The 72,089-nt window shown below is 35.6% G+C and overlaps 8 non-coding genes across 8 annotated transcripts; 7 read left to right on the top strand and 1 right to left on the bottom strand.

Annotated features, from left to right (window-relative positions):
- The first annotated feature begins 13,523 nt into the window (after positions 1 to 13,523).
- On the top strand, positions 13,524 to 13,595 carry Trnaq-uug (transfer RNA glutamine (anticodon UUG)). Its single transcript has one exon. It is a non-coding gene; the product is annotated as a tRNA-Gln (tRNA).
- Positions 13,596 to 21,233: 7,638 nt separating this feature from the next.
- On the top strand, positions 21,234 to 21,305 carry Trnaq-uug (transfer RNA glutamine (anticodon UUG)). Its single transcript has one exon. It is a non-coding gene; the product is annotated as a tRNA-Gln (tRNA).
- Positions 21,306 to 22,952: 1,647 nt separating this feature from the next.
- On the top strand, positions 22,953 to 23,024 carry Trnaq-uug (transfer RNA glutamine (anticodon UUG)). The gene has a single exon. It is a non-coding gene; the product is annotated as a tRNA-Gln (tRNA).
- Positions 23,025 to 27,644: 4,620 nt separating this feature from the next.
- Positions 27,645 to 27,716, top strand: Trnaq-cug (transfer RNA glutamine (anticodon CUG)). The gene has a single exon. It is a non-coding gene; the product is annotated as a tRNA-Gln (tRNA).
- Positions 27,717 to 50,192: 22,476 nt separating this feature from the next.
- On the bottom strand, positions 50,193 to 50,274 carry Trnas-aga (transfer RNA serine (anticodon AGA)). The gene has a single exon. It is a non-coding gene; the product is annotated as a tRNA-Ser (tRNA).
- Positions 50,275 to 53,490: 3,216 nt separating this feature from the next.
- Trnaq-cug (transfer RNA glutamine (anticodon CUG)) lies at positions 53,491 to 53,562 on the top strand. The gene has a single exon. It is a non-coding gene; the product is annotated as a tRNA-Gln (tRNA).
- A 3,500-nt stretch (positions 53,563 to 57,062) lies between these two features.
- On the top strand, positions 57,063 to 57,134 carry Trnaq-uug (transfer RNA glutamine (anticodon UUG)). Its single transcript has one exon. It is a non-coding gene; the product is annotated as a tRNA-Gln (tRNA).
- A 13,382-nt stretch (positions 57,135 to 70,516) lies between these two features.
- Positions 70,517 to 70,598, top strand: Trnas-aga (transfer RNA serine (anticodon AGA)). Its single transcript has one exon. It is a non-coding gene; the product is annotated as a tRNA-Ser (tRNA).
- Positions 70,599 to 72,089: the final 1,491 nt, after the last annotated feature.

The following is a 72,089-nucleotide window of genomic DNA, read 5'->3' as shown; positions in this document are numbered from 1 at the left end:
ACCTTAGTAAATAAAATACTTTGGTTATTTAATGCAGGTTTCTACCTTAGTAAATAAAATACTTTGGTTATTAATGTAGGTTTATACCTTAGTAAATAAAATACTTTGGTTATTAATGTAGGTTTATACCTTAGTAAATAAAATACTTTGGTTATTAATGTAGGTTTATACCTTAGTAAATAAAATACTTTGGTTATTTAATGCAGGTTTCTACCTTAGTAAATAAAATACTTTGGTTATTAATGTAGGTTTATACCTTAGTAAATAAAATACTTTGGTTATTAATGTAGGTTTATACCTTAGTAAATAAAATACTTTGGTTATTTAATGCAGGTTTCTACCTTAGTAAATAAAATACTTTGGTTATTAATGTAGGTTTATACCTTAGTAAATAAAATACTTTGGTTATTAATGTAGGTTTATACCTTAGTAAATAAAATACTTTGGTTATTAATGTAGGTTTATACCTTAGTAAATAAAATACTTTGGTTATTAATGTAGGTTTATACCTTAGTAAATAAAATACTTTGGTTATTAATGTAGGTTTATACCTTAGTAAATAAAATACTTTGGTTATTAATGTAGGTTTATACCTTAGTAAATAAAATACTTTGGTTATTTAATGCAGGTTTCTACCTTAGTAAATAAAATACTTTGGTTATTAATGTAGGTTTATACCTTAGTAAATAAAATACTTTGGTTATTAATGTAGGTTTATACCTTAGTAAATAAAATACTTTGGTTATTAATGTAGGTTTATACCTTAGTAAATAAAATACTTTGGTTATTTAATGCAGGTTTCTACCTTAGTAAATAAAATACTTTGGTTATTAATGTAGGTTTATACCTTAGTAAATAAAATACTTTGGTTATTAATGTAGGTTTATACCTTAGTAAATAAAATACTTTGGTTATTAATGTAGGTTTATACCTTAGTAAATAAAATACTTTGGTTATTAATGTAGGTTTATACCTTAGTAAATAAAATACTTTGGTTATTAATGTAGGTTTATACCTTAGTAAATAAAATACTTTGGTTATTAATGTAGGTTTATACCTTAGTAAATAAAATACTTTGGTTATTTAATGCAGGTTTCTACCTTAGTAAATAAAATACTTTGGTTATTAATGTAGGTTTATACCTTAGTAAATAAAATACTTTGGTTATTAATGTAGGTTTATACCTTAGTAAATAAAATACTTTGGTTATTTAATGCAGGTTTCTACCTTAGTAAATAAAATACTTTGGTTATTAATGTAGGTTTATACCTTAGTAAATAAAATACTTTGGTTATTAATGTAGGTTTATACCTTAGTAAATAAAATACTTTGGTTATTAATGTAGGTTTATACCTTAGTAAATAAAATACTTTGGTTATTAATGTAGGTTTATACCTTAGTAAATAAAATACTTTGGTTATTAATGTAGGTTTATACCTTAGTAAATAAAATACTTTGGTTATTAATGTAGGTTTATACCTTAGTAAATAAAATACTTTGGTTATTTAATGCAGGTTTCTACCTTAGTAAATAAAATACTTTGGTTATTAATGTAGGTTTATACCTTAGTAAATAAAATACTTTGGTTATTAATGTAGGTTTATACCTTAGTAAATAAAATACTTTGGTTATTAATGTAGGTTTATACCTTAGTAAATAAAATACTTTGGTTATTTAATGCAGGTTTCTACCTTAGTAAATAAAATACTTTGGTTATTAATGTAGGTTTATACCTTAGTAAATAAAATACTTTGGTTATTAATGTAGGTTTATACCTTAGTAAATAAAATACTTTGGTTATTAATGTAGGTTTATACCTTAGTAAATAAAATACTTTGGTTATTAATGTAGGTTTATACCTTAGTAAATAAAATACTTTGGTTATTAATGTAGGTTTATACCTTAGTAAATAAAATACTTTGGTTATTAATGTAGGTTTATACCTTAGTAAATAAAATACTTTGGTTATTAATGTAGTTTTATACCTTAGTAAATAAAATACTTTGGTTATTTAATGCAGGTTTCTACCTTAGTAAATAAAATACTTTGGTTATTAATGTAGGTTTATACCTTAGTAAATAAAATACTTTGGTTATTAATGTAGGTTTATACCTTAGTAAATAAAATACTTTGGTTATTTAATGCAGGTTTCTACCTTAGTAAATAAAATACTTTGGTTATTAATGTAGGTTTATACCTTAGTAAATAAAATACTTTGGTTATTAATGTAGGTTTATACCTTAGTAAATAAAATACTTTGGTTATTTAATGCAGGTTTCTACCTTAGTAAATAAAATACTTTGGTTATTAATGTAGGTTTATACCTTAGTAAATAAAATACTTTGGTTATTAATGTAGGTTTATACCTTAGTAAATAAAATACTTTGGTTATTAATGTAGGTTTATACCTTAGTAAATAAAATACTTTGGTTATTAATGTAGGTTTATACCTTAGTAAATAAAATACTTTGGTTATTAATGTAGGTTTATACCTTAGTAAATAAAATACTTTGGTTATTAATGTAGGTTTATACCTTAGTAAATAAAATACTTTGGTTATTAATGTAGGTTTATACCTTAGTAAATAAAATACTTTGGTTATTTAATGCAGGTTTCTACCTTAGTAAATAAAATACTTTGGTTATTAATGTAGGTTTATACCTTAGTAAATAAAATACTTTGGTTATTAATGTAGGTTTATACCTTAGTAAATAAAATACTTTGGTTATTAATGTAGGTTTATACCTTAGTAAATAAAATACTTTGGTTATTAATGTAGGTTTATACCTTAGTAAATAAAATACTTTGGTTATTAATGTAGGTTTATACCTTAGTAAATAAAATACTTTGGTTATTAATGTAGGTTTCTACCTTAGTAAATAAAATACTTTGGTTATTAATGTAGGTTTATACCTTAGTAAATAAAATACTTTGGTTATTAATGTAGGTTTATACCTTAGTAAATAAAATACTTTGGTTATTAATGTAGGTTTATACCTTAGTAAATAAAATACTTTGGTTATTAATGTAGGTTTATACCTTAGTAAATAAAATACTTTGGTTATTAATGTAGGTTTATACCTTAGTAAATAAAATACTTTGGTTATTTAATGCAGGTTTCTACCTTAGTAAATAAAATACTTTGGTTATTAATGTAGGTTTATACCTTAGTAAATAAAATACTTTGGTTATTAATGTAGGTTTATACCTTAGTAAATAAAATACTTTGGTTATTTAATGCAGGTTTCTACCTTAGTAAATAAAATACTTTGGTTATTAATGTAGGTTTATACCTTAGTAAATAAAATACTTTGGTTATTAATGTAGGTTTATACCTTAGTAAATAAAATACTTTGGTTATTTAATGCAGGTTTCTACCTTAGTAAATAAAATACTTTGGTTATTAATGTAGGTTTATACCTTAGTAAATAAAATACTTTGGTTATTAATGTAGGTTTATACCTTAGTAAATAAAATACTTTGGTTATTAATGTAGGTTTATACCTTAGTAAATAAAATACTTTGGTTATTAATGTAGGTTTATACCTTAGTAAATAAAATACTTTGGTTATTTAATGCAGGTTTCTACCTTAGTAAATAAAATACTTTGGTTATTAATGTAGGTTTATACCTTAGTAAATAAAATACTTTGGTTATTAATGTAGGTTTATACCTTAGTAAATAAAATACTTTGGTTATTAATGTAGGTTTATACCTTAGTAAATAAAATACTTTGGTTATTTAATGCAGGTTTCTACCTTAGTAAATAAAATACTTTGGTTATTAATGTAGGTTTATACCTTAGTAAATAAAATACTTTGGTTATTAATGTAGGTTTATACCTTAGTAAATAAAATACTTTGGTTATTAATGTAGGTTTATACCTTAGTAAATAAAATACTTTGGTTATTTAATGCAGGTTTATACCTTAGTAAATAAAATACTTTGGTTATTTAATGCAGGTTTATACCTTAGTAAATAAAATACTTTGGTTATTAATGTAGGTTTATACCTTAGTAAATAAAATACTTTGGTTATTTAATGCAGGTTTATACCTTAGTAAATAAAATACTTTGGTTATTTAATGCAGGTTTATACCTTAGTAAATAAAATACTTTGGTTATTTAATGCAGGTTTATACCTTAGTAAATAAAATACTTTGGTTATTAATGTAGGTTTATACCTTAGTAAATAAAATACTTTGGTTATTTAATGCAGGTTTATACCTTAGTAAATAAAATACTTTGGTTATTAATGTAGGCCACAAATCTTGTGCTCAATATGAGATATTGAGGGAACTCTTGTACCAACATATAATTGAGAACATTAATAACCAAAGTATTTTATTTACTAAGGTATAAACCTACATTAATAACCAAGGTATTTTATTTACTAAGGTATAAACCTACATTAATAACCAAAGTATTTTATTTACTAAGGTATAAACCTACATTAATAACCAAAGTATTTTATTTACTAAGGTATAAAGCTGCATTAAATAACCAAAGTATTTTATTTACTAAATCTTGTGCTCAATATGAGATATTGAGGGAACTCTTGTACCAACATATAATTGAGAATTCTTGGCCGTTGGGTCAAGATCAAAGTGTAGTATTGATTCTTAAACGCTGGAGATTTATTAGTTAGTTTAAGATCCATAGAGTGAATGAGGTATTTTGGTAAATGTTGCCAGTCAAGAGTAAAACTCCAAAGTCTACATTTATTACTTTTAATCACTTTAGTCACAAAGACCCTGAACCCTTCCCCTCCCCAATCTCTTGTAGGGCCTTGTGCCTAATTTTGTTGTTTGAAAATCTTTTGTTTTTTACTTAATTGTATTTAAAAAATTTTAAAAGCAATAAAATATATAAACAAGATCAAAGTGTAGGATCTGTTCTTCAGATGCTACACTTCAATTTCTTGTTCTCTGTTAGTGGAGGAGAAATCCTTCATGACTCAGACAATTTTTATTTTTTGTTCTTTTTCTCCACATTAAAAAAACGACCCTGGTGTCTAACTCTGTCCCGTGGGGAGGCATTGTAAATAGGAACAATAATTGAGAATTAAGACGAGATGTTTTCTTTTGTTTGCTGCTCATGTTGTTCGTCTGTGAAAACAACGAGGACCATCAGATCATCCTGAAGGGTGGAGTAGGGAGGTCATCATCGGTGAGTGTGGAGATAGCTTATAAGCCCAATCTTTGCGGTAGGGTCCAGGAAATGGTAGCAGATGTCAAGGCACATCGCATTTACCCCCAACAATGCATATCGCCATTTGGATGTAAGAGGCTACTATTTGAGAATTCCAAAATCTAGATGTTCGATGAAAGAAACTAGAGTAGAAAGCTTTCTGGCATTTGGGGACCCCAACAGTGAAGGGGTGAGATTTTGTTGCTAAGTGGGTTGCTGGCGCTATGTACATCGAGGGGACACAAATGCAACGATTTCATCAGAGCTCATTCTATTAAATTACTTGTAAAACAGACACAGAGATGCAACATTGCAGTGATGGGACAGGGGTTGGAACTTAGTTGACAAAGTGGGACCTATTAGATTGAATACTCTTTTTTGAACCTATTGAAGAGAGCAAGACTAGTGGTAGATGCACCAGATGTGACAACAATACTCCCTGCATGGTCGAATGGTGTAGAGGTACAGGATACTCTCAGGTGTGAGTACTCTTCAAACATGATGGAAGCCGCATTCTTTGCAGCAACCTTTGCAATGTCTTCAGCATATTTGTTCCAGTTCATATTGCCTGTGAATGTTAAGCTGAAGAGCTTGAAGGAAGAATTCTCAGGTAAGGTGTTAATTGTAACGGATCTCAGTAGTTGGAGAAGCGTCCTGTAACTGCTAGAATGATAGCAGCTTAATCTCATCAGCATAAAATGGTTCCATTTACGACCCCATTCCACTATAGTCTGGAGGTCATTTTCTAACGATTCTGCCATTGTCTTGGATTTGTGTACATCCGTTCTTCTCTCATGCATGTTATAGTGCGTTGTATCATCAGCAAATATACCTTTGACACAAAGCATCTTCCTATCTTCTGCTTCTCTGCAACAACTTTCCTGTCATTTTCGTATTGGCAGGTACGGTCATGTATAGCGACCCGCCACTCAGTTCTATCTGAAGCTGTTTCCTCATATGATTGAGAAAACTTGAATGCCTACAGAGGAGCGGTTGAATGCCTAATAGAGAGAACTTGGATACCTACTAGACACTATCCACAAGTGTCTCCCTCCCTCTACAGAAGTTTGTCAGGACAACCTGGCCTGAGAATACTTTTTTTCTACAAGTAAATCCTGACAAAATCACATTTCGCATTTACGGCTCAAATAATTTTGCTCACATGTTTTTTTTTATTTAAAAAGAAACGTTTTTTATTTTAGGTTTTCAGTTGAATTCAATGTTGAAGGCCTTCAGTGATATCTCCAAAGTTTTTTTCAAATCGGGGATCCACTTTAAGGTTCATGTCTGAAGTCCTCCTCCTTGGTAATTCACTCAGGTCACGGGTCGTGGAAGTTGCTTGAAACATAGTTCAGTCCTGGCTGTTAGTAGTCTGGTGAATTCTTCGTCCAATGGTGCTTGTACAGCACTGTTGCCTCATAAGGTTTGGCAGGCCTTCCGACACTAATAGCTTATATAGATTATAGCTGTACACATTTTAAGTAACAAAGCCTTCTCGGCATTTCTCTATTACGAGAAATATCATTTCCCATATTGCTTTTTTATGGGAATAACTTGTATGGTTTTTCATCTTATATATATATATATATATATATATATATATATATATATAGAGAGAGAGAGAGAGAGAGAAAATAAATGACAAAAATTCATGATGTTGACCATCTTATAATTTATTCCTTTAATTCTTATACAATTCTTGACAGTATCTGTTTTGTAGCGCAAAATCAATCACTTAATTATTATATCAATCAGTGAATCTATTATGCCCTTAACTCATCAAAAAATTCAATATGGTGTGATGGAAAAATAAAAAGGTATTTGCAGCTTCTCTTCCAATTTTCGGATTTTAATCATGCCAAATCGCACTTCAATTCCTTTTGACGAATTGATTGTTGCTATTTTTTCTATCAAGAATTGTATAAGTCAACTGAATTAAAAGAATAAATTATAAGATGGTCAACATCATGAATTTTGGAATATAACTTTTTGTCATTTATTCTCTATATTTCTCTGTAATTACATTGAGTTTCTTAAATAAGGATTGATGTATATTATAAGAAAATATATTTCTACAGAAATATATATATATATGAATTTTGACGATGCTAGTTGGATATTTCCTCTCTTTGAGGATCTTCCTCTAGTTGAAACAATATGTAAACTCATTCTGGACTCACAGTAATAAATTTCTTATATACTGCTCTGGCTACACATTGAGCACTCTAGTCCGGTTTTTTCACCACTGGTAAATAAATATATATATATATATATATATATATATATATATATATATATATATATGGCACAATCGTGTTGACACACCGGTTCTCACCAGATCACTGAAGTTAAGCAACATTGAACCTGGCCAGTGCCAGATAAGTAATCATTTGGGAAGGCTAGGCGCTGTATGTGCCGTGCCGAGTTGTAGAAATTTCCAGGTTGGTATCTGGGGGTGCATTAATTCACTGGGAGAGAGTCTTCATTAAGACATGCATCTAGAAGGAAAGTTTGATGTAAAAACCTGCGGTCTACTGTATACTCTGTCCTACGTCAGGCATCTGCACCGACAAAGATTAGCAGTAATACCAAAAAGTGTGGTTGATTATACACAAAGCCTTCACCACTATAAACGAATAGCTGATACATGCTCTAACTCAGTTAGAGCATGTATCAGCTACAGACAACATCCAAATGAACTGCTCTGAGGATAATTACCGTTTTCATAGGATGAACCATTTTAAGATTCACTACTTAAAAAATGCTAGGTTTATTTATGGTGTCTTTTATTTAAAAAAAAAAACCCACCCAATATTTTGCTGATAAAAAAAACTATATGCTAATATTATTGTCTATGACTCAATGTCTGTCACAATAAAAAACATTGTTTCCGAAATGATCGTACAATTTATTGGCTCTGTTGTGTTCCTTCTTATGAAACTGATATTTAATTCTTAATTTTAATTTTCAATTATAAATTATCAATCACCTTACCAGAGATATATATATATATATATATATATATATATATATATATATATATATATATATATATATTCTAGAAGTGTAAGCCATGTTTAGTTTCAGAACAGTTTCAGATGGTTCGTTGTTCTAAACAAGTCTTGAGAGGTGACTGGTTTGCGGTAGACAGAACAGTTTCCGATGGTTCGTTGTTACACACAAGTCCTGAGAGGTGACTTGTTTGCAGTAGACAGTTCAACAGAGCAAAATATTCTTACCGTGTCAAGAAAGAAAAAACATGTGAAATTGGTACAAAAAAGGTTTAATATTTATGGAGCAATTCTGGTGTCTGATTGGTTGGTAGCAGAACGTGAATTAATTCGATTCGTCAGTTCTTAGCAGCATCGTTTATAAATAGAATCGTCCGACTGTGTGGGATCATACCCCATTCTACTTCTTGTAGTTTATTGCTTGCTGCCTGAGGCGCCCCGACCGGGGAATGCCGACGGGATTACTCAGGCAATTTTTAAAATTGCGGGAGTGCCCCTCCTTTAAGGGGACACTGCGGGGTTCCCACTTTCCAGGCCTTGTGCCAAATAATGCTGATGTGGGCAGCATTTAAATAAATACCCCATTCTACTTCTTGTATGATGGGATGTGTCTCCTAGCGGCTTCGGCTGCAGGGAGACAGGGTAGTACCAGTCAAGGATCCGTCACTTGACACTCAGCCCAACAGGTGAGGGGCCGGGAACCGGCCCAGCACCTGTTGGACTGATGTACACCGCCTGGGTAATACCAAGGAGGTCCACCCTCCCAGGCCATGCCACCGGGCTTTCTGGTGGGGCAAGTTTATTGCTTGCTGCCTGAGGCGCCCCGACCAGGGAATGCCGACGGGGTTACTCAGGCAATTTTTAAAATTGCAGGAGTGCCCCTTCTTTAGGGAAGCCTGCGGGGTTCCCACTTTCCGGCCTTATGCCACATAATGCTGATGTGGGCAGCATTTAAATATTTACCCCATTATACTTCCAACATATTGCAACGTATATATATATATATATATATATATATATATATATATATATATACAGAGACAAGGTACAGCAGCATGCCCAAAGATATACTGACTGAACTTAAAACAAATTTTCTAATGGAGTTCAATAAGGAATATCCGCCTTACTTACTACAAAAATGCTAGTTTTATTTTGGTGTCTTAACCCCCCCCCTCCATTTCCTTCAAACTTGAGAGACTATGGATACCCACTGTTAAGATGTCTGCCTGTGGACTTTTGTGACAAGAGTTGCGTAATCTGCAACCACACCTCTCCTGAGTTGGTCTTGTTAAATACAAGTGGCAAGTGGAGGTCCAGGACGACTGGAAACAATGCTGAGATAAGCGTAAGTACATACATACATACATACATATATATATATATATATATATATATATATATATATATATATACATACATACATATATATATATATATATATATATATATATATATATATATATATATATATATAATATAAAGCTGAATGTGTGTGTGTGTGTGTGTGTGTGGTCACGAATAGGCTCCTATATGGTTGACTATTTTAAAAAACTGATCACATATAATGATAAAAGACCGATCAAGACACAGGAATGGGTATGTTTGATCTGGAAGAACGGTGGTTCATTAAATTGTGAGGTCTGCGTTCGTGCCTGGTCCACAAAGTATGGAAATAAAAACTTAAAAAATTAAAAAAAAACGTTTACAAGTGTTTTTGATATAGATGTACATAAGACTACTTTGATAAGTATGTTTTAACTTAAATAGGGATGGTATAATAAAATTGTGGGGTCTCCGTTCGTGCCTGGCCCCATAGAATGGAAATAGGCACAAACTTTAATAAAGACTTTTCATATATATTTTTTTTTTACACAATGGTCACCACTTATCAAGGCCCGGAAGCCACTCAGGGATAAGGGTTATTGCAAGTACAGTACGTTAGTGTGGAGATTTGATGAAGTGTTTAAGGGGGCGAATCATTAGGAATTTGTTAATGTTGGACTTGAAGACATCCAAGTTGTAGTCAGGTGGGTAGCAGGCAGGCGGAACAGAGTTCCACAGGCGTGCAGTTCTAAGAAAGAAGCTTTGTTCATGGAATCCATGTTTTGATTTAGCCACAGATAAAGAGTGGATTCAGCTAGACGGGTGTTTTTCGTGAAAGATTGGCGAGGGGGGGACCAGAGAATGGAGTTCAGACGATCACCTGCCATGGAAATAACGATAAAACAAAGATAGGCTCGCAACGTCTCTTCTGTGGGAGAGAGGTTTCAGGGTAGAGAAAAGGGCTTTTATATAGATAGAGAATTGCATCAGTAGTGAGATATCTTCTGAAGTGGTAGAAGGATCCCACCATCTTTCCAGCGACTTTGGCAACAGACTTGATGTACGTGTTCCATTTCAGATCAGGAGTAAAGGTCAAACATAGAAGCTTGTCAAAACATGGGGCCTCTTCCAGACGAGAGCCATCCATCCCAATTGATGCCAGATTGGGATCAGAGCGTTGATGATGTAAGGATAGGAGTTTGGTTTTATCTATTTGCGTAAGTATACTTTGATAATTATGTTTCAGTTTGAAGAAATATGGTATAATAAAATTATGAGGTGTTCGTTCGCGCATGACCTCCATAGAATGGAAATATGTCACATTTCATGTACGTCGTGTTAGCTCAGTTGGTTAGAGCGTTGGGTCATTATCTAAACATTTTGGGTTTGAATCGTGGTGTGAGATGTCTTTTTTTTTTCCGATTTTTTAAATTTAAATATTGAAGCAGGGTTATTTAAGCCATTTTTCATGTAACGTTCGTTTTTCTGTTTTTTTTTACTTCGCTTATTCTTAGGTCTTCATTAACACCCCCACTCCCGACCATACACACCCAAAAACACCCGGGTACCCACCGATTTTTTAAATTTTAATATCGAAACAGGCTTATTTAAGCCATTTTTCACATGTTTTTTTTTTTTTTGGGGGGGGGGTAGTTTTAACGTTCATTTTTCTGTTTTCTTTTTGTTTTTGTTTTTTCGATTTTTACATTTAACATCGTTCGTTTGCCTTACGTTAGTTTTTTTTTCGATGTTTTGATTACCCACCACCACCCACCCACCGCCCGGGTACCCCCCACTTAAGTTTTAACGTTCGTTTTTATGTTTTCTTTTTTTACTTTGCTTATTCTTAGGTTTTCATTAACAACCACACACACCTCCAAACACTCGGGCAACGCCGGGTACCCCCCCCCCCCGCTAGTCTATATATATAAAAGCGAAAATGTGTGTATGTGTGTATGTTTGTATGTATGTATGTGTGTTTGTATGTCTCGCAAAAACTTTCGACACGAGTCACGGATTTTCACCAGATAGGTATCATTTTAAAGTTCCAACCTTCGTCCGACAAATATCGAAAAATTGACCAAAAACATTAATTCCTTCACCCTAAAATCATCAGTTTTGTACAGGGAGGGGTGCCGAAAAAATCGTTCCTTCATTTTCTCTGCTCCTGCTACTACGACAATGACGTCGTGTTTGACCTAGAAAACGTTCGCGTTAGTTTCAACCACCTGCAAGTGTTTTTAAAGGTTTAATAATTTAAGGTTATTAAATGCATGTCTCTTTGGCGTTGGGGTAACGTGTCGGCCATTTTTTTTCCGCCTTAGCCTCGATGTTTCGGGTTTGAGCCTGTCTTTCTATCTAAACTTTTTTTCCTCTTTTACACCTTTTTTTTTTTTTTTTTTACGTTTGTTCGCTGTTTTGCTTTGTATTGGTTTTTCCAATTTTTCTTAACATCGTGTTTTTTTATAATATTAAAACAGGGTCACCTTCTCCTACATATACACCCCCAAACACCCGGGCAACGCCGGGTACCCCTGCTAGTATATATATAGAAAAGCGAAAATGCGTGTATGTATATATGTTCGCTTTTTGTGTCTGTCCAAGAAAGGCTTTTTTCAGAGAAGCGGTTGGTCGGTTCGCAACTTCTTAAAACTTTTTATATCACATGTAAATCGTAATATATCCGAGTTAACAACGGAGCTCGCCTGTCTATTTAATTTGCTCGACTTCGGGAAGATAAATATTCAACAGTTTTCGCTTGCCGCATGTGGATTAGGCTTTTTCCTATAATAAAAACGATACTTATTCTGGCGGTATTTTTCGGGTGGTGATCGCCAGAAATGTCCGAAAGCAATCAGCCTTAATCAATGTGGATATATTTTCCTTATATCAAACAATTGCTATTCAATTTGGACAAGGGGAGCTGCCCCCCACCCCAACATCTTGGGAAAATAAAAATAAAAAAGCGTTCCCGCAGTAAATGAAATACTATCCCACAGTCAAAGTTGACCTCATTAAGTCATTAAAACGTGCACCTGCCAAATCTAAGTATTTAAATAAATTCAAACGTGTTTCCGTCAGTATATCGCGGTGGAACAATGGTTAACGTCAAACTCTTTTTTTCACACTTTAATTTCCAACTTCGCCTCAAGGGTTCGATCCTCATACTCACCTACCAAAACATTTTTTTATTTTATCCCCCCCCCCGGAGTTTTGGTTCATCTCCAAACACCCGGGCAACGCCGGGTAACCCTGCTAGTACTTTCATAAATCAGAATCCATTTTCTGTAGGCTGTTTTTGAACCCAGTCAATGACGGGTACTTTTGCTAGTATATATATATATATATATATATATATATATATATATATATATATATATATATATATATATAGAGAGAGAGAGAGAGGAGGGGGGGGAGAAATTACTGCACGTGTAACTTAAAAAAAACAACTTCTTATACATTTTTATTACTAGTGATAGGTGTATTAGAATTTTGAGGGAATTTTTTTTTTTTTTTTTTTTTAAATGAAACCTTGATCCTGGCCTCTTTAATTGAAAAAAAAAAATTAGGGCTTGAATTACATTTTTCGAATAGTTATAAGCTTGGAAAGACAGGGGGGGGGTCGAATTATTCAATATTCTTTTCACGCATTCAAGGTCAGTTTCTGACACACCTTCACTGGTTGGTAGGCGATTAAACGTCTGATATCGGTATTAATATACTTTGGACTGATACGATTATATCTTGCTTAGCGACACACCTGCGTTAAAAGTATTCTTTCAGATCAAGAGGTCAATACAAACTTTGTTTCATTAAATCTTGGCATTTACATTACTTAGTAGTTGGAAAGTAAAAACAGGTTTATATGGGGTAGGGTGTAATTTGATACGTGGTGGTAGGAGAAGTGTGGTTATCAGAATTTTTTTCTATAAAAAGTCGACATGCGAGGTGCGTAAAACTAGTAGAAATAATAAATAGAATAGTGTTAGGTTAGCAAGGTTCTATGGTGTAATGGTTAGCACTCTGGACTTTGAATCCAGCGATCCGAGTTCAAATCTCGGTAGAACCTAGAACAATTGTAACCTTTTATTTGTAAATTTAAGATTTAAATTATTATAATCCTTCTTGTCGAGGACTAATATTTATGTAATTCGATAATTTACGTGTTAAAATTGGGCAAATGTTATAGTCCGTTGACTTTGACTGATGGGTAAATATTCTTAAATTTGGGCTCAACTTTGCATTAAATTCTAATCTCTATTAATTCTTATTTGTTCATCGAAGAAATACCCTAATGCTTAGTTTGCTGCACCTTATCGCAGCAAAGGTTCATACAAAATTTCAGGCAGATCGGTCGAGCAGTTTCCGAGAAAAAGTTCAACTGATACAGACCGACCAACAGAAATATAGATACAATATAGATATAGATACAATATAGATATAGATACAATATAGATATAGATAATACACTGACATTTTTTATTGGTAGTACGTTATCACCTTTCACACATGTTCCAAAAATTAAATTTTGATTTTTTTTTATTATTGCATTTTCACCCAAAACAAGGCACAGTGCAACTTTGAAGCAGGGGGCTACTATCGGGGACATAAGTTGCAGGGATATTATGAAGGGAGATGAGTAGCAAGATGTTTGTTCACATTACACTTGAACTTCTGCATGTCAGTACAGTTGGGAAAGCAAGAAACCGGAAAGGAGTTCCAAAGTCTAGCAGTTCTGGGTAAGAAACTATTGAAGTAGAAGGCTTTCTTGCACCTAGGGATGTCTACTGTGACGGGGTGGGATTTAGCTGCTTGTCGGGTTTGTCGGGGGTATTTATGTCGAGGGGGTACAAGTGCTTGTAGTTCGTCAGAACATTCACCATTAAAATACTTGTAGAACAAAATGATTAATCTTATGTTGCTTAGATAACAATTCCAACGCCACCCATTTTAAAATGAATTGTTCCAAAATCATGTTGCCAAAAAAACTAAAATCATACAATTTAAAATATTTTTTAACTGACATTCGTTTCACAGATTCGATTAACGATTTTTTTTATACAGTAAGAAGACAGAATAGTTATAATTTTAAAAAGATTTAAAGTGCTACAATTTAAATAAATCAAATTTATAAAACTCACCATGTTTGTCTATTTTTATTTTTTCAAAGAGTGCATCTCCCCTGAGATGCAGAGCGGCACGAAGTGGGTTAAATGATTGCATTTTTTGTGGATCGTTCTTTCATGGGGTTTTAGCCTGTAAAATAGCTGCAAGGAGTCAAAATTTAAAAAAAAATAAATACAACTTGGTAGGTGTAAGTCGACTAAACATTTTCCTTGTACACATGCTCATGTTTTGGTTTCGATTCTAGCTGATGGCACCCAGTTATATATATATAAATGGACTCTCCTGTCGGTTTCGACGTATGAGTTTCTGCCACAACAACTAAGTTGTTCGGAAATCCACACATATGATTAGTTTATAGTGGTAAAGGCTTTGTGTAGAACCAACCACACTTTTTGCTATATTTTTTTTTTTCTTTTTTTATACAATTTTCACCCCAAACAAGGCACAGTGCCACTTTGAAGCAGGGGGCTACTGTCAGGGACTTAATTAGCGGAGGTAATTATGAAGGGAGATGAGTAGAAAGATGTTTGTTAACATTACACTTGAACTTCTGCATATCAGTGCAGTTGGGAAAGCAGAATCCCAGAAGGGAGTTCCAAAGACCCGCAGTTCTGGGGAAGAAACTATTGGAGTAAAAGGCTTTCTTGCACCTAGGGATCTCTACTGTAAAGGGATGAGACTTACTAGCTTGTTGGGTTTGTCGGGGTTAGTTACGTCGGGGAGGTACAAGTGTTTGCAGTTCGTCAGAGCATTCACCATTAAAGTATTTGTAGAACAGGCAGAGGGATGCAGCATCTCGTCGATGGGACAGAAGCTGAAGCCTAGATGACAGTTCAGGACCTATCAGGTTGGCGACTCTCTTTTGAACCCTGTCCAGGAGCGAGAGACAAGCAGCAGATGCACCAGCCCAGATGTGACAACAGTACTCCATACATGGGCGAATGGTGGCCTTATAGAGGTAGAGGATACTGTCAGGCATAAGTAGTTTTCTAGCACGGTAGAGGGAGCCAACCTTCCTTGCAGCAGCCTTGGCAATGCTCTCAATGTATTTATTCCAGTTCATATTCCCTGTAAACATTAGGCCGAGGAGTTTAAAAGAAGTACTTTCAGGTAATGTGTTCTTGGCCATTGCTATTGGTGGTAGAGAAGGTTTCTTGTAGTTATTGAAGGAAACAAGTTTAGTCTTAGCAGCATTGAATGTGACCAACCATTTTTGTCCCCATTCCACTACAGATTGGAGGTCATCATCTAGTGTTTCTGCCATTTCCTTGGATATGTGTTCATTTGTTTTCCCCTCATATCTGTTATAGAGAGTGGTGTCATCGGCAAATATACCCATCTCCGAAACAATTTTATCAGGGAGGTCATTTATGAATATCAGGAATAATAGAGGTCCAAGGATAGACCCCTGAGGTACTCCCGCATTTATGTCATATTGTTTAGATGTACGAACGGTGAGGACAACTTTGATTTTTCTATTACTTAAGAAGGATTTAATTACATTATGAATTCTTCCAGTGATTCCATATGATCTAATTTTCCTTAAAAGACCATCATGCCATACCCTGTCAAAACCTTAGATATATCAAGGGCCAACGCTCTACCCTCCCCTGTTTTGTCTAATGAATGGTATATACGTTCAGAAACTACAGTTAAGATATCTGCTGTTGAACGGGCTTGCCTGAATCCATATTGTTTGTCAGTCAGGAGTTTAGCAGCTGTTAGGTGTTGGACTAGAGCTTGATTAACTAAGGACTCAAATATTTTGGCGAAAAGCGGGAGGAGGCTAATGGGGCGATAATTTAGTGGGTCAGTTCTTTCACCAGAATTCTTGAAGACTGGTACCACAGAGGCGGTTTTCCAGCAGTCGGGAAAGCAAGATTTGTTAAGGCATTTATTGTAAAGTTTGGACAGAACTGGAGCAACCTCGGCAGAGCATTTTTTTAATAGCACAGCCGGGATGAGATCTGGTCCACATGCTTTTGAGGTGTCTAGGTTTTTTATAATAGCATGTACCTGAGAAGGGGTGATTTTCAAATCGTCTAGTGTGGCGTCTGTTCACAGAGGAAAATCAGGGAGGGAGTGGTGTACCGAGTTCAGTGTGGAGTTTGAGGCAAACTGACTGGCAAGCAGATTAGCCTTGTCAGTTGCCGTGCAAGCAACCTCATGATTGTTTGATAGTGGGGGAATAGTTGACTGTCCATTATTTACTACGCTGTTGTAGATTTTCCAAAAATCCTGGGTTCCTAATTTCTGTGCTTCGATGCGTTTTCTGGTGGTTTCAGAGTAATCTGTCTTAGCTGTTTCTACCACTCTCTTAGAATTATTTCTGGCTTCTATAAACTTCTGTTTATTTGAGCTGGACTTATGTCGGTTGAATCTTGTGGAACACATGCTGCCTTTGACAAATGGCAGCTGCACAAGCAGAAGTAAACCATTGGGGAGAGTGGGGCTTGCTATAGAATTTCCGTGCGGGAACATGTGCTTCAATAGCAGTTTTGAACCATTCAGTTGTCTCATTTTCACACTGTTCCGCTGGAAGAGTAAAGATATTTTGCCATGGGGCATCTCTGATGAGCTCCCTGATGGTTTCCCAATCAGCCTTTTTGTAATACCTCGTTGTTTTGAGTAGTGGGTCTTCAGTTTTAGGGCGAGAATTTAGGCTGATTTCTACCATTATCACAGCGTGATAAGCATTCCCGAGTGGGCTGTGGGCATTTGTTGTACCGTCATCGGGAACCGTTGTCAGAAATAGATCTAGAAGTGAGACATGTTGATCTTGCTGGTCTGGGAAACGTGTCGGAAATATAACCATCTGAGATAGGCAATGGGATATAGAGAAGCTATGTGTTGTGCTACCACCTATGTCTGTGTGATTAGAGAATCCTTCCTAGCCAGTTACTGTGGTGGACATTGAAGTCACCAAATACATGTATTTGTGCGCTAGTATCGAGGGAGAGTGCTATATCTATGCTGTCTGAGACTTTGTTTATTAGGGTACAGTCTTGGTTTGAGGGAGAGCGGTAGAGAAAATACTGCTAATTGTCTCTCTTTCTATATATATATATATATATATATATATATATATATATATATATATATATATATATATATATATATATACTTTTGAAATCATTACTACATACTGGGTACAATATAATAATCAACAAAAAATTGGCTTTATTCTAATAAATACGGAACCTGCATGAATTAAAAAATCATATTTAAGCGTATTTTACGACGGGACAACGTCGGATTATCTGCTTGTAAATAAATAACCAAGGGAAATTTTCGTTTTATTTACTTAAAAAAATAGCTGACAATAACAATTATATTCATGGGAAAATGACAGATGCAAAATCTTGTTTCAAACTATTCAAAAACTGTTATGGTATGGTTGCGTACCTCTACCTGTAAGACGCAAATAATGTGATTTTGAAACACACTAAAGAAATGACAATTTTCTTTTCTTTTTTTTTCTTTTTTTTTTTTAAATCCAACGGAACGGGCTAGTTAAGACGCGTGACTAATTGTTTTTGATGACAACTATATGTGTGAGAAACTAGACAAATTGAATCGTGTCTCCTCATTGGTTGATTAGTTCAATGCATTGTTTTAAAACAGCCACTCTTATTGGTTGAATTCAAATATTAACCCAAGTAAGTTACGGCCTTTTTTTCGACTGAAAATTAATTCCAGAAGAAACAGTAAAGATGCCAAACTCATTTTTATTTTTTTTAAATAGTTTGTTTGGGAGTATTTTCGAAACCAATTTAGGTGACTGAAATAGGACTTGACCAATATTTTAATCATTTATGATAAAAAATGAAAACGCCTTTGATATTAAAAAAAATCAGTTATTTAAAGAGGACAAAAATACACACAGACAGAAAATGATATCAAATAGTTTAACCCTTGCATTTTTATCATAAATTATTTAAATATTTGTCAAATCCTATTTCGGTCACCCAAATTGGTCGCAACGTTACTCACAAACAACTTATTTTTCTTAAACTATATTTTAGTAAGTAAAAAAAAAAAAAAATAAATAAATAAAAACCATTCAATAAAAGGCAGACCCTATAATTTGTTATACCACACCTTTTCAAACTGAAGCACGCTTCTCAAACTATTCTTATGTGGATCTATATTAAAAACCTTGTTAAACTTTGTGACATATTTCCATTTTCTGGAGGTCGAGCGCGACCGACGACCCCATGATTTTATCATGCCATACTTTTTCAAACCGAAACATAATTATCAAAGTACGCGGATATCAAAAGTATTCGTTTGTGACATATTTCCATTTTATGCAAAGCCAGGCGCGAACGCAGACCCCACAATTTTATTATACCACCCCTGTTCAAGCTTAAACATATTTATCGAAGTATTTTTATGCGCATCTATATCAGTAACGATCGTAAAAATTTTATTTTTCTTTATTTCCATACTTTGGAGACCAGGCGCGAACGCAGACCCCGTAATTTCAATAAACCAACTGTTCAAAATGTATCATTAACGTTTTTGATCCTCGATACGTCTTCTATCATTGTATGTAGTCAGTTTTGTATATTAGTCAACTATATAGGAGCCTATTCGTGTACAGACACACACACAGACGTAGCTTTATTATATAGATATATATAGAAAGAGAGAGGCGGAGAGAAAAAAAGAGAGATTAGACAGATAGATAGATTGATAGTGCAAATTAAAATTAAAAGGAAATCCCGCACATATGGGGTGATTTTAACATATCCATTTCAGATCCTTGACACCTCTTCTATCATCGTATGTGGTCGGTTTGTACAACAATAAACCACATAGGAGCCTATTCGTGTACACACACACACACACACACACACACACACACACACACACACACACACACACACATACACACACACTATATTCAAAATATTATAATGGCACATAATTATAATGGCAAATAATTATTATGTCAAAACTTGCAATGACAAATTGTTATAATGATAAATAATTATGATGTCAAATAATTATAATGACAAATAATTATAATGATAAATTTTTATAATGTCAAAAGATTATGATGACACACACACACACACACACACACACAGATGGTCAGCTTTATTATATAGATTATTTAAATATTGGTCAAGTCCTATTCCTATCGCCTAAATTGCTTTCTATATTGCTCACAAACAACTGACCCTTTTTAAACTATATTTTAGTAAAAATAAATAAATAAATAAACAAATAAATAAAAACCATTCTATGAAAACCAGATAGACTCCACAATTTTATTATACCACACGGTAACCACACCTGTTTAAACTGAAACATACTTATCACAATATTATTATGTGGATCTATATGAAAAAAAAACTTGCTAAACTTTGTTACATATTTTCATCCTCCAGATGGAGGTCAGGCGCGAAGGCAGACGCATAATTTTATTATACCATATTTCTTCAAACTGAAACCAACGTATCAAAATGTACTTACGTGGATAGATATCGAAAGTCTTTGTTAAAGTTTGTGGTAGATTTAAATTCTGTTTAGGCCAGGCGTGAACTTTGACTCCACAGTTTTATTATACCATCCATGTTCAAGCTAAAACATACTTATCATAGTATTCTTATGCGCACCTATACCAAAAACTCCTGTAAAAGATTTTTTTACTCTTTTTATTTCTATACTTTGGGGGCTAGGCGCGTATGCAGACCCCACAAATTTAATAAACCACGACTGTTCAAAATGAAACAAAGAATAGGAAATTGGGAAAAGAATTTTTGTAACTTGTCTTCTTCCTAAGATTAAGGGTGGTGGTGTTTGATCAACACTGCTGGGGAGCCATGATGTAATACACTGTTTTGTTTTTAAATCCCCGAAACAGTGTTTCATGGTAAACAACTGATGATCCCTTAAAAAATATAAAAATTGGTATTATAGTAAATTTGAGAGTTGATGCAGTGATTGCAGGTGATTAAATGACTTACTGACTAGATGTTTTTTTTTGATGAATGATAAAAAATAATTTTTTGTGTGGTTTCAAATGTTAAAAACTTCAAAGACTATATATATATATATATATATATATATATATATATATATATATATATATATATATATATATATATACTAGCCTGGGTGCCTTGCCCGGGTGTTTGTGTTGAGCAAAAAAAAAAAAAAAGTGTGAAAGTAATCGATACGATGACTTGCAAAAATGGCTCGCAAAAAAATCGACCCCTTCCCTTCTCGTAGAAAAGTGCCTACTTGACGGTGAAGGAATTACTGTTTTTGGCTAATTTTTCGATATTTGTCGTCTGAGACGTCGAGCTTCAAAATGATACCGAGATCGTGAAAATCCGTAGCATCTGCCGAACGTTTTAGGCATACCTACCTACATACATACATACATTTAATCATACATACATACATACATTTAAACAGACAGGTGAGATTTATATTATAGATAACGAATTGTCACCGCAAATGAACAGACACACGCACACAGAAACTAACACACGTCCGTACAAAGAAAGAAATATAAGTAGAGGCGTACTCATTAGATATTGATGAATAACTCAGTGTGATGTGTGGTTCTATGGTGTAATGGTTAGCACTCTGGACTTTGAATCCAGCGATCCGAGTTCAAATCTCGGTAGAACCTGGTATTTCATTTTTTTTTTTTTTTTTTGTCTAATATGCGATTATCATCATTCCTAACAGTCTCTGTAATACTTATATTCAACTTATGTTTATGTTTAACAAAACTGTTCTTTGCCCTTCGATATATCTTTCTCTTAGTTTAGTGAATAATATCGACTTAGTGAAAAAATGTTTTATCTCTGCCTCCAACATCCAGTAATACAACCCGCTTTCTGATTAAGCATCACTCGGATGTAAACCTGGCACACGAAATAAATAACACACACGCAATTCTATTAATATATAGATGTTTCTGCCCCACAAAATAGGTGCTGTCAAGTATTGAACATTTTAACATGCTTAAAGAAATAGCCGGTATAAACAACACCTTAGATTTTGGAGTACATACTTTTTGTCTCTCTCTCTCTCTCTCTCTCTCACACACACACACACACACACACACACACACACACACACACACACACACACACACACACACACACACACACATTGACCAAATTTGTGTAACATGATGAATTTAAAAGGTTAAAAAATAAAAAGGCTTGCGAACTTTTCTGAAGGTCGTTCAACAGAGTTAAATATGTAGTTTGAGATGAATTCATTTGCATACATATATGTACATATCATACATATATGTATAATGTCTATATAAAGAAAACCTCGCCCAACAGAGCTAAATCTGTAGTTTGAGAATTTATTTGCATACATCAGAAACCTCAACGATTCAAAAAGACGTTATAAAAGACAGAATTGGAGAGGACAACGGATCGAGTGGTTGACAGTGAAGAGAACAAGGCGAATGTAAAAAGTCGTGCGCACACTATCAATTATTTTGTTTTCTAATTGGATTACATGCTATTTTGGCACGAACAAAAGTAAAGATGATGCGACCCAAATGAAAGGCGGACTTTGTGAAAATTCATCATACCACGGAGAATTTTAAATACGCATTCGAAATTCGGACTTTGTGAAAATTCGTTGAGCTATGAAAACTGTCATCGTGAAACGGAGAGATTAAAATCAGACTAGGGTCGAACTTTATGAAAATTGTCGTCGTTGTGAAGTGGAGAGATTAAAATGCGATTTTTGAGACTTGCGTCGTTAAGTTATGGAAAGGAATAAGTTACAATTCGTGCCAGACTTTTTATTATTTTTTTAGAATTGGCGTCGTTGTGTAGGGGGGGGGTAATTGTGTCTATTCGTGTAATGAGTTCCTAAGATTTTCAACTGGAAGGGCGAATGCGACTTGGAAGATTTCTGAGTTCGACAAAAAGATTCCCGGGTTCGACAAGTTACATTAGAAGGTTAGATCGGTCAAAAGGTTGAGAAAATAACACTCAAATTGAGAACACTAATCCAAATAACACAAGTATTTTTATACGAAAATCCAAGCAATCATGGAATAAAAAAAAATAACAAACAATAGTTAATTAATAAAATGTATGTATAAAAATCAATATGCAAATTAGTTCATTTTGTGATCAATATCGCATTGTTAAGTAACATTTAGTTAAAACTTATTGACACGGACAGATTATAACGAAACAGGTTTGGGTGTGCGAATAAGAAAGAAAACAAAATGTTTGTCAGATGAAACATTAGAATGCGAGAAGTGGATAAATAAATCAGCGGCCACTAAATTATGTCAGGTTCTATGGTGTAATGGTTAGCACTCTGGACTTTGAATCCAGCGATCCGAGTTCAAATCTCGGTAGAACCTAAAAAGTAAGCCTTTTTTATAATTATTTTGTAATTTATGAATTAAATCACGATTTTTGTTACCAACGATATGTGACCTCGAGCACAAACCTCTATTTCTTCTCTACTTAGTTATTAAAGTCAATTTGTTTGTGTGACTCCGAAGCGGCTCACATCACATGTACGTTATGCGTCTGGGAGTGTTCTTAGATATGTCTTGTATTGGAATGCCATTGATAAGTAATAGAAATCGATAATCGAAAAATTCGATGCAAAAACAATTCGATTGTTGGCAAAGTTAAGTACATTTTAGAAGTTTTATTACCGCACAAGTAGAAGGTCTCGGAACATGAAATCAATAGTAGGCCTTTTTTTTTAGGGGCGCGTTCGAAATAGATGTTTTTGTTTAGAGCACAATTAAAACATGATACTTGACTTTTGCATTTTAAACTTTAATTCAAGCCAATATATAAAAAAAAAAAAACATTTTAAAAAACCAACAGTAGGTTCTCTACAGCGCGATGTAGACTACAATGTATTGTGGATTAAGTTATTGTGGGGAGACATGTGAAACTTTCTCCCGGTGCACTGCGATGGGTCCCTGACTAGAGCATGCAATTAATCGATTTGATTCAAGAATGGGCAATTTCATCAATTTCGATGAGAATAAAAATATTAGAAGTGTGGAATCTTTCTTGATTGTCATTCAATCCCGGACAACGCCGGGTCACCTTGCGTTGTCGTCTAAGACGTGTAATACTCGTCTTTAATTAAGGGAATTTTCCCACTATTTCTCCATAAATATCATTCATGAGAACTCTTTGGTTGAATAAGGGCTTCTTTGGTTGAATCCCCTTTGTGGGGAGCTTGAATTAATCTCCAGTTTGATAATCTGAATGAAGAAAATAATGTTTTGGTTTAATTTCTATCATGAACTATGAACTATATTGAACATTTCCACTTTGTAGCGATATGTATAACCGCTACTCTACTAAATTCTTGAATTGCCTCGGTCAAGAAGGATTGCTCAGGAGGCCACCAACAGCTATGAAGCACGCGGAAGCGCAACGCACGTTTCTGCAAGACTGACTGAATCGAGGAATCCATTCCAAGTTAAATGTTTTAACTTGCGAATTCGTGTCTTCAAAAGTGTTTTGCCTCTGTGGAGTTATTCTTCGAAGTAAGAAACAAAAATGGTCGCCTGAAGAAAACTGAAACGAAAAAAAAAAAAGATGATGGTGTAATGTTATTATTAAAAAAAATTATTCAAAATAAAATTTTTATATAAAAATATTTTATTCAAAAGAAATTTTTTATTAAAAAATATTTTATTTAAAAGAAACTTTTTATTTAAAACAAACTATATTATTGAAACGAACACTTTTATTTAAAATGTTTTATTGACAAGAGAATTTTTAGTTAAAAATATTTTATTGAAAAGAAAATTTTTAGTTAAAAATATTTTATTGAAAAGAAAATTGTTAGTTAAAAATATTTTAGTGAAAAGAAAATTTTTTATTTTAAAACATATTTTATTCAATTTTTTTAATCTTATACTCAAAAGTAAATTTTTATTTGAATATTTTATTGAAAAGGGATGTTTTATTTAAATATTTTATTAAAAAGTTTTTTAAAAATATATTTTATTCATTTTTTTTAATCTTATACTCCAAAGTAAATTTTTATTTGAATATTTTATTCAAAAGGGATGTTTTATTTAAATATTTTATTAAAAAGATTTTTTAAATATATTTTATTCAAAAGAAAATTTTTATTAAAAAATATATATCAAAAAGAAAAAAAGTGTTTTTAAAAATATTTTATTTCGAAGGAAAATTTTTATAAAAAAATATTTAATTCAAAAGAAAAAAAAAAATTATGAATATAAAACAACTCCTAACCGTACTGTATATCGATACTCTATGGCTGACTGGGATAGCTTCCGTACATTCATAAAACTTCTAAAATCATAATTATATATTGGGTCCAACGTAATATAATAACAAATATGAAATCTGTATTAATCAAAATATATTTAAGTGGCTGAGCGGCTTACTAGTATATATATATATATATATATATATATATATATATATATATAATGTCTTTGAAGTTTTTAACCTTTAAAACTATAGAAAAAAGTATTTTTTATCATTCGTTATAAAACCATCTAGTCAGTAAGTCATTTAATCACCTGTAATCACTCGCTCTCGAATTTGCTATAGTACTAATAATTTATTTTTCAAGGGAGCATCTGTTGTTTACCATGAAACACTGTTTCGGGGATTTAAAAACAAAACAGTATATTACATCATGGCTCCCCAGCAGTGTTGATCAAACACCACCACCCTTAATCTTAGGAAGAAGACATGTTACAAAAATTTGATCCAATTTCCTATTCTTAATTGCAATTACTAACATTTTCATACTATAAAAATGAATTTCTTACCTGTGCGATTCATCAATTTCCACATTTAAAATGGATACATTTTTTAATTTATCAGTCTTGTATTTATAAGATTAGGATTAATCTATTTAACTACTTATCACCCCACTATGATTAGTATTTAGTATATTTACATTCTTATTTATTTAAAAAGGTTAAAAATATTTTTACATATATATATATATATATATATATATATATATATATATATATATATATATATATATATATATAATAAATAAATGACAAAAGTCTATATATATCACTGGTAGAATACTTAACATAATTAAATCCTTCTTAGATAAGAGAAAAATCCAGGTAGTCCTCGACGGTCGCACATCTAAACAATATGATATAAATGCGGGAGTGCCCCAGGGTTCTATCCTTGGACCTCTATTGTTCCTGATATTCATAAATGACCTCCCCGACAACATTGCCTCTGAGATGGGTATATATGCTGATGACACTACACTCTATGGCAGACACGACAGGAAGACGAATGAACACATTTCTAAAGAAATGGCAGAAACACTAGAGGAAGACCTCCAATCTGTAGTGGAATGGGGACAAAAGTGGTTGGTCGCGTTCAATGCTGCCAAGACTAAACTAGTTTCATTCAATAATTACAAGAAACCCTCTCTACCACCCATAGCAATGGCCAACGACTCTTTATCTGAGAGTCCATCTTTCAAACTCCTTGGCCTAACGTTCACAGGAAACATGAGTTGGAACAATTACATTGAAGGCATTGCCAGGGCCGCTGCAAGAAAGGTAGGCTCTCTCTACCGTGCTAGAAAACTACTAACACCCGAAAGTATCCTGTACCTCTATAAGGCCACCATTCGCCCATGTATGGAGTATTGCTGCCACATCTGGGCTGGTGCATCTGCTACTAGTCTCTCGCTCCTTGACAAGGTTCAAAAGAGAGTCGCAAACCTGATAGGCCCTGAACTGGCATCTAAGCTTCAGCCTCTGTCCCATCGACGAAATGTTGCATCCCTCTGCCTTTTCTACAAGTATTTTAGTGGTGAATGCTCTGACGAACTGCAATCACTTGTGCCCCCACGACGCGAGCACCCTCGACAAACCCGACAGGCTACTAGATCCCACCCCCACACTGTAGAGGTCCCTAGATGTAAAAGATCTTTTTACTCCAATAGTTTCTTCCCCAGAACCGCAAGACTCTGGAATTCCATTCTAGGTCCCTGCTTCCCCAACAGTACTGACGTGCAGAAGTTCAAGTGTAACGTGAACCGACACCTTGCTGCCCAAATCCCTACATAGTACCCCAGTAGTTGTTGCCCCTGACAGTAGCCCCCTACACCAAAGTGGCAATTTGCCTTGTTTGGGGTGAAAATGTAATAAAAAAAAAAAAAAAAAAAAAATATTCCAAATTTCATGATGTTGATTATGTTACAATTTATTCTTGTAATTCAGTTGACATTTACAATTCTTGATAGTATCTGTTTCGTAGCACAAAATCATTCATTTAATTATTATATCAATCAATGAATTTATTTTGCTCTTAACTCATCATAATTTGCCTACCATAACCGATGGCACCTACTATATATATATATATATATATATATATATATATATATATATATATATATATATAGAGAGAGAGAGAGAAAGAGAGAGAGATGAAAATAAACAAAACAAATTCCTTTTATCTTTCTTTATTTCGTTGGAATACTATTTCCATTACTTTTACACACACACACAGATATATATATAATAGAAATTCTATAGATACATGTATATATATACATACACACACACACACACACACACATATATATATATATATATATAAGCGTAACGATATACACACACACAAACGATACATGTATATATATACACATGTGTATACATTTATACATCCATATATATACACACACAGATATATATATATACACATGTGTATACATTTATACATCCATATATATACAAAGATATATATATATATATATATATATATATATATATATAAGCATAACGATACACACACACACACACACACACACACAAGCACAAGGGGTAAGTCGCATATTTGAGTATTGTAGAGTAAGAAAGCATTTGTCAAAATCTATTTCTAAATTTAGTTTTTAAATGTGATTATCAAAACATGTTGAAACAAAACGTCGATATATAAAATAAATATATATCAATATAGAAAGCCTACAGTAGTCAGGTTCTATGGTGTAATGGTTAGCACTCTGGACTCTGAATCCAGCGATCCGAGTTCAAATCTCGGTAGAACCTAATCGCCTTTGATTTTGTTTATTTAATTCTTTGGTCTCAACATTTTTCATAAAAATCATGATCATACCAAACATACACATTCTCCCATAGAATAATGTAATTTTTTTTTAAAGATTAATATTTGTCTTTTTTTATATATAATTAAACTAGTCGCAGTAAGTGGCGCACGACATTTCCGTTCGTAAAATACGTTTTAATATTTTTAATTCGTGCATATTTCGTATCTATTATTACAGAGCCATTTCTCTATTGAATATTATATTGTACCCAATAATATATAGTACTGATTTCAAAAGATTAAAAAATGATTTGGGTGCCATCTGCTAGACTCGAAACTAAAACATTTAGCATTCCAGCCACGTTCTCTACCAAATGAGCTATCCTGACAGATAAACACGGAAGTTTTAAAATTAAACCACTTCTAGTCATTACTGTATTTGCGCATGCGTAAAACTAATACAAATATGTGTGCAAATTGAAAGAAAGATCTTACATTTCAACTTGCAGACATGTTTCGGTACGTGTTTTCCATTTATCTAAACAAAGATTTTGCTCGTTATAAACCATTCTTAGTGTATGATTATTATTTTCTGTTAGTTTACGTGTTATGCGACCAGTAGTCTATGAGTTTATCAATTAAATATTTACATACACATAGACACACATACATACATCAACTGTTTTATTTATATAGATAAGTTGCTACTTATCGTATAAAACGAACGTGTGAAGATATCGCACCGGGCAAAAACGACAACGGCATTTCAAACAACTTAAAAATCAAAATTTATATACGAAACTAATTTTCATAAATCAAGTTCATAAAATATGCGAGAATACAAGAATACAAGAATACGAGAATACGAGAATACGAGATAAAGGCTTGATTTCTCATAAGGTTCCTGAAAAAAAAAAAATATAACTACTTTATTTACTCACAAAAATTAATATACGAAAGTATAAATTTATGCGTAAACTTTAAGTATTTACTTCACCAGTCTCAATACGTAGGTAGAGCTAGTTAGTAAGTCATAAAATATATATGGTGATTAAGCTACACTGAATATTCCGCGTTTCATCCACTCTAGGATTCTTCAGGCTTATGCCGGAAGAATCCTAGAGTGGATGAAACCGTGACGTCATAGATGGCATGTCAGCTGAAAAATGACGTCATCGCCATAGGTCCTAGCAAGCAAGATAAGTAGAACACAGACTGTCGATAATGAGCAGGCATTTTTTACAGAAAGCGTTAGAAAACTTCAAAATTGGATTAACAAAGATAAACATGATACTTTGTACTGAAACTCATCCAATATTAAAAATATTAATAATAAAAAACGAATTGAAAGGGAGAAAAGTTGTTAAAAAGTTTAAAAAGAAAAAGAATACGATTTGATTTGTATGAAACTGAAGTTTATTCAATAGAAATAAATAAAAATGAACAATAAATATTTTTTAAATAAAAAAAACAATATTTTAAAAATCAAAACTGAAAAAAAAAGATAAATTGGTTTAACTGAAAAACGAACAATAAATTAGTTTAACTGAAATACGAACAACAAATTAGTTTAACTGAAAAACGAAAAATAAATTAGTTTAACTGAGAAACGAAAAATAAATTAGTTTAACTGAAAAACGAACAATAAATTAGTTTAACTGAAAAACGAACAATAAATTAGTTTAAAAACGAACAATAAATTGGTTTAACTGAAAAACGAACAATAAATTGGTTTAACTGAAATACGAACAACAAATTAGTTTAACTGAAAAACGAACAATAAATTGGTTTAACTAAAAAACGAACAATAAATTGGTTTAACTGAAATACGAACAACAAATTAGTTTAACTGAAAAACGAACAATAAATTAGTTCAACTGAAAAACGAACAATAAATTGGTTTAACTGAAAAACGAACAATAAATTGGTTTAACTGAAAAACGAACAATAAATTAGTTTACATGAAAAACGAACAATAAATTAGTTTACATGAAAAACGAACAATAAATTAGTTTACATGAAAAACGAACAATAAATTGGTTTAACTGAAAAACGAACAATAAATTAGTTTAACTGAAAAACGAACAATAAATTGGTTTAACTGAAAAACGAACAATAAATTAGTTTACATGAAAAACGAACAATAAATTAGTTTACATGAAAAACGAACAATAAATTAGTTTACATGAAAAACGAACAATAAATTGGTTTAACTGAAAAACGAACAATAAATTAGTTTAACTGAAAAACGAACAAAAAATTGGTTTAACCTAATATTGTCATTCTCTTTGCGACAAAAATTGTTTATAAGGGAATTCGATGAACTCCATATCAGCATTCTTTCAATTTGCGTAATAGTGTGACCCTCATCACAAGAGTCAACATGGAATAATCAATTTTGATCGGCCAAAATATTTAAACTCATGTACATGGCTAATTTTCTCTGATGAATCGAATGTAAAAAAGAATCGCATTTTTTAAGTTTGTTTATATAATTATATAAGACAAAATTATTAGTTATATCATTTGGGTATAGCAGAGAACATCTGTTAATATTCTCAAAGTAGCTGTTTAATTCAGCTATTTCTTCAACAGCCTCTCTCCAGTATATTAAACTTTTGCAGCTATTGCATTTCAGTTTTTTGAAAACTGCATGACAGCAATAACCTGTTAAGTATAATATAACAGGAAGTACTTCCTTGCATTGATTAACATCATCTTCTGTTACATCTATGTTAAATTTATAAACATGTAACTCTTGCTCCCTTGTCAATTCATCCCAGTTAGTTTCTTTAAAATTTTTCAATTCAATAGTTTGATTATTAATCTGAGTTTTTTTTTCACATTCATACACCTGACGTATCGATATATTATACAGATCTCTACTAAGTTGTCGATACTGACCAAACCTTGCCTCAAGGTTATCTGTCTGAAACTTTCCTGGTAATATATACACCATGTTCAGTACATTTATACAATATTTAATCAATTCTAAAATTGTGTAAGTAGTATGGTGCAAAGCAGTATATGTTTCCTTTGTTAACTTACCAGTTCTTCCAGGAATGCTATTCCAAGTTTCTAACCAGTCACATAACACATTTAGGAAACTATAATTATCACTATTTAATGTAAGTGGATTAGCATATTTATTACGAAGTCGACAACCTTTATATGGTGTTTTCACATTCAGTATTGTCCACCAAATATAAAATATTTGAATGTATTCTGCGATTTCTGCATAATTTGTCAAGCATTCCTGTTTTCCTAAGGTTAGCAAACCTTGAATAGTATATTCGTTGAAAATTTGCAAAACCAAATTAACATTTTGCCTTTCAAAAGTAGTCGGAGAAAGAGCTTTTGAAGTCAACTTATAGCAATATTTCACAAGTGATTGGGATTCTAAGACATAAAGTTTATGTAAACTAGAAAATGGAGCACTTTGGATGTTATCTAATTCATGATTTCCATTATAACAAAACTTTGGGAACATCATGCATTTACGTTCATCTTTTTGGCCAAGCCAATTGTTTCTAATGCATTTGAATATATGCACTGAGTCGAATAAGAAAAGAGGGCTAGACGTTCTAACTGGATGGGGATATACAATTGAAAGTTTTGATGAGCTACAAAACAAAGACATAGCTTTTTATTTATTGCATTATTATCTCTTATAACAGATAATACCTTAAACCCTATATTTTCTAAGCCAATAATTACACGTTTAATCATGTCAAATAAGTTCTCAGCTAGAAGACATTTAGTTGGCATAACATGCACAACATCCTTATATTGTGAGAATATACTGCTAAGCATAAACGCAAATGCACTTGTGGCAGGTTCATTGCTGTTGTTAGCTAAGCCAACAATATTACGACCTTTATAATCAAGATAAGGTTTGAGATGTATTTCATCAACAAGTAAAGATACTGTGATGTCATTCTGCATTAGTAACTTGAACTTACTTTTAATATACATGAGAAAATTGTTATCGTGTTGTTCAATGACAGGATTCATAGAAGTTGATAAGGTTAATCTTCGAATGGTTGAATAACATGGTAAAATTACATCTTTATTGTCTCTATGGCGAAAGCTGTCAAAATGAGGGCTTACCGTTCAAACGACCTAGGTGTGCGTGTGTGCTTTGTCATCGCTGCGAAACTAGGATAAGAAAAGAATTCCAAGATGGCGCCGACGGCGTTTTGTAATGGTATGATCTCGGAAACTCTCGCAAAATCTTGTGCATATATGCAAATCAGTTGGTCTTCGACAACTATAAATTCAGGTCGTTTTGGAAGGCAAGGAGTGAGGAAAGAACGGCCGGTTGGTAATTGTGTACACTGGTTCGTGTTGGTGGCGTGTCACCGTGTCTGTGTGTGTACTGATCGAACCGCTTTCCTGTCCCTTGCACTTTGAATTTGTTTAGATTGGACTTTAACTTCAGTCTCTTAACAGTCTATACCCTCTAGGGGAGCAGTTATATAATAAGGAAGAAAATACCATCATTTCACTCGAATAATTAACCTTATTTATTGTTATTATGTTAATTTCTCATATATGAATTTAATGGCTTTAAAATATTTAAATGATTCATCTTACACTAATAGCAAAAATGATAAGATTAATTTTAATAAAGAACTTATATTAGAAGTTTTCATTTCCTGTTCTTCGATGTCCATTTTTTTCATGTTTTCCATCAAAATCTGCAGAGTATTTTCTATTTTTTTTTTTCCTTCTAAAGTATGCATTACTTCAAGCTAGTCTAAAGTTAATACAAAATCCTAAAGGTATTACTTCTTAACCAGATTTTTAAACGAGTTAAAAATAAGTAGACTTTTTCAATTTGATAAAAGTTCCATTATAGCATATTTATTATGGGGTGGAGCTGGAACAATCAAACATCCCATCTCGACCTAGATAAAGGCAAAAAGTATCCATGCATTAACATGGGAGGGGAGACTATCTTCAAATACTATCCTAAGCTGGGAATGAGGCAACGGACTTATAATAAGTAGATATTAATAAGTCCTTCTCACCTTTTTTTTTTTTTTTTTTAATGCATGTGGATGTGTTATCGCAGCTTCAGTAACTCTCGCTTCTCCTTCTTTGTCCTTCAATCCTCATTCAAATAAGTGATTTTTCTGACAAAGGGTGAAGAAAAAGCTGCTTTCCAGGTCGGTAGGACTTTGTGAACAGTAGCCTGAGATGTCGGAAAATTTTTGTTTCTATGTCTATCCTTGTGGTCATGTCATTAGTAAGAGTGCTGGAGATAAACGTTTCATCTGAGCTGACATTATACACCTGATAGTCAGGGACCCGAACCTTGGATTAACCACTAAGGAGGCTGTCCTATCAGCAGATGCAAAGTACCGAGGCTGTTGTATTGCCATTTGGTGAATGGATTCTAGACCATGCAGTAGTTTCTGGTAGGGCCTCTCGATGCCATACTAGTGGGTAATTGTTACGGCTTTACCTTATCATGTGCTACAAAAAAAAAAAAAATTCTTGTCTTTTTCTCTCTTACTTTTCCCTCTCTGTCCTGCTCCAACTAAGTCTACCGACCTGCTCCACAAATCCCAAAACCTCAACATGACAAATCTCAAAAAAAAACCCTGAATAAACCTAGAACCCCATCCTCCAATGTAGACCCCTACTACCAGGTCTCCTTCTCCAACATCGGGGGTCTATGTTCCAACCTTCCAGAGGTTGAAACACAATTACAGGAGACGAAACCGGACATATTCTTTCAAAGTGAAACTGGCATAGGGCCAACCACTTCCCTAGACGAATTCATAATTAAAGGATACTCTAACTTACTATCTAAATCTGACCCCCAAGATCGCCATGGGTATGGAATATGTGCCTACATCAAAGATGGCTTTCAATGTGGTAGGGATATCTCCAGAAAAGACCCTAATTTACCTTATATGTGCTTCCAGGTTGCACTAGCTTACACCACCGCATTTATATTTGCCCTCTATTGCCCCCACAACAGTAAGGTTTCTATCTTTAAGAGCATATCTGAGAAAATAGACAACATCCTGTCTGCTCATCCTTCGGCTAACATTCACATTTGCGGTGACTTCAATGTTCATAATGTGGAATGGCTGACCCATTCAAATAAAACTGATGATGAGGGGAGGTTCTGTCATGATTTTGCCATTGCCTATGACATCACTCAGATTGTTCACGAACTCACCCGTGTGCCCGATACTACCGGTCAGTATGCAAGCCTTCTAGACCTTTTCCTCACAACTTCCCCTGAGCTGTGTTCATGTTCTATTCTATCTCCTCTGGGATCCTCCGACCACTCTGTTATAGCAGTTAAGATAAAAATGAAATGTTATAAGTCTTCAGATGTACCTCTCCACCGTACTGTATATCGATACTCTATGGCTGACTGGGATAGCTTCCATGCATTCATATCTGACCTACCTCTGCATTCCATGTTTAAAAAGGATGTGTCCTCTATAGTATCAGACCTGACCGAATGGTTAATTGTAGGCATAGACAGATTCATACAATCCAAAAAATTCCAACAAAAACCTAACAGTCAGCCATGGTTCTCCCCAGAATGTGCTGCTGCCATCGCGCACAGAAATCACTTTTTCCATAGCTACCAACGTAATAGATGTACTGAGACTAAAGCTGCTTTCAGGATTGCCAGCAACCACAGTAAAAGAGTAATAAAAAATGCAAGAGAGCTATATGCTCTGGCCGTTAAATCTAAAGAAGCTGAGCAGCGGCTTGGTTCCCACCAGTTTTGGCAAATAGCAAACAGGATCTTGAACAGAAGCGTGCGTTCTATCCCAACTATCATCAATGGACCTGAGGTCATCTCATCAGCATCAAACAAGACCAAACTATTTGCCAAGAACTTTGCAGCTAATTCTACCCTATGTGACGAAGGCCATCAACTCTCCATATTACCTCCTATAACAGACAACACGCTCTGCAACATACAAATATCTGTGCATGATGTCGCCAAGCTAATCAAGAATTTTGATTCCAGTAAAGCAACTGGCCCTGACGGTATTCCAGTTATAGTGCTGAAAAAGCTCCAACCAGAACTTGCCCCCATACTTACAAAACTGTTTAAGCGTTGCCTTAAGGAGAAGTGCTTTCCAACACCCTGGAAAACCTCATCAGTATGCTCTGTATTTAAGAATTCAGGTGAAAATCATCCCCCTCTCAGTACAGACTAATAAGTCTCCTGTGTGTCACGAGTAAGTTGCTGGAATCCATATTAAATAAAGAAGTAGTCAACCACCTCAACTGAAACAACCTTCTTAGTGACATGCAATATGGTTTCCGCTCTGTAAGATCTACAGCAGATGTGCTAACGGTTATATCTCATAGGATTAGTGAATCTCTTGACAAAGGCTTAATTTCCAGGGCAATTGCTCTTGACATATCGAAGGCCTCCGATAAGGTATGGCATAAGGGCCTACTTCACAGCATTTCCAGCTACGGTATCACTGGAATTGTTTTCTCAATCATTAAATCATTTCTCTCTGATAGGGTCATACCAGTAGTGGTTGATGGACAGAAATCAGAGGCCCACAGTATTAATGCTGGAGTCCCTCATGGGTCCATCCTGGGCCCAACTCTCTTCCTGATCTACATCAATGATCTCCCAAAACACATGCTTAAATCATTCGCTGACATCTATGCTGATGACACAACCACCTATGGCAAAACATCAAAGGCCGTAAATGACAAAGTTCTCTCTAATTCTTACTCCTCTGATCTTGTGCATGTGGTACAATGGGGGAAGATGTGGCTGGTCATTTTTAATGCATCCAAAACCAAGCTTCTATCTTTACATCATCAACGCTCTGATCCCCATCTGGCATCAATTGAAATGGATGGGAAGACTCCATGTTTTGACAAGCTTCTGGGTTTGACCTTTACTCCTGATCTGAAATGGAACACGTACATCAGGTCTGTTGCCAGGGATGCTGGGAAAATGGTGGGATCCTTCTACCGCTCCAGAAGATATCTCACTACTGATGCAATTCTCTATCCGTATAAAAGCCAAGTACATCCAAGGATGGAGTAATGCTGCCACATCTGGACAGGAGTTGCTAAAAACCGCCTATCCTGCCTTGACAGAGTACAAAATAGACTTCGTGGTTTAGTGGAGGATGCCCTTTTCTCTTCCCTACAGCCTCTCTCCCACAGAAAAGACGTTGCGAGCCTGTCTTTGTTTTATCGTTACTTCCATGGCAAGTGCTCATCTGAGCTCCAATCTCTTGTCTCCCCTCGCCAATCTTTCATAATAAACAACCGTCTGGCTGAAACTACTGTCAATAATTTTCCCCACTCTTTATCTGTGCCTAAATCCAAACCTAGATTCCATGAGCAAAGCTTCTTTCTCAGAAGTGCACGATTGTGGAACTTTCTTCCGTTCGCCTGTTTCCCACCTGACTACAACTTGGATGTCTTCAAGTCCAACATAAACAAATTCCTGACAAACCGCCCTCTTAAGTAAGACACTCTATCAAATCTCCAATACTAATGATTACTACAATACTATCCCATTGATTACTGTACACGCAATAACCCTTATCCCTGAGTGGCCTCCAGGCCTTGATAAGTGGTGATCCCCATGTAAAAAAAAAAAAAAAACACTCATTTCCACATCACTACAGAATACTCTAATGGCCAAGTCCGGTTCAATCACCATAGACATTTTTATTTTGGGACATGGGCATCTCTTTATATGGCATATAATGATGGTGTTGTCTTGCCTAATAGAAGTCCAATAATTTTTATCTGTAAACATTAATTTTTTTTCTAAATCATCAATATCATGGAAAGTTTTACGTTTCCGTAACTCTAACTTGTCAGCAACACTTTCACATAATGCACGCTTAAGAGCAGAATTTTCTAAATGCATTTTCTTTGCATTAGGAGACTCTCTAAAAGTGGTTGATAACGATAAATAGGAGGGACAGTTTGGTAATATTCGAGGAATAGCACCATCCTTAAGATAGGGATTTTTTAATTTAACACTAATTGTCTTTCCAGTCCTTTCATCAAATGCTGATGCCTCTCGCTGTATGTCTTCAGGTCGAAAATGAAGTTCACATACCTAAAGAAATAATTTAAAAGAAAATCGTACCATGTTTGACTTAATGCAAAAAAAAAAAAAAACAGAAAATTACATGACAAAAAACGATAAAATAAAAAAATAAGGTAAATGTGCAGAATTAGTCCACCCTCGAAAAATTCTTTTAAATTACCACTTTTATTGGTTGGGGGGGGGGGGGTGAAAACGAAAATAACGTTTAAAATTATGGCAAACTAGTAGTTTCCAAGATATAAAGAGATGTTAGTTAAAAAAAAGGGGGGGGATAATTTAATCTAAACCGCCCACCCACTTTATGGTCAATTTTTTTTCTTTTTTTTTACATGGGCAACGAGCAATTTTTTTTTAATTACATTTTCTCCTCAAACAAGGCGAAGTGCCTCTTTGTTTAAAAGAAAGTGCCCCCCAAAAAACGATGGCCATAAAGTGGGTGATCATTTTACGTTAAATTTTTATAGAAAAGTGATCCCCCATTTTTTAAAACTAACATTTCTTCATATCTTGGAAACTACTCGTTTGCCACAATTTTAAACGTTATTTTCGTTTACAGCACCACTAGCAGTGTCAGAATTTGGGGGGAATTTTTGACAACCCTAACACAAAACTGTGAATAACATATACAAAACTCGTAATTTCTCTGTTTAAGGTGGGTTGTTTATTTTCTTTATGGAATATACTGCCAAAATAAACTATTAAAATTGTTTAAAAATAATAGAAATATTATTTTTTTATTGCCAACATTTTGTGAACATTTTTTAAAAATAAAAAATGATATTTCTATCATTTTTTTAAACAATTTTAATAGTTTATTTTGGAAGTATATTCATGGCGGTTACCATAATGTAATTCTTGTTGGGTAGGTCACCATTTCGGCGCGTCCCCCTTTTGGGGAGTCGTCGAAATTAATAAGACGGGAGTAGAAACCGACATGGGAATAATAATAAAGAAACAAAAGAACTTTCAAACGAAACGGTTTTATATTCATTTCAGCGTACAAATGGTATCGGGTTATAGAAAGTTTGTGATTTTCATTTTTGTCCCCTGACTCTGGAACCACTCGCGTCTCCGTCTTTTTGCTTCCAACACTTTTTGTATCTCTCTTTTTGTCTTTCCCACCAGAACTCTTCTCCATCCTGATTGGTTACAACCTCTGGTCACATTTTTGAGGAAGGAGGAAGGAAGGAAGGAAGGAAGGGGGGAAAGGGAAGAGTAGAGACAAAGAGACATGTAATGGAGAAATAGTAGTCTTGGCTTCACTAAACGAGTCCCCTCCAGTAACGGAGTTAGTTAATATCCTTAGAATTACTACTATGTCTACTTCTGTTTAAAAATAAAAATATTCATTTTTCTTTTTCCATGTCACTTTCCTTCCTGATCTAAATTTATACATGTCACCAGCAATTTTACTCTCTACTTTATCGGTATCATCTGTTCTGATATCCTTATAATTAGTAGTACCTATCTGTGCTTTCTCGGTCACCCTAGTTCTATTACTGCTAGTTGACTCTGTAAACGGTTTTAACCTATCGATTGATACGTGTGCATGAGTACCGTTATTCATATCGATCTGGAAGTGTTTATCTGATTGAGTCAAAACTTTATAAGGACCTGAGTACGGTGCTTCTAATGGTTTCCTAACTCGATCAACCCTTAACCATACTATCTCACAGGAAAGTAAGGTTTTCGGTATAAAAGATTTTGCATTTCCATGGATAAATCCTTTTCCATCATTGAGTACGTCGATTTGGGACATCCATTCACACAAATTACGTACATACTTGTTGTTAACTGGAGTTTCTTTTTCTACTCTCTGCTTGTGTATCAGCTGATGAATATTCAATATTGGTGCTACAGTAACAGGGGTAAAAGGTGAAAAACCTGATTCATTAGGGGTGCTGCGTATACCTAGTAGGATCACTGGTATCGCTTTCATCCAGGATTCTTTTCGCGCTATTATCGCTGCCTTAAGGGTACAATGTGCTCTTTCAATCATCTCATTACTTTGAGGATGATACAAAGTTGTTCTCAATTGGGAAAAAACCCTACTACCTTGGCCAACTCTTGAAACAATTCGCTCTCAAATTGGCTACCTCTGTCAGTTACAACATGCAATGGAACTCCAAATCGAGATATCCAGGCATTGATAAATGCCTCTGCTACCGACTGGGCAGTTATTTCGATTATTGGCTGTACTTCGATCCAGCGAGTTGCACGATCGATACAGGTCAGCAAATATTTGTATGGACTGAGGTAAGGATCTGACTCATTGCACGTTAGGGGTAACGAGCCAACAATATCAATATATACCGTTTGGAAACGTGCGGATGGTAAATCAAACTCCCGGACTGCAGACTTTGTGTGTCTGTGAACTTTTGACTGTTGACATACAACACATTCTACACAGAATTGCTTGACTGCCTTATCTAAGTTAGGCCAGAAGTATCTAGACTTAATCAGTTTAATAGATGCTCCAGTTCCAAGGTGCACTAAACTCATGTAAACTGTCAAAGACAGCCCTACGAAGCTCTTTTAGGACAAACGGCCTGCGGTACTTGGTTGAAGTATCACACAGGACAGAGCCAATTTCACCCCCTACCTGACTTTCCTATGCGGACAGACGCCACGCTAGACGATCTGGAAATCACCCCTGCTCAGGTGCATGCTATCATAAAAAACCTTGACACTTCCAAAGCATGTGGACCCGACCTCATCCCAGCTGTGCTATTAAAAAAGTGCTCAGCCGAAGTAGCTCCAGTTCTCTCCAAACTCTACAACAAATGCCTCAATGAATCTTGCTTTCCGAGCTGTTGGAAAACTGCTTCTGTTGTACCAGTATTCAAGAATTCTGGCGAAAGAACTGACCCATTAAATTATCGCCCTATTAGCCTCCTCCCACTTTTTGCCAAAATATTTGAGACCTTAATTAACCATGCTCTAGTCCAGCACCTTACAGATGCTAAACTTCTGACCGACCATCAATATGGATTTAGACAAGCCCGTTCCACGGCAGACATCCTCACTGTAATCTCTGAACGCATATACCATTCACTGGACAAAGCGGGAGAGGGCAGAGCGGTAGCTCTAGATATATCTAAGGCTTTTGACAGGGTATGGCATGAGGGTCTCCTCAGGAAGATTAGATCTTACGGTATCACTGGTAGAATACTTAACATAATTAAATCCTTCTTAGATAAGAGAAAAATCCAGGTTGTCCTCGACGGTCGTACGTCTAAACAATATAATATAAATGCGGGAGTGCCCCAGGGATCTATCCTTGGTCCTCTGCTGTTCCTGATATTCATAAATGACCTCCCCGACAAAACTGCCTCTGAGATGGGTATATATGCTGATGACACCACACTCTATAGCAGGCACGACAGGAAAACTAATGAACATATATCTAAAGTAATGGCAGAAACACTAGAGGATGACCTCAAATCAGTAGTGGAATGGGGACAAAAATGGATGGTAACGTTCAATGCCACCAAGACAAAACTGGTTTCATTCAATAATTACAAGAAACCTTCTCTACCACCTATAGCAATGGCCAACAACTCTTTAGCTGAGAGTACGTCTTTCAAGCTCCTTGGCCTAACGTTCACAGGAAACATGAGCTGGAACAATTACATCGAGGGCATTGCCAGGGCCGCTGCGAGGAAGGTGGGCTCTCTCTACCGTGCTAGAAAACTTCTAACACCCGAAAGTATCATGTACCTCTATAAGGCCACTATTCGCCCATGTATGGAGTATTGCTGTCACATTTGGGCCGGCGCATCGGCTACTAGTCTCTCGCTCCTTGACAGGGTTCAAAAGAGAGTCGCAAATCTGATAGGCCCCAAACTGGCATCAAAACTTCAGCCTCTGTCCCATCGTCGAAACGTTGCATCCCTCTGCCTGTTCTACAAGTATTATAATGGTGAATGCTCTGAAGAACTGCAAGCACTTGTGCCCCCACGACGTGAACACCCTCGACAGACCCGACAAGCTACACAATCCCACCCCCACACTGTAGAGATCCCTAGATGTAAAAGATCCTTCTACTCCAGTAGTTTCTTCCCCAGAACTGCTAGACTTTGGAATTCCATTCCAGGTCACTGCTTCCCCAACTGTACTGACATGCATAAGTTCAAGTGCAACGTGAACCAACATCTCGCTGCCCTAATCCCTACATAGTACCCCAGTAGATGTTTCCCTTGATAGTAGCCCCCTACATTAAAGTGGCAATGTGCCTTGTTTGGGGTGAATATGTAATAAAAAAAAAAAAAAAAAAAAAAAAAACGTGACACGCAGTATTCTTTTAAATTAGCGTATGACTTTATTTCGTCATCTCCTTTTTGTGCCTGGGCTATTTCAGCCAAATCACATGCATCTATTTGCACTGCTAAAGCAGTTCTAGCCATACAGTCTGCAACTACATTCTCATCTCCTTTAATATACACCATGTCAGCGATATATTCAGCGAGTAGTGACAAGTGTCATTGTTGTCGATCCGACTTTGCGGGTGTCTGACTATAAAAGGCTCCACATAATATGAGGTGACGGAAATGTATTACTGAAAAATAAGCTGCCAGTAGCTCTCTGTCAAACGTAGAATACTTGGCCTGGGCTTGCGAAAATTTCTTGGAAAAGAAACCTATAGGTACTGGTTTCTTATCTATTAGCTGGTGTAATGCAGCACCAGCTGCATATTGACTATCCGTAACCAGGTGGTACTCTGTGGCTGAAGATTGCGGATGAGCTAATGCCGTAATTTCTGACAATTTGCTTATTATTGTTCTGAAAGCATGAGTTTCTTCTTCGTTTAGCTCAAACGTTGCTTTAGGGTCCAACCTCGTTCATTCGGATAGTGGTAGCACATAGGTTGCGTAATTAGGGACTAACTTGCGATAAAAACCTGTCATTCCCCAAAATCTACGCAACCTTTTTGAATCTTTGGGTACTGGAAAGGTTTCTAATTCTTTAATTTTTTTTGAAGTAGGCAACAAGTCTTCTTTGCTTACATGAAAACCTAAAAAGTCCAACTCTGGCATTCCGAATACACACTTAGCTAAGGAAATCTTTAAATTATTATCACTAAGAATCCTGAATACCTTATCTAAGTCTTCCTTGTGCTGTTGTTCACTTTCGCTAAAAACTAATATGTCATCTAAATATATGAATACACAATTTAATTTTAGAAATATCTTGTCCATAAAACGCTGAAATGTGGCTGCAGCATTCTTTAAACCAAATGGCATGTAATTAAATTCAAATAAGCCAAAAGGTGTCACGACTGCCGTCTTAGGCACATCTTCAGGGTGTACTTTAATCTGGTGATATGCTGCAGTCAAATCGATCTTGGAAAAATATTGTCTATCAGCAAGTTGTGTGCAGAATGAATTTATGTTCAGTATCAGGTAGCGGTCTGTCTTGGTAACACTATTCAGTGCGCGGAAGTCACCGCAAGCTCGATATGAACCATTTGACTTCTTCATTAAATGCAAGGGTGTTGCAATCCTCTCGTAATTTCATCAGTCACGGATTATTGTATCGTATTCATCAGTGACTGATGAAATTACGAGAGGATTGCACGTCAGACCTTTGACTGCTAAATAAATTGGGTAGTGCCACTACTTCATTGCTGCGATTAATATAATATTTTCACTAATGATGACGTCATAATGACGCAATAATTGTAATCTATAAATAGAAATGACGCAATTACAACGTATATAACCACAATGCCACCGGTAAGGCACCAGAAGAAAGCGAAGAGGGCGGAGTGGACGGTACCGTACCACAGGTTCCTAGGGCCTGGGACTGACCTCGATTACAAAAAATTCCTGCCTCTCCTAAATCGCTTAGACTGGGCAGCAAAAAGACACGATTTCAACTACGGAAAAGGCAAGACCAAAGAAGCAGATGACCAATTCTACAAGGACTCTGCTGGAACAGGTCTGTTGGGAGCTTTATCGCGAGGGGCACTCAGAGCAAAGCATTACCTGGGACTGGACGACTACTTCGATCCCCCACCTAAACGAATTAAACTTGATCCTAGTTACACTGCTAGCTGCGAAGCAGGTATGGAAGTCGATTCGGAGGCGAGCACTGTCGCGAACGACAACGGCAGCGGAGCGTGGGGAGGAAACGAGGAGGGAGGAGAGCTACCAACCATTACTAACAACAACGTAAGACGAGTAGTCTTACAGAGGAGCTTCAAAAACCAGGTCAAAACGACAAACATGAATGATTGCGCAGCTATATTCCAGATCTACGACACTGACCCAAAGGAAGGCATACACGGAGCAGCCCGGTTTTCATGGTCACAGCCGGTATCTAAAGACTACATAGTACCCTACTTCCTAACTACCTGGGTAACTCCGCCGAAATGGGAAGCGATAATGTCAAACGCGACAGCGTACAGGATCGTCAGCCAAGGATTTAAAATATCGAAAATAACCTGCGGTGAATGGCTGACAAAAAACAACGAGGAAGTCTTCGTACCAAACCCAGAACCCTACTTCGACATCTACATCGATAACGGTTCATATATCGGTTACGGAAACTTGGAAGGAATATCTAAAATCCCAAACAAAGGTTTCTCAGAAATCCAACCCATGGTAGAGGCAGACGCAGAGTTACCAACCTACACATACAATTACATGGCTCTGATCGAACTAATCAATGCGATCCCAAACACTGGAAACTTCTCGGACTCAGTAAACAAAACACAGGTGAAAATGATTGACCTGCACGACTGGCGAGAAATGCCAAACGTAAAAAACTTACGACAGGGTGACTCATTCACACACGTATGGCGAAACCACAGTTTACTAAGACGACCACTAACCAACACTACAATGCAGGGCAACTACACAATACAGGCAGGTATGATATCAAACCCGGTACTAATCACTAACCTGTTAAATTCGGGAGTCAAAACGGCCTGGGACTGCGGTTTAGCGGTAGCGACCGCGCCGGCCTACGGCACCTTACTGAGAAAAGCTGAGGACAACGTCCGCCAGGGTGCACGAAAACGTCAACGTAAGGAAGTGCAGGAGGACCTAGTACAAACAGAGGTGTCGGACTTAAACTTCGATCACCAAAGAGGAAGAAAAACAAACACGAGCGACGCCGGCAAGAAAGACAGTGGAAAAGTGGACATCGGGGCTACAACTTACATACAAACCAGCGGTTCCACAACAATGTCTAACAGAACCGTGATTAACAAGGTGCTCTACACAAACGAGGACTCGCCAGAAATGGTACTAATACATGTTCCGCCTATACTGCGCCCGAACAGCACCGCCGGGATTTTATATTTCAACTTCGAAATAACGTACATGCTAGAAATTGAATTAGTCTGTGACGCACTTATCCACCCGCAGAAGGTCCCAGTCACCACCCACAAACAAGCACTATCAGCAACATCGGCGGACTTCAGTTACGAATACCACACCATTGTACCGCCCAATAGACATTTCCACGGCCAATCAGCAAAAGGAATGCTTCATAATCACGGCACACACATATGGGACCACAATTTATCAGGTAAAAGCAACAGATGACGTGACCCCCATCATTAACGTTAATGATGGGGGTCACGTCATCTGTTGCTTTTACCTGATAAATTTTAAATAAAATAGAATTGCATTGCATGGGTCCGAGCTCTGATGCGGTGAGTGCCACGGCCTAATATCATAGTCATTGCTTAATATAGTTTTTACCTGTGACCTAATTCCTTGACCTAGTTTTGTATTTTTCAATTGTCGCTGACGCTGATTCGCTGATGCCTCCTTTGAATTTCTTAAACGATCCCATGTCTGATGGTCGATCTGAAAGAGAATATCGAACATGCGAAATAATATTGAATCATGCCAATGTCATATCAGTTCAAGATGCAGTATTATAAGAACGATTTGAGTTTAGTGTATATATATAGTTTATTTACAATAGTTACATCAGTGTCAGTGCGGTTTAGAAAATATTTACAAAAGTCTATGTGATCATTGATCAGTGTCATTGATAGAATACTTTATCAATCGGAGTCACTGAGCACTTCCTCACATTCTAAAAATAGCTGTGACGTCGGCCCTCGTCCGTTGATTTGTCGTTCGTATATTGCTAATGTGTAGTTTATTATGTTTTTTTTTGGTGTGACGAAGTCGTCCTCCTCCGGTTCCTCTGTTTCTGAGTCGCTGAGCACTATTACTCCGGAGATGGGCGAGTCCTCTATTACTGTGTCCTGAGACATGGTGGGTGCTGAGGGGCTGGGTTGGTTTGTTGCTGTAGGACATCTGTGTGCCTTGCAACCGTGGGTTTTACAGTACTGCGTCGGCTGGTTTTCATCAATTTCACATGCCTCAGTCATCCAGTCCTCGACGTCGGAATCGTCTGAGATACGCAGGTTTTGTACCTCTTCTCCTTCCATGAGTTCTTTGAACAGTTGTCTTCGAGCCTTCATGTAACCCGCCTGTATGTCTGGTGACAGGCCCTCTACTGCTTGGACAGTGAAGTTGCTCGATGCTGCTGGTTCCTCGATGTCTTCTTCCTCCTGGAATTGGTACGTTTGGTTCGTGTAGTCCATCACGTACTGTCTCCAGACGGTCAGCCACATTGTCGGATTGAGTTCTCGGACTCCCCATCCCTTTAGGGCAGGCATGGGCCTCTTGGTCTCGTAGAGGAACATTCGGTTGTGCATTGCTGTTCTTTCCTGCGGGACGTGTCTCCAGGGGTCGTCGTTGCTTGTAGACAGGCATGGTGTCCTCTCTAAGTATCGTTCAGCCTGGTGCTTCACGTTTACCGCTGTTGTGGTACCTTCCAGGATGCACTTACCCTCCTCTACATTTTGTGGTGTGAACCACATTTCGTCCGTGTAGATCAGGGTTTTGTCCACGCAGGAGCCGAACGTGAAGTTGTCCGAAGCCTGACACCGCATTCGACCACAGTTCATGAGACCGTTTCTGATTGACCGTAACACGTAAGACTTGCCAGAGTTACTTGGTCCTGTTATGTGGAACCCGTTCTTTTTCGCGCGTATCATGTGACATACTTCGAATAAGTTTCTTCCGAATTCTACCGGGTCAAAGTTGTGGTGTTGGGCCCAAGCGTCGTATATGTCCAATGACTTTTGCACCGACCAATACCTGTTCCCGTCCATGCTGAACAGGTCCTTCTTTTGCCGGATCTGTTCGAATATGGGTGTGACCTTTGTTTGGATTTGTAGGTCGCTTGCCGCTGCCTGCATGATCGGTTGTATGTTCTGGGTATTGGTAAATATGTGCTCCCATGTGTTACGGACCTTTGCGTTTGTGGATTGTTTACAGTAGAGCATGACTTTTGCCATGTCCGTACTGTTGCATTTTCTCATTATATCGAGAATGAATTTATATTTTTGCCCTCTCAGGGTAGATTTTCCCGTGAGTGCTGTGTCTACCGAGGGTTCGTCTTGTTTCTTTAACGGCTTGTCACATATTTTTTTGTAGGTCGCTAGTTGACCGGGAGTTTCTAGATGCCCTGCTGCTACTACTGTACGTTTTGACGGGTCCATTGTCAGGTAACTACACAGCCCGTACGGGTTGTAAATTTTCTGGCATGAGATTTGGTAGGGGTTTATCTGTCGCTCGCCCTGGAGTTTTTTCATCTGCACGTAACTGTGCTCGCATGTCGGGTGGTTGTGGTGCCATGTTATCATGTGGAAGTGGTCCACGTCTGCGCAATGTTTCAAACTGCTGGGCCCTGCTACGTGGTATACTATTATGTATGGGCGCTGGTCTAGGATTCTGGCCAAGTACCCGTGTGTAGCGTTCGCTGGCTGTAAAGTTAGCGCTTCTTGGTAAGGTTTGGTCTCTGTCGTACCCGGCTTAAGGCTGAACTCCTTTTCGGTTTCCCAACGGTAGATCCATGTGTACGGTCGGATTTGTTTGCCGTTTACAGTTTCGCCGTTGACTATTGGAAGACTGGATAACTCCAGTATTCAGTCAGTTCTTAAATTCCGCCTGTGCTGCGTCTAATTTAGGACCGGAAAGGTGCCTGGCTTTAACAAAGACTGGTACATGGCTGCCTGTATCAATCATGTGATACACTCTGCCATATTCTTTGTCTGTATTGCTATGAGGTGATACTACGCTACTATAGTTATTTATTATTTTGTTAACGTATTCTGCTAGGTCTATTTTATTAATCAATACAGTATTGGTTTCAGTTACTGTGTTGACTTTAATTTCGCACTCTCTTACATTATCACGGATGGATCTATTCTTGCAATCCACTACTATATTAAACTTGTTTAAAAAGTCAAATCCTAACAAAGGGTTATTGACATCTGCGATCACGAAACTCCATTGGAAAGATCTTCTTAAACGTGGAATCTTGACTTCTAAGCTAGTTTGACCATAGTATTTTATGCTTTCGCCGTTAGCAGTCGAGATATGAACAGGAGTTGGTTCCAAGGTAATTCCATTTACTACAGAACGTGGTAAAATGGAAATACTGGCTCCTGTATCTACAATAAAATTTACTTTAGATGCTCCTATTTTTTAAGTAATTTCTAGTAACGGCGGCACTACCGGAGCAAACGCAGTCCGCCTTTTTATTTTTCCGAATCGCTAGGGGCATGAGATGAGGGACGCAAGTTAGGTAGCATTTGTATATTGCTCTTTTTCTTCGGCCATTTGCACCACGGCTTACATGTACAAGCCTCTTCTGCGAAGTAAATATGGGCTCTACATACTCTCGGTCGCTGTTTCCTTCTATACGCGCGTAGACCGACTGGTGTTTTTTCGCCTGTATGTCTAGTAACGTGGTGACTTGTTCGAGCCTGACTTTCTACAGTCTGAAATACCGGTGTATTTTCTATTAACGGCATCAAGTTGTTGGACAGTCAACCTAACTCTACCAAGGGCATCTCGGTGTGAGCCGCAAGCACCGGAGCAATTTGCTTCAGCAATGCGCATATAAACTTATGGCGCACTATTTCGTCGTTTGCTCCTATTCTATTTGCAACTGTTAACATTTCCTGGAGGTATATTGACGGACGACCCGGCAACGTAGTGGTCCTCATCAATTTCTCCAAGAGTTCAGGTCTAGTCTTTTCGTGGGTAGACAATACCGACTCCCTTAATTTAACATAATCTAACGAGTGTAAAACCGCTGGCGGCATATTCGTCACTACGTCAGGTGGCAATGCACTTATAACGGTATAAAATTTGGTCTCATCCGTAGTAATATGTTGGAGATGGAACTGTGCTTCTAATATTGCAAACCATCCCTCGACATTAGTTTCCATAAATTGTGGGGGTTTTACGCTTACTTGTTGAGCATCCATTATGATTTTACTAATATTATTTATTTGAAAAAAAAAAAAAAAAATTGTATGATTATTTTTATTATTATTATATCTTTTGTTAATATTTTTTTGGAAGCCGCGACCAAAAGAAATGGCGGGGGCGGGGCTATGTATAAATAGAAAGGAAGGAAAAGCGTTTACTCATCAGAGGTTGAATTAACCGAAAGATTTGTGTTTCAAACTTATTGATAAAAAAATTATATATATATATATATATATATCTTTTTTTTTTTTTTAAGAAATATATATATATATACTTCTGGTTAATGTCTTTGAAAAAACCTGCATTATTGTCCGGACGAATTTCTACACGTGCTAATTTCTACACGTGCTAATTTCCTCACGATGGCGACAATTATTTTTGAATGCGTGTTTGAAAGTTTTTTTTAATGTTTTTTTTGTTTTTTGTTTTTTTTTTTGTGTGTGCGTTTTTTTTTTTTTTTTTTTTTTGTATATCCGGGCAAAATTTTTTGAATTTTGTAGAACTGTGTCTTACAATTAATTTTTATTTATTTATTTATTTTTTGTATTTATATATATTTTACAAGGTATCCGCCTTCGGACTTCTCAGGCCATCTGAGATGGCCGCCATCTCCTATTTAAATCACGTAAATTATTCGGTAGGAATCACGTAAGGGTGAGTCGTGTCATAAAACAGTAAAAATATATTTTAGCGGCACTTCTTTAGGCGGATTTATATATATTTACTTGTTTTTTTTTCATTTATTTTTGTGTTTGTCCTCGGACTTTGCTGTTACGTCATCATCGTTTATCCGTGTTCATATGGATGTCGGACGTTCACCAAATTATGGCGGTTACCATAATGTAATTCTTGTTGGGTAGGTCACCATTTCGGCGCGTCCCCCTTTTGGGGAGTCGTTGAAATTAATAAGACGGGAGTAGAAACTGACCTGGGAATAATAATAAAGAAACAAAGGAACTTCCAAACGAAACGGTTTTATATTCATTTCAGCGTAAAAGTGGTATCGGGTTATAGAAAGTTTGTGATTTTCATTTTTGTCCCCTGATTCTGGAACCACTCGCGTCTCCGTCTTTTTGCTTCCAACACTTTTTGTATCTCTCTTTTTGTCTTTCCCACCAGAACTGTTCTCCGTCCTGATTGGTTACAACCTCTGGTCACATTTTGAGGAAAGGAAGGAAGGAAGGGGGAAAAGGAAGAGTAGAGAGAAAGAGACATGTAACGGAGAAATAGTAGTCTTGGCTTCACTATATATTCTCCAAAATTCTGACACGTAAAGGGCCACGACATTTACCACAAATAATTATTAATAAACTTTTGGGATAACAAAAACGGTCATAAACTTAAAAAAAAAAAAGTTTAATCTATTTCACGCTGATATAAATATTGCACAGTAAAATAGTTGAACTAAAAAGATAAATAATTTTTCTTATTTAGAATTATTTAAACAAGGAATTCCGTTTTTACGATATCGCTTTTATTAAATTGTTAGGTGAAAGTACATAATATTTTCACCATAATCCTCATTTTAAAAAAGTTTCTAAATAATAATTGATTATTTCAGCACATAACTTAAATTACATGTAAAATTCATTTTTTATATGCATACTTTCATTTTTATTTTAAAATACGTTCTAAAAAAATAAATAAATAAAAATAAAAAAGGCGCGTTTTTTTTTTTTTTTTAATATCTCAAACATTTTAACACTTACTCTGCTATATTTAGATGGAGTAAAATCCTTTCTTTTTATTGCATTTATCCACTGGTAAATTATTTCCCTTTTTTTTGGGGGGGGGGGAGGATGAAAACACGGTAACTTTTTGTCCATTTTCGTAGTTACCTCGGCATTTTGGAACTATACAATACATCTCGACGGCATGTTTAAATTTATTTAACCCTCCAAAACTTTAAACCAACTTCCGGTTTAGTCATGAGACACGTGACCAAATTTCAACAGACTGATGTTCATGACGTCACCAGACTAAATCATAGCCGTCGCTAGGCCATCATATTACGGTAGCTACGCTAGTACACACAATATCTTCATGACAAATTTAAATAAATAATAATAATAGAAATCCGTCGCCGATAGGATTCGAACCTATGCGGGGAGACCCCAATGGCTTTCTAGGCCATCGCCTTAACCACTCGGCCACGACGACTACAAGGATTAGGCTTCTAACTGATGAAGTTATTTTAAAAATTATCTTTGATAAAACATGCGCGCTTGTGCGTACACGATTGCCGCAACTTACAACATAAGGAATTAAATTGCTTATTATCCGAATAATTTTGTTTGCAGAAAAGTTAAATGCGATATTCGTTTTCAGTATACCCGAAAACCAGCAACGTTGTCATTTTAAAGGTGGTTGTTAAGGTGAGAATTAATTAAAAATTTATCGAAATGGTTACTTTTGTCGCAATTTTCGGGTTTGTACTGTACTGTACACATATTCAAAACATATATATTACAAATAAATGTTATCAAATGCAAGATAAGTTGCTTTTCTGCCAAACTGGATATATTTTTTGTGTTTTTATTTAATGTAACATGCTTATTAAGCTCGAAAAACATACAGTGTTTACCGATGTATTGGAAAATTCAAAATGGCGCCCGACTCTCTCTTTAACACGGAAAGTTTGGGAAAAGATGTTATAAATAATAAACTAGACAAAATACTATTAAAAACCCACTGAATATATGTCAACCTATGTCACGGTAACATATATTGAGCGAGTATCTAACAGTATTTTGTCTAGTTTTATATTTATAGCACCTTTTCCCAAACTTACCGTGTTAAAGAGAGAGTCGGCTGCCATTTTAAATTTTCCAATACATCGGGAAACTGTATATTTTTCGAGCTGAATAAACATGTTACATTGAATAAAAACACAAAAAATATATCCAGTTTGGAAGAAAAGTAACTTATCTTGCCTTTGATAACATTTATTTGTTATATATTTATTTATTGACAACTTTATCGAATCTATGTGTACAGTAATACAAACCCCAATTTTCTATCGGTTTCATGTAAACTCGTTATTTTAATACATCATAAACTATCTTCGAAACAATCGGTGATATTTCCAGTATTTTAAGGGCGTCTAATTTTTCAGGATTCATTGACATCCAAAAGTCATGGCACACATTTCTGGCCATTCGTCTCTCTTTCTGCCTATAATTACGTCAAGTCACTGAACAAGTAAATAATACGTAGATTTTCGTTGTTTAATGTCGATAAAAAAATACAGTCAGTGAAAAGAGGCATAGTTACTAGGATAATGTAGTACACACGTTTACACACGTTTACACACGTAGAACCAACACGTGTAGCCAGAGTACGTCGCAAGAAACATAGGACAAGTAATAACTCGACTCCTTTTTTGTAACATTAACATTTTTTCACATTCTCCCGCCACGCGTGACTTCTCGTTACGGCTGTGATATCACCCACGTCTCGTCCTCTCTCTCCTTTTTATAGTTTTTCATTTTCCTTACGGTGACGTTATTTCGTATACGGCTCGGTATTTGTATATAGCCGTCATTACATTAGCATATATATATATATATATATATATATATATATATATATATATATATATATATATATATATATATATATATATATATATATATACGTTTTATTTTTTATTACCGTATCTTTCTGTTAAGTTACATTATTGTAACTTAACAGAAAGATACGGTAATAAAAAATAAAACGCATATTTGCTCTACAACAGTATTGAGCACTTTCTTCAGTTTTTATTAATTACCATTTCCACTATATACATATATATATATATATATATATATATATATATATATATATATATATATATGTATATGTATATATATATATATATATATATATATATATATATATATATATATATATAGAGAGAGAGAGAGAGAGAGGTAAGTGAGAATGTGTGTGTGAGTACACTTCCAAATTTAAATACTCAACAAATTTTTGATCTACAGACTTGAAAATTGTTATAAAGGTATTCACACGTGTGGAAAACCGTTAAATCGATTTTCATACGGAAATTAAAAGCTGCTAAAGGATAAAAATTGAGAAATCGGGTTTGTATTACTGTACACATAGATTCGATAAAGTTGTCAAAAAACAAATATATAACAAATAAATGTTATCAAAGGCAATATAAGTTACTTTTCTACTCGCCGAATATATGTCAAGCTATGTCACGGTAACCTATAATGAGCGAGTATTTAACAGTATTTTATCCAGTTATTTATTTATAACACCTTTTCCCAAACTTACCGTGTTAAAGAGGGAGTCAGACGCCATCTTGAATTTTCCAATACATCGGTAAACACTGTATGTTTTTCGAGCTGAATAAACATGTTACATTGAATAAAAACACGAAAAATATATCCAGTTAGGTAGAAAAGTAACTTATCTTGCCTTTGATAACATTTATTTGTTATATATTTGTTTTTTTGACAACTTTTTCGAATCTATGTGTACAGTAATACAAACCCGAGAAATCGATACTTGGGAGTCATCGGATTTTTATCAACTGTTTCACGAATGCGCATGCGTGGTTGTAAAATATGACAGCTTCTTAATGTGAAAAATAAGTAGATTTGAAAATGCATTTAAATGTCGTAGCAAGCTGGCCTAATGGTTATCGTACTTGATTCTATGTCTTTAGGTTTTGATTTCGATCCAAACTCGATTATTGTTTTTTTACTTACAAGAATAAACTGTTTAATGCATTTATTTGCTTCCCCACCAAAGCAAATTAGGCACAAGGCCGTTTTTAATGTGGGGTAAAAACCAGCTCCCCTAAAAGTAGGCAAAAAGGGGGCACTCTGGTTACCAAAAATAATTATTGTCCCAGTATAGAAGGTTTCCCCTCCGTTGACTGGTACAAATTGCAGCAGTGCAGCACTGCAGCAATCATCTGCAGAACAGATACTACACTTTGATCCCGGCCCGAAGTCCGAGAGCAACAGTTTAGAAAAAACATAACACTCGTATGCACATGTCTCAGTTTCTGCATAAATTAAAATATAGTAGTTATGCGATCACACACACACACACACACACACACACACACACACACACACACACACACACACACAATTGACTTTTATACAAAAGTAGAGATAGAGAAGATTAACCTCACGTGCGACAATATGAAAGAAGTTGTCTAAAAATGACTTACTAACTATCTTCCCGGGCAACACCAGATAGTTCTATTTGTATAAGAAACACAGGAAGAGTTTTGGTAAGCGTGAATATCAGAACCAAAAATAGAAGAAAGATTCCTAAGAACCAAAGAACATCGATATGCTAAGATGTGTTTAGATTGCCGTAATTTAATCGTTAGACGAGTACGTAAGATAGTTCGGTTCTATGGTGTAATGGTTAGCACTCTGGACTCTGAATCCAGCGATCCGAGTTCAAATCTCGGTAGAACCTTACGCGGAATACCTTTTATTTTGTTCAAATATGCCATTTGAATCATAATCGTTTCTTGCAAATATTTGCACAAATGTTTTAAACTTCTGACTTTTTTTGACTACTTTTTAAAATTATATTTTTTTGTTTGTTTATAAATGTAGCAGTTAGAACGAGAATAACAAAACACGTACACGAACACACACACATATACACAAAGACACACACATACCTATATACATATATATATATATATATATATATATATATATATATATATATATATATATACACATATATATACACTCATATATATATACACACACATCACACATATATTTATACACATATACATATATACACACATATATATATATAAATATACAAAGACACACACATATATACACACATATATATACGACGCAATACGCATATATATACACATATATATATGCACACATATATATATACACACACATATATATATATATGATTCACAGTTTTTATTTATACTTATTATATATATATATATATATATATATATATATATATATCATAAGTATAAATTTTTATTTATACTTATTATATATATATATATATATATATATATATATATATATATATATATATATCATAAGTATAAATAAAAACTGTGAATCAGAAATTTACATATACAAATTTATTTTTCGACAGAATACCTCCAATAAAAAAAAGGATTTGTCCTCTATAGTATCAGACCTGACCGAATGAGTAATTGTAGGCATAGATCGATTCATACTATCCCAAAAAATTCCAACAAAAACCTAACAGCCAGCCATGGTTCTCCCCTGAATGTGCTGCTGCCATCACGCACAGAAATCACTTTTTCCATAGCTATCAACGTAATAGATGCACTGAGACTAAAGCTGCTTTCAAGACTGCCAGCAACCACTGGAAAAGAGTAATAAAAAATGCAAAGGAGCTATATGCTTTGGCCGTTAAATCCAAAGTAGCTGAGCAGCAGCTTGATTCCCATCAGTTCTGGCAAATAGCAAACAGGATCTTGAACAGAAGCGTGCGTTCTATCCCAACTATTATCAATGGACCTGAGGTCATCTCGTCAGCATCAGACAAGGGCAGACTATTTGCCAAGAACTTTGCAGCTAATTCTACCCTATGCGACAAAGGCCATCAACTCCCCGTATTTCCTCCTATAACAGACAACATGCTATGCAACATACAAATATCTGTGCGTGATGTCGCCAAGCTAATCAAGAACCTTGATTCCAGTAAAGTAAATGGCCTTGATGGCATTCAAGTTATAGTGTTAAAAAAGCTCCAACCAGAACTTGCCCCCATACTTACAAAACTGTTTAAGCATTGCCTTAAGGAGAAGTGCTTTCCAACACCTTGAAAAACCTCATCCGTATGCCCTGTATTTAAGAATTCAGGTGAAAATAATCTCCCTCTCAGTACAGACCAATAAGTCTCCTGCGTGTCATGAGTAAGTTGTTGGAATCCATATTAAATAGAGAAGTAGTCAACCACCTCAACAGAAACAACCTTCTTAGTGACATGCAATATGGTTTCCGCTCTGCAAGATCTACAGCAGATGTGCTAACGGTTATATCACATAGGATTAGTCAATCTCTTGACAAAGGCTTCCTTTCCAGGGCAATTGCTCTTGACATATCAAAGGTCTTCGATAAGATATGGCATAAGGGCCTACTTCACAAGATTTCCAGCTACGGTATTACTGAAAATGTTTTCTCAATCATTAAATCGTTTCTCTCTGATAGGTTCATAAGAGTAGTGGTTGATGAGCAGAAATCAGAGGCCCACAGTATTAATGCTGGAGTCCCTCAGGGGTCCATCCTGGGCCCAACTCTCTTCCTGATCTACATCAATGATCTCCCAAAACACATACTTAAATCATTCGTTGACATCTATGCTGATGACACGACCATCTATGACAACATATCAAAGGCCGTAAATGACGAAGTTCTCTCTGATTCTCTCTCCATTGATCTTGAGCACGTGGTACAATGGGGGAAGACGTGGCTGGTCACTTTTAATGTATCCAAAACCAGGCTTCTATCTTTACATCATCTATGCTCTGATCCCGATCTGGCATCAATTGAAATGGATGGCTTTCGTCTTGGGGAGGCTCCATGTTTTGACAAGCTTCTGGATTTGACCTTTACTCCTGATCTGAAATGGAACACGTACATCAAATCTGTTGCCAGGGACACTGGGAAAATGGTGGGATCCTTCTACCGCTCCAGAAGATATCTCACTACTGATACAATTCTCTATCTGTATAAAAGCCAAGTACGTCCAAGGATGGAATACTGCTGCCACATCTGGGCAGGAGCTGCTTAAAAACAGCCTATCCTGCCTTGACAGAGTACAAAATAGACTTCGTGGTTTGGTGGGGATGCCCTTTTCTCTTCCCTGCAGCCTCTCTCCCACAGAAGAGACGTTGCGAGCCTGTCTTTGTTTTATCATTACTTCCATGGCAAGTGCTCGTCTGAGCTCCAATCTCTCGTCCCTCATCACCAATCTTTCACGAGAAGCACCCGTCTGGCTAAAGCTACTGTCAATAATTTTCCCCACTCTTTATCTGTGCCTAAATCCAAACGTAGATTCCATGAGCAGAGCTTCTTTCTTAGAAGTGCACGATTGTGGAACTCTCTTCCGTTCGCCTGTTTCCCACCTGACTACAACTTGGACGTCTTCAAGTCCAACATAAACAAATTCCTTACAAACCGCCCCCTTAAGTAAGACACTCTATCAAATCTCCAATACTAATGATTACTACAATACTATCTCATTGATTACTGTACATGCAATAACCCTTATCCCTGAGTGGCCTCCGGGCCTAGATTAGTGGTGACCCCCATGTAAAAAAAGGGGGGGGGTAAAATATCCTTATTCTACGGAGTTTTAAAGAATGTAATGTTCTTCTCGTCAGAGGATAGAAACTGGTTAGCAGATATATATATATATATATATATATATATATATATATATATATATATATATATATATATATATATATATAGCTCTACTTCTTAATGTCTTGTCGAGCTTTTTTTTACTTGGTTGGGATAATGTAAACATTAATACGTTTATTGGACTGAAGCTTACTTTTGCAATTACCTAGTAAACTTCCTCTATTAATCACATGATTGCATATATATATATATATATATATATATATATATATAGAGAGAGAGAGAGAGAGAGAGAGAGAGAGAGAGAGAGAGAGAGAGAGAGAGAGAGAGAGAGAGAGAGAAAGAGAGAGCGAGAGCGTGAGAGAGGGAGAGAGATAGAGGGAGAGAAAGAAAGAAAAATAAGATAGATAGATAGATAGATAGATAGATAGATAGATAGTTGGGTGGGTATGCCAAATCGTCACTGCATCTTAACGGACACACGTACACAGAAACTAACACACACACGTACAAAAAAAAATGAAGCAATATACGTATAATTAGGGCAGCATTCACTAAAAATTGTAAGTCGATAACCCAGTGTACGGTTCTATGGTGTAATGGTTAGCACTCTGGACTTTGAATCCAGCGATCCGAGTTCAAATCTCGGTAGAACCTAGTCTTAAATTTTATTCTTATTTGATGTGCGATTTAGATTATCATTAATTCTAACAAATCGATGCATATATAATATACTCTTTATTTTTATTTTGCGATGTCTGAAAAAATATATAATAATGATCGAAATTTCAATAACAATGCAAATAGCAAAATATCGAATAATATTTATTATTTATGTTTAATCAACCGATTCTTGTCATTTAATTTAATCCTCAAAAGCATGTTGACTTGATCTCATTCCGGTTGTACTATTAAAAAAATGCTCTGCTGAGGTTGTTCCAGTTCTTTCCAAACTCTTCAACAAATACCTTAACGAATCTTGCTTTCCTGACTGCTGAAAACTGCTTCTGTGGTACCAGTTTACAAGAATTTTGGCGAAATTAAATTATCCTCCCATTAGCCTCCTTCATCTTTTCGCCAAAATATTCGAGTCCTTAATTAATCAAGCTCTAGTTCATCACTTTACAGTTGCTAAACTTCTGACCGACCGACAATACGGATTTAGGCAAGCCGTTCTACAGCAGATATCCTAACTGTAATCTCTGAACTTATATACCATTCACTGGACAAAACAGGGGAGGGTAGAGCAGTAGCGCTAGATATATCCAAGGCCTTTGGCAGGGTATGGCACGATAGTATTCTCGGGAAAATCAGATCATACAACATCACTGGATGAATGCATAACATAATTAAATCCTTCCTAAATAAGAGAAAACTCCAAGTTGTCCTCGATGGTTGTACATCTAAACAATGATATAAATGTGGGAGTATCTCAGGCAGTGGCGGCTCGTGCCTACGATTAGTGGAGGTGCTGTTTAAAAAAATACCTATTGTTTTAATATTTGTAAAAATAAAACAAACATAAAAAATTTAATTTATACGTATGCACACGTATAAAAATACAATAACTTAAAGGAATCCTAAATAGATGTAAATATTTTAAATATTTTACTTATTACATCCATTTGAAAGTAAATTCAATTCTTCTTGTTTTAATTTGTGAGAAAAGATTGATAATTTTCTCCTTAACTTCTGAATGACTGCTGAAGAACTTTTTTATCAATTGAAAGCACTGCAAGTTCATTTAGTCTTTCGCAACCCATGTTTTTTTTTTCTTTTCAGAGTTGAAAAACAACGTTCTATCTCTTATGTAGTCATGGGAATTGTCAAGATAATTTTTATGAGTTTTGTGATTTCACTAAGAACATCGTTTAAATTGTTTTCCAAAATAAATTTCAGGAGATCAATTGCTTTGCAATACTCATGGATATCTGACCTACTATAAAATATTTCTAGCTCAGTTTCAAACTTTTCTTTCAATCATGGAATATGCTTCAGTTGTCAAGAATATCTGTTTTGCAGGTAGTTTTTTCTTAAAACTAGCAAAGCTTTTCTTGTAACACAATTTAGCAAGTATTAAATGTTTAGTTGAAGAATATCTGTCCGTTATATCAACAGATATATAGTCACACAGTTCTTTAGCTTCGCCCTTGAGTGTTTGTGAAGGGTTTTCACAGCATTTGGTTCTTTCTTATCTCTAAAATAGCAGTTTTTAAATTTGTTATGTTGATGCGCATAACAGTGAGTGAAATGTGCATTACTATAAACTGCTTTTATTTTCGCCTGAACACCAGCTTTTTTGCCTTTCATGACATTTGCATCATCAAATGCCTGAGCTATCAGTTTTTGGCGATTCCATTGAAGGATTATATCTAATTGTTGTAGAATAAATTTTGATATCCCATCAACGGTTTGGTTTTCTGGCATAAAGAATCCCCAAAAGCGTTCAAGTATTTTTTCATCCAAGATGTACCGTAAAACAATGATCATTTGTGTATGTTCAGACACATCTGTTGTATCGTCAGCCATGACAGCTACAAAGGAAGCTTTGCTAATTTCTGCCCTTATTTCATCACGGTATATTTGTAAAAGACAGTCAAGTATGTCATTCTGAATGGTCTTGGAAACACCTTTGAAGACACTACTGGTTTCGAAGTGATTCTTTAAATCTGGATCTAATTAAGATGCAAAATTTAATAATCCTCTAAATACACCTGGATTTACTGAATTATCTTTTTCATCATGTCCTCGTAAGGGAGTTTCAAAGTTCCCACAAAAGAAAATACAATCTATTATTTTAGATAAAATTTCACGGTTCTTCTTAACATTCATGTTATGATGATTGATTGAAAGTCTGTAGGCCTCACTAAGTTTTGCTTTAATATTTACGGTCCCCAAAATTGATAGGGAAACTACATTATCAACGTGCTTCTCATGCTTTTCAGTTCTATCTTTCATTTTGCTAATATTTCTGAAACTATCTTTTGTCCACGTTACATCACCCCCAAACAACAAACAAGGAAAGGGGATGCCTTTTTTATTCCTTGGGGACGCAAGGAGGCCATGGTTAAATTCTTTTTATATCAATTGTGTTGGGAAAGGTAAGTACTAGGTAGTCTATTAGTAGAATATCAATTAGGGTAGAAGGAATACAATGTTTATTAACGAAAAAAGTTTTACTATTTAAAAACGGTTTTATTTATCTTTCATTTTGCTAATAGTTCTGAAACTATCTATTGTCCACGTTACATCACCCCCAAACAACAAACAAGGAAAGCAGAACAATGCCTTTTTTAGTTCACAGCCGCAAAGGCAATTTTTCCGTTGGTACCATTAAAGCTACGAATATGCACTTTGTTGTTGCTAATGCCTGATTGAGATATTTGAATATCAGGCGTTGAACGGCTTCTTTTCTTAATTTCAACTTTATTATGGAGAGACAGCTGTGAAAACTCAATCTGTTGAAGTTCACTTACCGTCGCAGAAGTTATTTCTTGGGGATGCAAGGAGGCCATGGTTAAATTTTTTTATATCAATTATGTTGGGAAAGGTAAGTACTAGGTAGTCTATTAGTAGAATATCAACTAGGGTAGAAGGAATATAATGTCTACGTGACCCTCTTTTTGCGATTCAACTGAACCGGAAGTTCTAACTGAGTTGAATCATACTTTTATAACTTTTAGGTCACAGATTTTTATTAACGAAAAAAGTTTTACAATTTAAAAACGGTTTTATTTATAAAAAGCTTGTTGTTAATTAAAAATAGGGGTATAACAAAATAAGCTTGTCATTAAAATTGTTTTTTTTTTATACAAATATTTTTAACTTTGCCATTATAAGCCGTCGAAAAAGGGGTAATAAGCAAAAACATTTTAATTAAAAAATACTATTTTAAATTGTGTATACTTTACAGAGTAATCAAAAAATATACAAATATATTTCTTTTTAACTTTACAGATAAATTAAAATTTTACGGACTTTTCCGCAGGCAAGTAAACGAAAAACATTTTTTAAAACACATTTAATTTACAATTTTTTAATAATTTATTTTTTTATAAAAACAAAATCTTTGAAATTTACTTGCGTGCAAACGATGGTAAAGTTAGGAGTTTACCATTTAAAAATGGTTTTATTGGATAACAGTTTTATTCAAAATTTAAAAATGTGTGTTTATAACAAAACTTTGTAAATAAAATATAGAATAAAAAAGTTTACATGCTTGTACTATGAGCAAACAAAAAAAAACATTTTAAGATACATAATTTTATTTACAAATCTTTTTACAACTTTTTATATAAAAACAAAAACAAACTTTGCTATTTACTATTTGCTTATTATAAAAACGGTTTTACTTACTCGTTTTGTTGTTGCCCATTTTAATTTAAAAAACTTTCTTCAAAGTGTAAAACTTTTACATTGTCCTCGTGGGAGGTAAATAAATGCAAAAGCTTATTAGAGGATAGTGCATCACATCATCATAATCTAACCATTAACACATCTTAAATTAATCCAACAGATAGTTGAATTATTATGTCATACTCATCTCACCATAATGTCATTGTATATTTCAGACCTCCATCATTTTGGATTAATAAAGTTGTTGTCCGAAAATAGCATTGACCTTCTTATTTACTTATATATATATATATATATATATATATATATATATATATATATATATATATATATATATATATATATATATGTGTGTGTGTGTATATATATGTGTGTGTATACATATATATATATGTGTGTGTGTATATATATGTGTGTGTATATATATGTGTGTATATTTTACCGCAGACACACATGCGAAGACAACGGCAACCAAACTTATTGTTCAACACGAACGAATACGCACCTAGCGCCAGTCCAAACGATGCACACATTACCGCAGACTCACATGCAAAGATACCGTCAACTGGGCACACACACCGTCAACACGAAACAAAAATTTTCCTTCCAAACGAACAATTCACTTCTCTGTCCAAGCAACTCGTTGTATATGTCAGCACACAACAAAAAAACAAACAAACAAATGTCAGCCTAAAAAAGAGTAAATGCATTTTTCACGCATAAGTAAATACTGTTTTTTACGAACACACTCCGTTTTTGACATTCCGATAGTTGAATTATTATGTCATACTCATCTCACCATAATGTCATTGTATATTTCAGACCTCCATCATTTTAGATTAATAAAATTGTTGTCCGAAAATAGCATTGACCTGCTTATTTATGATGGAGGTCGTATTAAAGAAGCCATCTTGAAAACCGGAATCCAAAAACTGCTCAAAGCTTTTCGTCAGACTTTTATTAGTTGATATGTTGCACCACTTGAATGTGGAGACGGCATTTTGAATGAGCCCTCAAGATTAACGGAATGTTTGGGATGAATTTGGAAAAGATTAATATATATATATATATATATATATATATATACACCAAAACGTCTGCTCGAAGATCAAAACTGAAAGAGAGAAAAACTCGGCCACGCAATATTTGTTTTGGGTTTTTGTTTTGTTTTTTTCCTTCTATTGCAGCAGAAATTTAGGCCAACAGTTTGATTACGAGTTCTTTGTCCTTGATTTTGGTGGCTTCGACATAATCATTCCATCGTGATAGGAAGTATGACCAGCCCTCACTTGTACCAGCTGATGAGATGGTCGTTTGACTTTTTCTACCTTGTTGTAGCTTGCAGTACTTGCGGGAGTTGTGGTGTGTACTAGCGCATGAGTTGTCAGGAGTGCTGCCACAATTGCTGCGTCAAGATCAGCTGTCTCGAAGCCGCAGTCGGGAATCGGGCATTTGGTGTCATCGCATGGTGGTCTGCGCATAGAAGAATGGCACTCCGCGTCGAACCGTAGACTTCCAAGCACTCAATGCTCATGCAGTGAGGGAGACCCACCACACGTAGTCCTCATTTCATCAGGCTTGCTCCGTCCCACGCAACACTAAAAGGACTGTCTTTGATGCCTGGAACGGATATCACAGTGTACCCATTAGAGAAGAGGACAAACACCTCACCACCTTCATCACACCGTGGGGCAGGTACAGATACAAAAATGCACCTCAAGGATACATAGCCTCTGGGGATGGCTATACCCGCCGTTTCGATGAAATCGTCGCCGACATCCCTGACAAAACAAAGTGTATTGACGACGCCCTTCTTTGGTCAAACAGTATACAGAACAGTTTCCTTCAATCCTGTAACTGGCTGGAAACTTGTGGAAAGAACGGTATCATCTTGAACCCGGAGAAATTCATCTTTGCTCAAGACACTGTAGAGTTTGCTGGCTTTGAAATTACCCAAGACAGTGTGCGACCATGTAGTCGCTATCTTGAAGCAATCTTAGACTTTCCTTCACCAAAGAACATCATGGACATGAGATCATGGTTTGGTTTTGTAAACCAGGTATCATACGCCTTCAGCATGACTGACAGGATGCAAGCATTCAGACAACTGTTGAAACCTGGAACCCCATTCAACTGGGACGACACACTGGAACGCCTCTTTCAGGAGTCAACAGCAGTCATCATCAGTGAAATTGAACATGGTGTCCAGATATTCGACAAAAACAAACCAACTTGCCTAGCTACAGACTGGTTGAAGAATGGCATTGGATTCTGGCTGTTCCAGAAACATTGCATATGCATTAAAACTGTGCCCTTCTGTTGCCGAGACGGGTGGAAGATAACCCTTGTTGGCAGCAGGTTCACCAGCCCCACAGAATCCAGGTACGCACCCGTCGAAGGTGAAGCCCTTGCAGTTGCTGACGCCTTAGAAAAAGCAAGATACTTTGTTCTGGGATGTGACAAGTTGATCATCGCAGTAGACCACAAGCCCCTGATCAAGCTCCTTGGGGACAGATCACTGGAGGATATCCCCAATTCAAGACTTTGTAACCTGAAGGAAAAGACCCTAAGGTACAAGTTCACGATGCTACACGTGCCTAGTGCCAAACACCGTGCTGCTGACACCGTATCTCGCCACCCAGTTTGAAGGCCTGACAGTATGGTTCTCATTGATGACATAGCCTCTGTTGATGGCTACAGCCGGAGTGAGGCGCCACAAACCATCCCAACACTGCAGCACAAAACTTTGGGTGTCATGACCGGAGAGCCAGACACTGCCCCTCCATGTGGTGAAGCCATATTTTATTCATCCGCCTTGTCTTCAGTCACATCATTGCAGTGCATCTCCTGGGACAAGATTAAAGCTGCAACAGCCAGTGACGAGGACATGTTCAAGCTAGTACAACAAATTGAAAGTGGAATGTCAGACATCCGAAATGATCTACCGCCCTCCTTGAGAGAATACCATCAATTCCGCAACCACCTCTCCACCGTCAATGGTGTCATTATGTACAAAGACAGGATAGTGGTTCCACCGTTACTGAGAAAAGATGTGCTTACAGCGTTGCATTCTGCACATCAAGGCATTTCATCCATGATGTCAAGAGCAGAAACCTCTGTGTTTTGGCCTGGTATAAGCACCAAACTCAGAAACTCTTGCAATCATTGCAACCGAAATGCTCCATCTCAACCAAGTGCACCACCAACGCCACCCGTCTACCCCTTGTATCCATTTCAGTGTGTATGTGCGGACTTCTTCCACTACAAAGGCGGTAATTACCTGGTGATTGTTGATAGATACTCAAACTGGCCCATCGTTTAAAGGGCACATAATGGTGCTTCTGGCCTCATCGACTGCTTACGACGCACATTCGTCACATTTGGAATAGCAGATGAGTTATCTTCAGATGGCGGCCCAGAGTTTACAGCTTCAACAACCAGAGATTTCCTGAAGACCTGGGGTGTGCATCATAGACTCTCATGTGTAGCCTTTCCACATAGCAACTGTAGAGCAGAGGTTGGAGTGAAGACCGTGAAACGCATGATTGCAGACAACACTGGACCAAATGGTGAACTAGACACCTGTGCCTTTCAGCGTGCCATGTTGCAGTATCGAAACTCCTGACAGAGACACAAAATTATCTCCAGCAATGTGCGTCTTTAGGGCGGGCGATCCGAGACTTCATCCCGATCCTGCCTGGCCGCAACAAACCTCATGAGACATGGAGTGACACACTCACTCTGAGAGAGGAAGCGTTACGCAACCGACACATGAAAATTGCCGAACGCTTAACAGAACATACAAAGCGGCTACCACCCCTCAGAGTGGGAGACCAGGTCAGGATCCAAAACCAAACTGGCACTTATCCAAGAAAATGGGACAAAGCTGGAACTGTCATTGAAGTTCACCAATATGACCAGTATGTTGTACGCATGGACGGATCAGGCAGAGTGACATTATGCAACAGGAAGTTCCTATGAAAGTACATGCCGGTGTATTCCCCTCCTGAAACACACACCATCAACCATGACCTGAGATACCACTTCAAAGGAGGAAATCCCAACCCACCTACACCAGTGAGTGGGACACTAATAACCCCAGCTGTTCCATCTCAGACTGTCACAAGCTCAAAACTACAGAACAACAATGGGCTTGCACCAGCTTCACCTTCTGTCTGCATTACACCAGCTGAGCAGGGTAGACCACCTCATTTCACTCAGCCACCACAGGTCAGACCACCACCACTAGTAGATGACAGTCAACATCTCACGCCTACATCTACCAGGCCACCTCCCACACCGCAGGCTCCAACGCCTTCACCCATGGTACCAACCACACCGAGAAGGAACGTGACACCTGGAGTAAGACAAAACCAACTTTCCTTTCACCAGCCTCCGAGACGCTCCAATCGGCCACGACAAGAACCAAAGTGGCTCAGGGATTATGAACATTACATGGGACAGAATAATCCCCGAACCGGAGGGCAGTCTACCCAATGATGGTTCACAACCGTTTCTTTATTTTATGTACAAGCAGTACACCTATCATCTATTAATATTCTTTGCAAATAACATCATCCTATCCACAATCCTTACCAGCAACAAACATTAAATCAGTCATTCAGAACACTGTCAAATGACTCGGGGGGGATAGAGGATAGTGCATTACATCATCCTAATCTAACCATTAGCACATCTTAAATTAATCCAACAGATAGTTGAATTATTATGTCATACTCATCTCACCATAATGTATATTTCAGACCTCCATCATTTTGGATTAATAAAGTTGTTGTCCGAAAATAGCATTGACCTGCTTATTTACTTATATATATATATATATGTGTGTGTGTGTGTGTGTATATATATATATGTGTGTGTGTATACATATATATATGTGTGTGTGTATATATATGTGTGTGTATATATATATGTGTGTGCATATATATGTGTGTATATATATGTGTGTATATTTTACCGCAGACACACATGCGAAGACAACGGCAACCAAACTTATTGTTCAACACGAACGAATACGCACCTAGCGCCAGTCCAAACGATGCACACATTACCGCAGACTCACATGCAAAGATACCGTCAACTGGGCACACACACCGTCAACACGAAACAAAAATTTTCCTTCCAAACGAACAATTCACTTCTCTGTCCAAGCAACTCGTTGTATATGTCAGCACACAACAAAAAAACAAACAAACAAATGTCAGCCTAAAAAAGAGTAAATGCATTTTTCACGCATAAGTAAATACTGTTTTTTACGAACACACTCCGTTTTTGACATTCCGTTTCTTTTTGACGTTTTTTTCAAACAACCACACCAACAGCAAAAAACAAAAAAAAAAAAACAGGACGAAAAATCAACTGCCGAAAACATTACTTACAAAAAAAAAATATATATATATATAAATATATATACACTGCATATATTTTTTTTCCTAGGAAGGGGAGTATTGTGCGAGCCTTTCCCAGTCTCCCACAAACACACATTCACATTTCAAGCTATGTCATATACATACGCACACACAAACATACGCGCCTACATCCACACACGTACATATATTCACGTTCGCGTACATACACTCACATTCACGTATATATACACACACGCTAACGTATATACATGTACTCAGACATGTGCACACGAACGCACACATGGACGACGTCACTTCCGCTTTCAAAGGAAATATACACATGCGCAAAAGACACTCCGGAAACGAGTATAAAACAAAGAGACAAGCTGTTTCTAACCCTTTTAGGCCGAGCTTTCGAGCCGGTCGATCTTCGGACCGACCGCGTGCGTCACGCCCACTTACTACTATGTATGGGGCACGAGCTAACAGACCATATGTACACATTCACACTCTTTCTCTCTCTATCTACTACTGGTCCCTGAGAACACCTTCATGTAGCTGACTGCTAACTGACGTCAACTCTCATATCCTCTTCTTTGTCTACACGCTGGACTATCATTCCATTTTCCACTACAACACTCATTTCTCTTCCCACGCGCGAACAAACGATAGTGACCCGAACTTGAGATGAACACACATTTCCATTTCTTTCTACAACACCAGTCCCGCAACGAAGATTAGTTACACACGCGCGGACATGAACACATGTTATAACTAAAACGTTCATTCTTTCAACAGCAAATAAACGACGTTTATCTTATCCATCAATTGAGTCTTTGTTTCCTTCGTTTCATTATTTCTTGTGGCGAGCTAGGGTATTATATCCTGGTCAGCAACAATATATATATGTGTGTGTATATATATGTGTGTGCGTGTGTATATATATATGTTTGTGTTTGCATATATGTGTGTATATATATGTGTGTGTGTATATGTGTATATATATGTGTGTGTGTGTATATATATGTGTGTGTGTATATATATGTGCGTGTATATGTATATGTGTGTGTGTATATATATATGTGTGTGTATATATGTGTGTGTGTATATATATGTGTGTGTATATACATATGTGTGTACATATATATGTGCGTGTGTATATATATGTGTATATATATGTATATATATATATTTATATATGTTGTGGTGGCAACCACTTATTTGCATATGCGAATAACATAACACTATAAATGGCAAGCCTAGGTTGGCCTTGGTGTGTCTTACTCAAATGCCACCGGAAGTGATGCCGAAGAGCGTACATGTCCTCCCACCAAGACTCTCTGACTCGACACCGTCATTTGTACATATTGTAAATATACCTTTTCTTTAATACACTTATTATTGCGTTATCTTGTTGTTTGCGTCTTCATTGTATTTCCTTACTAATTATAGTTCAACCTTGCAACCACAACAATATATACACATATATATATATAAGTTAAAAAAATTTCTAACTAAAATATATTTTAAAAATAAAATTTTCTTCGCTTTTCTATAGAAAAAAATGTAAATATTTGTTATTCTGTAAAGTTTAACTACTACAAAATAAATAGATTTCAAACTACTTAAAAACGCAAACCAAATAAGCCATATAGGTAAAAAAAAAGATAACATTAGTCGCGTTGGTAGCTTCAAGGCTAAAAGCCCGAACACTTTTAATTTAAAAAAAGTTTGGCATATTGTATATTTTTGTCTGCTTAAATCGCATTTAAAAGTATGGGAATTTTTTTTAAGGTGGAGATTTTATTTACAGGAACACGTTACACTTTTTAATAATAATAAAAAGAAAACATTTGTAAACAGGCCTTTTAAAAAATATAAGCGAAAACGCGCAAACACCGCATTTCACGAGAGTTTGGAACTGCGCAAACTCCAGCTCCAAATTGGCTCATATCAGTCGTCTTGATCGGGCATGCGCACAAGCGAACTTCACTAAGAATGTGTAACTGTGAATTTCGCAGCTCTAAGCAAAGTTTTACTTTTATGCTTATATGAGTGTGGGGACAGTTATCGACATTAAGTTTCAGGATTATACACACACACACACACACACACACACACACACACACACACACACACACACATATATATATATATATAAAATAAACACTTATCTAGTGTTTCCTTTACAGATTAAATATGTTTTTTAACTCATTTCAAAGTGTTTTTTAACATGTTTTATTAACTGTTTGCTCGTACATATTTATATATATATATATATATATATATATATATATATATATATATATATAAATTATTAATATGATATATTATCACGTAGAAAGAAAAAAATAAACGGATAATATTGAGTAGAAATGACTTGGGGGTGTGCTGCAGTTTCACAGCTTCAGGAACGAGCCGCCCCTGAGACTCTCAGGGGTCTATCTTTGGACCTTTATATTCCTAACATTTATAAATTACTTCTCTGATAAAATTATCTCTGATGTGAGTATATTTGCTGACGACACCACGCTATACAACAGGCACGAGGGGAAAACAAATGAACACATATGTAAGGAAATGGCAGAAAGACTAGAGAAAGACTTTCAATCTGTAGTGGAATGGGGATAAAAATGGATGCTCACATTTAAAGCTGCCAAGACTAAACTTGTTTCCTTCAATAATTACAAGAAACCTTCTCTACCACCAATAGCAATGGCCAAAGATGCATTACCTGAAAATACTTCTTTCAAACTCCTCGGCTTACCGTTCACATGAAACATGAGTTAGAACAGACATATCGAGAGCATTGCCAAGGTTGCTGCGAAGAACATGTGCTCTCTCTACCATGTTAGAAAGTCACTTTCGCCTGAAAGTATCCTGTACGTCTACAAGGCCACCATTCTCATATATATATATATATATATATATATATATATATATATATATATATATATATATATATATATATATTCTTTCAACAGCAAATAAACGACGTTTATCTTATCCATCAATTGAGTCTTTGTTTCCTTCAGTTCCATTCGTTTCATTATTTTCTTGTGGCGAGCTAGGGTATTGCTCAGCATTGCCTAGTCGTAAAATACGCATGAATATATATTTTTTTTATTTATGCAGAAATAGAGATATGTGCATGCGAGTATTATGTTTTTTAGTTCACTTCTTGTAAGTAAAAAACAATACTCGAACTAGGATCGAAACCAAAAACTAAAGACATAGAATCAAGTACGATAACCAGCCTATCACGAACATTAAAAAGTGTTTTCAAACCTAGTTATTATTAACATAAAGAAGCTGTCATATTTCACAACCATGCATGCGCATTCGTGAAACAGTTGACAAACAGATAAAAATCTGATGACTCCCAAGTATCGATTTCTCAATTTTTAGCCTTTAGCAGTTTTTTATTTTCGTATGAATATTCTTTATATCAATTTTCATGTCTGCAGATAAAAAAATTGCTGAGAATTTAGATTGAGAAGTGTCCTCACACACCACATTCTTATATATACCTGCAACCTCTATCTCACAGAAGAGATGTTGCGAGTTTGTTTCTGATGTATCGTTATTTTCATGGAAAGTGTTCGACTGAGCTTCAATCTATGGTCCCCCCTCGCCAAACTTTCATAAGAAACTCTCGTCTAGCTGAAAACACTATCAATAATTCCCCCCCCCCACTCTTTATTTGTGCCTAAACCTAAACGTAGATTCCTCTCTCTTAGAACTGCACGCCTGTGGAATTGTCTTCCGTTTTCCTGCTTTCCGGCTGACTACAATATGGTTGTCTTCAAGTCTAACGTAAACAAGTTCTTGATGAGCCGTTCCGGCGTTCCACTTGTTAACAAATTTACCGAATTTTCATTACTAATGATTACTATATTGTCCAATTTCTACTGTACATTCTTTAACTCTTATCATCGAGTGGCCTCTTGGCCTTGATAATGTTGTGATGCCTGTGTAAAATATATATATATATATATATATATATATATATATATATATATGCTAGTGTAACATAGCACGTATGGCGGCTATATGCAAATGCAGAGCGGTGTGCGAAATGACGTCGCAGTAAGGAAAATGAAAAACTATAAATTTAGCAATCACCTTTAAAATGAGGACGGTTTAAGTTTTCGGGTATACTGAAAACGAATGTCGCAATTAAATTTTCTGAGTCATCCATTATTAAGCAATCTAATCCCTTATGTGATAAGTTGTGGCAATTGTGTACGCGCAACCTCTCTAAAAAAAACAAATTTAAGAATTAGTTGATCAGTTAGATACCTTATCTCCGTGGTCGTCGTGGCCAAGTGGTTAAGGCGATGGCCTAGAAAGCCATTGGGGTCTCCCCGCATAGGTTCGAATCCTATCGGCGACGTATATATTTTTTTTGTGTGTATGAGATCGCTGTTGTGTAGTAGGCCGCTCCACTAAAAATCACGTGACATACTAACGTCACAGATGAAGTTCTACGGTCGCGGATCTACTGCTATCACGAAAGATTGTGATGTTCCTGTGTCAATTTGCAAAGAAATCATCGAGGGATTAATAAAAACTGGTTTAAAAGTGACTGCCTTTTAGTTTCCGAAAGATAATTCATACGTGACTTTAATTTTAAGTTAAAAATGTACCTGGTTTCAAATTATTTTAAAATGAGATTTTTTTACCATCTTTTTTCTTGATAATTATTTTTAATGTAACTGTATTTTTTCCTATAAGGACCTTAAACAGTAAATCTTTGGCCAGAAAGTTGAAAATTATTTTTAATATTGAAATCTGTTAAACAAATATTTTTTTAAAGGTGTCCTCTTACGAAGAAATAAATTCATAAATTTTGTAGAGATCTTACATTCGGTATCGGAATTCAATAAACGTAGCAAACAGTTGGTCTCGACCGGAAGTGTTTGAACTTGTTCGTTTCTTGGTTTCAAATTTATTACATTCCATTAAAAACTATTTTGTATCAAACTAATGCGTCAGGTTTATTTCTCCGAAAAAGTTTTTTTTATTATAATATTAAAAAAAAAAAAAAAAAAAAAAAAAAAAAAACTGAAACCTGCTTATCATTCAAACACAGTAGTGTTAGTTACGTGGTAGTTTTAGTCATTTAAAACTGCTTTAAAGCTTCAGCTTCACTCTCACTCATTTTTCGACCAAATTTCAAACAATTATTATAGTTTATACATCACCTTCTCATCTATATTGTGAGAAAAAATTCAATTTTCGTCAAGTAAAACAAAAGTTATGATGAATATTCTGGTGGTCAAAATCGTAAAAATATTTAAGGAGGTGAGCGACGCTTTTATGATTGGTTTCCATAGCAACCACGTCGCTTCTCCAGCTACTGTTGCTACTAATTCACTGCTGTCGCGGTAAGAGAAGTAACAAGTGAAACAGAGAGAATGAAAGCATGAAAGGGCGATAATTGAGGGTATTTTACTGAAAGCAGACGAGTGACGTACATTGTTATTACATACAGTGATGATCATATTTATTGGCACGGTAAAATAAAAGTTAAATTTTGTCTAATAAATTCTAAAAAAGGGATTAAATTAAAGAAAATAACAAAGTATATTATGTATTTTTAACTGGCCTTTCCGATGCAGCAATCGGATTTTAGAAAAAATAAATAACAAAGGAACAACAAACATAATTGCAAAAAACCCTTGTTCAAAATTATTGGCACGATTTATTTAATAATAAATTGCATAGCCTTTGGCCTTGATTACCTTCCTCAGTCGCTTTTCATAGTTTACAACCAAGTTGTTGCACTCTTCAGTAGTAATTTTAGCCCACTCTTCCTGACAATAATCCTCCAATTGAATAAGATTCTTAGGCTTCCTTTGCATTACCCTCAATTTTAATGTTC

The sequence above is a fragment of the Euprymna scolopes genome, chromosome 7 (genome assembly GCF_053919585.1).
Source record: "Euprymna scolopes isolate OS-2025 chromosome 7, ASM5391958v1, whole genome shotgun sequence".
Taxonomy (NCBI): Eukaryota; Metazoa; Mollusca; class Cephalopoda; order Sepiida; family Sepiolidae; genus Euprymna; species Euprymna scolopes.
Note: the sequence above shows the minus strand (reverse complement) of the source record. Positions and strands in the feature narration are given on the sequence as shown.